The sequence below is a fragment of the Numida meleagris genome, chromosome 4, assembly GCF_002078875.1.
Source record: "Numida meleagris isolate 19003 breed g44 Domestic line chromosome 4, NumMel1.0, whole genome shotgun sequence".
Lineage (NCBI taxonomy): Eukaryota > Metazoa > Chordata > Aves > Galliformes > Numididae > Numida > Numida meleagris.
The window spans coordinates 75330844-75398621 of NC_034412.1; the positions used below are offsets into that span (position 1 = coordinate 75330844).

Sequence of the window (67778 nt, forward strand, 5' to 3'; positions counted from 1 at the left end):
TGATATCTGTTTATGGAGTTGTTCACAAATTTGTCTGTTCTTGATTGGAACCTACTGATATTCTACCTTCACAACCTCTCGTTCACAGCCTGTTTATGAAGAACTTTCTTGTCTCTCCCACCTGAGTTGCACCAAATGCTTCCTATTTTCTAAAAATACCTAGTAAATTGAGCAACTAAAACATATTACAAGAATAATTAAGTAAATATCGTGCAGTATTAGCTCTAGGATGATGCAGCTACTGAACAGGTCTTCAGTAACAGGCTTTTTCCAGAGATGATGCTTTTTGATGGCCAAATGTTATCTAACATCTGGGGTATCTCTCTCTTGCCTCCGCCTTCAGCTGCCACACAAGGAAGCTTTTTTTTGAGAGAGAATGCATTAATTTATTAACTTGGTCTCCGAGGAAATGCAAAATTACGTGAAGAATATGACATGTTAGTTGAGAGAAGTCAAAGAAGTTTTCTTGAGACACAATAAAAAGAATCTTACTGCCTATTCAGCCTGATGAAATCATTCAACAGCCATAGCAAGATATAAAATACCATCCCTCTATCAGAGTACCGCAGCATAGATGGTGTTTTAAGAAGTTATGACTCAACAGTGAGCCTTGGCAGCTTGAAAAGGCCAACCATACCCTCGGGTGCATGAGACCCAGCACTGCCAGCCGTGCAAGGGAAGGGGTTGTTGCGCTGTGCTCTGTGCTGTGCAGCCTACCTCGAGCACTGTACAAGTTTGGGCACAACAGTATAGGAATTACGTAAAACTCTTTGAGAGGTCCTGAGGAGGGGCTACAAAGACAGGGAAGGGTGTAGAGGGTGAAACGTCACAACTGAGTAGGGATCTGATTGATGTTTACAAATACCTGAAGGAAGGTGGGATGCAAGTGGATGAGGCCAGACTCTTCTCGGTTGTGCGTAGCAGTAAGACAAGGAGTAATGGCCTAAAACTTGAACACAGGAAGTTCCATACAAACATGCAGAAGAACTTCTTTATAGTAAGGGTGACAGAGCACTGGAACAGGTTGCCCAGAGACATTGTGGAGCCTCCTTCTATGGAGGTATTCACGACCTGTCTGGATGCATACCTGTGTGACCAGTTGTAGGGTACCTGCTTTAGCAGGGTGGTTGGACTTGCTGATCTCTTGAGATCCGTTCCTACCCCTGCAATTCTGTGATTCTCTCATTCTGTGATTCTTCACCAGAGGGTGCTCAGGCACTGGCACAGGCTCCCTAGGGCAGTGGTCATACCACCGAGCTGACAGAGTTCAAGAAGTATTTAGATGACGCTCTCGGAAATATGGTTTGAATATTGGGTAGTTCTGTGCTGAGCGAGGAGTTGGATTCAGTGAATCCTTGTGGGTCCCTTCCAACTCAAGATGTTCTGTGATTCTGTACACCTGCTTTCTGTGAAGTAAAAATGTATGCATTTTCTACTGATGCAGTGAACCCAATTCTACATTATGTTTTGAAATGCTTTTTCCCAAAGATGTTTTACTTTGCAAATATAGGATGTTGCTACATCTTTTCAGTCATCTAGTATTGTCTGACATTCTGCCTCTTGCTGACACTTCTCTAAGAACTGTCCCTTCAAAGCAGGAAGAGAACAATTGAAGAAGTACCATTAAATGGTGAGGAAAAAGTGTGATAGACTGCTTCTTAATTAAAGATGAGGTCTGTAGCTCTAAACTGATGACATTATGACTGAGACTGTTAATCCAGAAAAATTATTTTTAAATATTCAAGGGAATATTTTAAAAATATGTATCTGAAGTTCCTATTTTTAAAATCAAACCATTTTCTTTTAGCCAAAACCAACTGGTGTATTAGGTACAGTAAACAAACCATTATCTGCAACTGGAAGGAGGCCATATATTAGAACTACAGGATCAGAGACTGGAAGCAATATCAGTGTAAACTCTGAGCTGAGCTCTTCTGCAGGAAACAGATCAAGGTACAGAAGTTTGAAAGTTCTTCCATCAGTTCTGTATTTCGTGTTCTTCAGTGTACTTGCACATCTTTGGACAGGAGATGATTTGGTGTGTATGTCTGTGTTTGAACAGTGGTATCTCACTTTTTCCAGTTTTTATAAATACCAGTAGTTGCTCATAGGTAAAATCTCAGTCTTAGCTTTTTGTTTTTAACAGAAAAAAATTCAGTACAGCGTTACTGTATAGGTGTGGCTGGCCTGTAATATTATGTAATGTAGCAAAAGATACATCTTTGCAACTCTTATGTTTATGATGTATAAATTAGGATTAATCCTGATTGTTCATAAGAATTTTTTTTTTTGCATAGTTGGAATGTGTAACTTCTTTAAGATCAAGAACAGTAGAAAAGAGCATGCTTAAGAGGACCAGGAGCTCATTGGAAAGGCGCAACATATCATTGTATTATTCTGTCTTTCTTCCAGGAATAGTTACGTTTGCATGGATCCAGAGTTTTTAAATTGTCTTAAATCTAGAGAAACAGCTGACACTTTCAAATTTTAGGAAAAAAGTTTTATTTGTGTGAAAATCATTTAACTGAATAATATAAAAGGTTAAGGAAAGTAGAGAAAGTTAACTCTAGTTGCTACATTTCATAAAGCCAGAGGGAAGTATTACTCAGTTCAGAATGTGCTATATGTGTGCATGACAAGTGCTGAAATGATCTTGATTATTTATTTATTTGGAACTATTTCATTTTTAGAACTTTTGTATGTTTGTATAAATTAGTTTGAGCACTGCTGGTCTTCATTTTTCCTCCCTGTCCTTGCTGGCATTGGCTTTTCTATCCAAAACACGAGTTAGTTCAGAGTTAACTGTCATAATGTTTGTGAAAATAATTATATAGCACTGTGTCTGTGATAAGGGCCTTGCTTAAAAAGTTGCAAACGTTTTGTTTTCTGTTTTTGTGTATTCTGGTTTTATTTTGTCTTCTTGCTACCAGGGAACAAAGTTCAGATATATCAGAAACTGGCGTCAGTGAGAACGATGAAAATCCTGTGCGAATTATTTCAGTCACACCAGCAAAGACAGAACCTGTGAAAAATAAGGTATGTTTGGGGATTTTATGTCCTGTATCTATAATTAGCTTTGCTCTGGGTATTTATTCAGTATACATCTCTGTGGATGGTCTCTGAGGAATTGATAATGTCAGATTAAATGAAATCTAATCGTACAATTTTCCTAGCCCAATGAAACTCCTCTGATTTTCAAAACTATTATTAATTTTATTCAGAGCAATTTATAGAACTCATGCTCAAAAATAATACAGAAGATCAGAAAGGACTTCCTTCTTTTTTATAGAGTACCAAAAGATACGCACCTTTATTTCATATTTTTCCAGTAACTGAAGGTATTGTCCAGAAAACGTCAAGCGGTCCTGTAGAACAAACATGCAACTAACTCTATACGTTGTTCAAACTTTGAGGATTATTAATGCCTTCTTTCCATTCCATTAGAGAGAGATGACCAGGCCTAAACAATAACGTTTTTTTAACTTGTAAAGCATGTAACTGCATGAAGTTCATCAGCAGTAAATATTAAGTCCTGCACGCAGGATGTATTAAATTCAGGCAACGTACTGGGATCTGCCTAGGGTTGTAAGTCTTTTAAGAAGGCCGTGGGGGGACTATCTCAGTGGGAGACCAGCGGAACTTGTCAGCAGTGTGCTTTGGCAGTCATGAGGGCAAACCAGGCCCTGCGCTTGGACCAGTATAGCCAGCAGAGCAAGGGATGTGATTCTCGTGTTTGACCTTCTTCTGACCTTATCTGGAATCCTGTGACCTCAGATACTGAAAAACAGGAGTCTTTCAAAGAGCCACCAGTATATTAAAGAAATTGTTATTTGAAGAAAGGTTGAAGGAGTTAGGTTTGTTTAGCCTAGAAAAGAGAAGCTGTGGTGGGACTTGTCAGTTTTTCAGTACCTAGAAGATATTCACAGAGAAGGTAGAAGGTTGCTGTTCTTGCTTAAGGGGAAATGACTTTGGGATATAAGCAAAAAAAAAAAAAAAAAAAGCATTGTGAGGAAAACTAAACACTGGGATAGGTTGCCCAGAAGCATTAATGGAGTGTCACTTGCTCTTCAATGACTGGTATGGCAACAAGTAGGATAACCCATTTCTAACAGAAGGTTGGATCAGATGATTTCCAGAAGTCACTTCCAATCTGAATGAGTCTACGATTCTAAAATCGGTATAGATTTCTCTTGTAATGTAGGGATACATAGATGGCTCATCCTCTACTTTTAATAGTATTTTAAGCATTTATATGTCTACCATGACTCTCTTAATTAGATGAAATCAGAGTAATAAACAGAGGTTTTGGATTTATATAATAAAAAGTTAAGTTTTCATGATCTTGTCAAATAACATCCACCTGCTCACAGCAGTGAGCTAACAAAGAAAAGTAAAATATAAGTTTCAACAGTATTATGCTTCCTTTTTTTTTTCTTTTTTCTGTTTTGAATTCTTTCCCAAAATAGAGCTCTTCTGAAAAGGTAGATAAGAAGGAAGGAATTTATTCTTCAAATTGTTTTTTAGGTTCTTGAAACGTTGCTTTAGTGGAAATTTTTCAAGAGTAGTTGTCTGTAAAGTTAGTCTGAATGGCAGTTGTAACTGTCTCCTATGAATCTGTACGCATCTGTAAAACAGGAATAAAGATTACGGAAACTGCAAGACTTATTTAAACCTTTATAAAAACGGAAGAATATTTCACAGATAAATCCTTGGTTCAGGCATAGCACTTTTAAATAGTGAGGGACCTTAATTAGCGTTTGAAATTGCTAAGTCATCCCAGCCATGCTAAATACTCTTTTCTCTGCCTCTCTCTACTAAGTGTTTCACAAGCTGATGTTCAAAGGAAGGTCCAGCAGCCAATTTTTGTTTCCATATGAATAATCACTTAGTGTACCTGAGTCATTTCTCTCCAGTAGACTGGTATCGAGGCAGTAAAGGAGCTTGTTCAGGAGAACCATTGTTGCAAGCCAAAGCAGCTTGCAGTTCATTATATTGACCCCAGTCCCCCTGAATTATGACTTGGAATGGAGTCAAGGTGTTGATCGATCAAGCAAGGTTGTGCCTTTATTTATTAAAAGATGGGAGAGTGAGAGAGGAAAGAGGAGAGAGAAAAAATGAACGAAAAGCAAGTCACTGCAGATCCCATGATGTCTTGAAGGTCCATTTTCCTCCTCCTATTTCTGGGGTGGTTGAGGACGTGGTGGGATGTGTGCCACCAGCTGTGGGGTTGGCAGTTCCTTTTATGCCATATGATGGTCCCTTGCAGTTGGGCCAGAAGCTGTTGCCAGGTGGAGAGTGTCCAGTATTATGGACATGGACATGCAGGGCGGGCTTCTCCCTTCGCATGGTAGTTGTGGAGGGATGTGCTTGGGGGAGGACCCAAGACCACCTTAAGCAAGGTGACTGACTCCTGACTTCTCTATTACGCTTGGGCACAACGTGTTTGTTCTGCAACTTTCACAAGGGTGTTACAGTACAGTTTTTGTTCTGAGGCCCTCGCAAGATGGTTACAGTTTTATTTCACCAGTTGCCAGTTAGCCGCAGGTTGGTCTCTTAACCAATAGAAGGAGAGCGAGAATTCACCATATCACAGATGCCTGTAGTGTTGTCATAGAGTCTGAGCCAGAAGGAAACGTGTCGCTTTGTTCCCACAACCATCCTGGGAGGAGCTGTGACTATTAGCCTTACTATAACATCACTTTCAATCAACTACAAGATTGAGTATAGATACTAACATTATGCACGGTCTAGAAAATTTCTTCCTATTTAAGTTAAAAATCCCATTTAGTAAAAATTTTTACTAGATCTAAGCCGATGTGATTTTTTTTTTTGTAAGAACGCTTTATTTTATGAACTCATGGTTCTGCCAAACAGTTGTAACAATTTCAGCTTGACTTTGGCAATCTTTCTTCATATTAATGAGTTTTCTTTCCTAGGAAATTAATTCTGATCAGGCTACGCAAGGAAACAGTACTGAACGTGGGAAAAAAAGAACAGCAACAGCATCTGGAACTGAGAATATTCATCAGAAAGCAGAAGAAAATAATGCAGATGAAACAGGACCATCGCTCGCAGCAAAAACCAGGAGAGGGCGTCCACCCAAACCTGAACCTCAGGGTACCACTGCAAAAAATGAGGAAACAAATAAGCCACCTGTCAGGGGAAGGAAGAGGGCAGCAGCCAGTCAAGAAAGTCCAGGGAGTTTAGAGGCAGGTAACGCCAAAGCACCAAAACAGCAAGACACAGCAAAAAAGCCAGCAGCAGCACAGAGACAAATTGATCTACAAAGGTAAAAATAAATTAACTTAAAAATCAGTGGGTGGGGTGGGGCTTGTCTGTTTCAAGGTAGGCTCTGAATTTAGAATTACAACAGAGCGTACATTAAGGGCACAATTAAGCCACAATAATTATAAACGCCATGGTCCAACATACGTTATTTTCTATTTTTTTCAATGTACATACGGTTAGAGAACTGAAGTTGTGTTCTCAGAAGAGGATAATATAAATTGTGTTTCTTGTGTGTTGCATCCTGGTTCCCCTTACTAGCGTTGCTGTGTAGAAGCAAGAGTTGAGGGTATTTCAGTACATCCATTAGTGCTAGGTGTACAGGAATTTGTGCACTGCTCATTGATGATAAAGGCTTAAGAAGTGATCGTCTTTAATGAATAGAATAAACGGTAACTCTGACTGTAATTATTTTCTCATATGTTGCATCTGCTCGTTTAATATTAACAAAAATTTAGTATATATTTTAAATAAATCAACAGCGGAATTTGAAACTGTAATCTGAAAAGTAGCTCTCCGATGATAATTTATTTTTGTCCTTTAATATTCAAATGTGTTGATTTATTTCCAATGTAAACAAACAACAAATATTCATAAATGTGCTGGTTCTGATACAGCGGCAATTTTAATGAAAATGTGTCCAAAGCTGTAGAGCAGTAAGGGTAAGGTCAGCAAACCTGCATACTGGAAGAAATCTCAATCTCAGGGAGGTGTGAATGATTGGAATGGTTTCTTCCTAGAGATTTTGTCAAACTGAAGATCTTGTAGAGAACTTTGATCAAAAAGAATTACGCTTTTCCTCTCTCGAGATTCGTGTACTAGTAAATTGTTCAGTCTTTCAAGAGAATAGCATTTGTGTTCTGCCTTGCACTGCTTGTTTTGTATGTCAGATTTCTTTAAGTCTTCGTAAAAATACTGCTCTACCAATAGCCTTAATTAAACCACCTCCATCAAGTTACCTTCTTTGAAATATGCAATGCATCGTTTCTTGGAAAAAAATACCAAAACAGTGTTAACGTTTTTCAGAAGCCAGGTGCTTGGAAGTGATGGAGATTCACTGTTGGAGATAGACTCAAGTCCAGGATATTCCCAGAATGCAATGGATCTTTTTAAGGCCTGTGAGAGCAGCCAGGAAGACACTGAGGATACAGAGATAGCAGAGGGAGGCTTCCTTAAGGTGTAGCAGGCATCTTACGTAGGACAATTCTCTGGTTTTTATTGCAGTTTATACAATAGGGAATCAAAGAAATGTCTTTATTTTCTAGAAGAATGTACATAAAAATAGCTACATGTGATAGGTGTTTTGCTTTTAAGTTGAAATGTACGAGTTAGCGTAAAAATCTGAAAAGCATTTGATTTGCTTTTAAGTAAAGCTATTTCTATAAACCTAGGTATTTAAATACAGTAAGTTAAAACAAGTTATTCTTACACTGCGACTTCAGTGAAAGCTCCGAATAAATGTGTTTCTGTTTATGCGGAGAAAACATAATTCAATTACGGAATTATCATCATGGAACTTGTGTATTTTTGAGTTTATCAGAAAGCTATGATATACAATATGGAAATTCGGTTGTACCGAGCTAATGAAATAATAGTTAAAAAGATACAAGCTAGAATTGGAAGACTCGGAGTATAAAGAAAGAGTATATAACCTAACACTTAGACGTGATAGATAGAGTTTGATTCAGAATTAGTTGCAATTTCCTTGTCCTTAAAATTAATCTCTATTTCCTTTTCTCCCCCTCAAAAAGGTAAAAAGAAAACTCACTCGAAAAGGGAGGAAATGAAGGCCAAATAAAGGCATGCTCCAAGCTTCTGCAAAAACTAGGATTCAGAAATTTCCTGTACAGGAACTGAAATTACTTCAAAACACACAGCTTTCAGCTCTGAAAACAGAAGGAAAACTATGCTTCCCTTTCACGTGAAATTAATCCTTCTCAATGGAAATGTAAAGCAGAAACTCTTGAGAAAGAGGCTAAAAGCATCTGTACTTATTTCCCCAGAGACTTTTTTTATGAAAAGTCAATAATTAAGCAAATTGCTTAACACTTGGTTCCAGTTCCTGCATTCTGGAGTTTAAAAGTGTATTTACACCATTAATTTTCATGCTGCATTTTTTTTTTTTTTTAAGGAAGTCAGAGGGAGGTCCTTACACTGACATTGAAAATTCGCGATCCTAGAGCCAGGTATTCCCGTGTTTCACAGAAAAAGTAGAAGTCTACTGAATGGATTTTAATTAAGACTAGAGGGAAAAAAAATCACAAAAAAATGGGGTTTTTTTGCTTTACTTTTGGAGACTGTTTTATGTATAATTCTTTCTGCCTGCCTACTTTTCTGCAAAAGTAAGATGTACAGATTTCAGTTCCCTGCTATGAAAAGTCATGTGGTGGCAATTTTATAAATGTTGCTTTCTGATTTTTATCAGAGTGGGAAAGTAATCACTTAAAATTATTAATTCGCAAGTAGACATTTCATTTTTTAATTTTCCCTCCATTTTAGTTTAATATAATTTGCAATAAATGTACATATTGATGTTTGTTTTATAAAAACATATATCACTTTTAAGTGTTTTTACTCCTGCGGTTCTGTTGGAATATTCTGAATTTTAAAGGAGTAAAGACAGTCCAGCATTTGATTTTATAATGTTTGTCACCAGATTTTTATTATTGATGTAAAGAAAAAAAAAAATCAATTTTTAAAAATAGTTGGACTTTGGCAGCTTTGTAAGGAAAGTTGGAAATGTTTAGGATTGCTCTCAATTTTAAGCATCGTGCTGATTGGAAGTAAGTCTGTTTTGCATTTTGTCTTCCTGTTCAGGCTCATTTTTAATGTTTATTTTAGAAGGTTGTTGCATCAATATTACGTTTCCTGGCATTGTTCAGCATAGATAAAAGTGTACACTTTTATGTACACATGATCATATTTAAGTTTGTTGCATAAAATAAACGCTTCTAGGTGTCACGTGGCAGTCTTTCTTTTTTTTTCATTCTTTTTTTGTTTGTTTTTTATAATTTCTCCCTCGGAAAAAAAACCTGTATCTGTGCCTGATCTTGGGTGTTTGTAGAAGTAAGACATTGAGCATATAAGTTGCAATGCAGACAGCCTTACGTAGTTCAGAAGGTACATTTTTAGGTGAAATTATGGTGGATAACTGGCAAAGTTGGATGGGAAGAAGGGGGCTGCTCTGCAGAATGACCGGGAGCAGTTCCTTTTGCTGCTCCGTGCTCCATTTCTCTTTTGCAAATTGCTTGGAAATCCCCGATGGCGTTGGAGAGGAGCTGGGCGCTGCTGGCTGAAGTTGACGATTACTCGCTGTCCTGAGATGGATACAGTGCGGTTGCACGCCCATAAACAACCACCCAGTCTCCCATATCAAGCGTGTATTTGATGTTACGGTGTATTTTTCCTCTGTCAGAGTGAAAATGTACTCTGCTTTGCAAGTATGTGCAGCTTTTCCTAGAACAGTCTGAGGATGTTTGACTTGAAGTATTTTGAATGTTTTCCTGGAAGGGGGCTAGATTTGAAAAGCATTTAATCACACTTCCATCCATCAGGGTTTTGATTTCTATAACTGAAATTCTTCCACAAATTTGATTCACTGATGATAACACAGTTGCTTTTTGGTTTTGGTGCTCTGGTCAAGCGCTTTCCTCATGGAGCTGATGTGTTCAGCTGATTTAAAACAATTTTTGAACCTTTTAGGTGGAAGTTTTTAGATGCTACCCTGAGGGGAACTCTCTTAGAAACAAGCTCTGGTAGCTAGTGATGTGCCTCTAAAAACGATTCGAAAAATCTTGGCAAATTGTGCAAATATTTAATTCTGCATTGTTTCAAAAACTATTATTTTGGAGAAGTGAGTATGTATACATGTATATAGGTCAGGTTTTAATCAGTTAGATGTCAAGTCACCCCAGGAACCCTCGTAGAGCCGTTTAGGCCGGAAGGTGTTTGTGGAGGTTGTACGGTTCAGTGCCACGCTCAGAGCAGGGCTTTTTTTTTTTCAGTTGTCTTTTTAGACTTAGAGCGTCAGTTGTTTTCTTTAAATGGACATTTGAATTACTTCTGTGTGTTGATTGCCAGTATAGCTGAGGAAAATGAGTACCTCCATGCAGCATATCAGGCTGTGCAGAAATGCATACCAACCATAGGAAAAGGTCCCCTGGTTTGTTGTCACCACAGACCAGGTTACGTGCAGAATTTCACTGCCTGACTCCAGCTACTGCTCACCAAAGTGATGTGGCAAAATTCAGTTACTTCAGGGGTGAATATTAGCCTTTATACCAAGTACAGGGAAGCACAGGCACAATTTTTATCCATACATAATGTATGCATTGCCAGTACTCTTTCTGAAGTTAAAAATAATAATAATAAAAATCTGTTGATCGGTGTAGAGCTGTGGAATTGAAGGCAAGTTACTGCAAAGGAGGAGATGCTTATTTTGTAGTTGACCACATGTGAGCTTTAAAATCCTTTACATAAGAATGGGGATTGTCTCATGGTAATGAGAGAACTGATGCTCAGAGGTTTTCACTTTTTAGTAAAGTGCTTGTGGCTTTTATCCAGTGTAGGATTTAATGGTGTTGAGGTTTCCCATTCAGATCCATAGCTAGCTGTAAGTTATCATCTTTTAAGTTCCCATTTTCATAAAACTGTGGCTTGGTTCCTTAGCAGACATGCATTTATTTCTGTTTCTCTCATTCCTAGGCTGTTCAGCTCTTAAAGCAATAGGAGAGGAATGCTGTTCTGGGACCATCCTTTGTGAAGTAGTACATGAAACCTGAACCACTCGGCAAAATTTAATTTGAATAATTGTTATAAACTAAATTGTATTTTTAGAGTAATGTGGTGTATGTCTTAAACACGAAGAATAATATGCATTATTAATCTCTCCTGCTTATGCTGTGTTGAGACTTAAGTTTTAAAACTGCTAAATGACAACAAAAAAAACTTTACCTAAAATGTTTTTCCTGCCGGTAGATGCTTAGCACACATTAGTGGACCAAGCTCAACACTAGTTAATGTGAAACTCAGTAGCCAGTCTCGTAGCTCTCGTAACTGAGCTGTCTCGTCTGAAGTTCTGAAAAGATTTGGGATCACTAAATCAATACCCAAGAAACTTGCTTCTTCAAGAAATCAACTGTGTTGATCCTAGTCCAGTTGTATGTGTGCTCCATGGCTGTATTATTGGCAGTAATAAGTTTGTCTGTTTGCATGCAGAAATCAAGACACAAATCAGTGCTTGAGGAAATAGCCCAAACCAAAGAAGTTGGACTATAAAGTCTGCTTGCCAGCCAGGCTCCAGGTGTGCATAGCTGATAACTAAACATCATTCAGAGTAGCTGGTCTCAGCGCAAGGAATTGTCTCGGTGCAACAACAGGTATGCATAGAGAGTAGCAAGGTGTTGAACAGCAGTTGAAGTTCTGTACAGCAGCTGCTGTGTCCCTCCAGCATCAGAAACACGTCCCATCCTTCCCTGAGTATCTGGCCTTATTTTCTGTAGTTCCAAAGGAACTAATGAAGTTGTAGGCAACTGTAGCTGCTTGTAAAGAAAGAAATAAGTGATCCAGTGGGACCTCAGGAAGGGGTCGGTTCAGACTTGTTCAAGTTCAAACCCTTCGCTCAGGTTACAAAAGCCAAAGAAGCAAGCACACTCACTCTATTTAACTGGTAGAAGCAGCTACACCTGAACTCAGCTGGTGTCTCATTTGCCTGAAGACAAACAATGTGATAATGTTCCTCAGAGCTTTGGTGTCACTCATGGATGTTTGACACAAGCTGTACTTACGCTACGTAGTTTTAGAATTACCACCTGCACCAAGCAGTATGCAGTCATTGTAATACTGCCCTGGGAGAAGCCTTCCTATTTCACCTGATGGAAAGGTCTTTCTAACCCACAACAGTATGTCTTCTCTGTTTCTGCTTTGCAAGTATGATGACAAACTTTTATCAGGGAACAGCTAGACTGTTCAGTGCCTGGATGTTGTCAGTCAGGAGGAGGAGTCAGGACTCGCTATGACCCTTTAACTTTGACAAGAGCCATTCAACTTTCAGCCTGGTGGGTTTACCACCAGCTGCACAGTTAGATCCATGATCAGTAGAGCTGAGATGTCAGCGGGCAGCACAGATGGTTGGCGTGGTTGGGTCCTTGAGGAGGAGGAACAGTCATCAGGAGGTGTGTCTGCTCTTCAGTGGAAGCACAGGGGTTATTGGAGCTAATTTGTAACTTGCTGAGAAGTCATGCTGGTGGTAGGGTAGTCAACAGCAAGTCAGCTGAGGTAAGAAGGATGACCAGGTAGCTTTGCATACATTGAGTGTCCCACACCCAGGACAAGACTGTTATTTCAGCAGCCACAAGAGCTCAGATATGTGTTCATACAGCTGCAAGGCAGGCAAGCTCCAAAACAAGAAATACACGTTTTGCTCCTGAAGTTCAGTCATTTAATTTGTCGCTGTTTGCCCTGGAAGCTGAGACTGATGTATGTTGGCCCTGATTCACCAAAGCTTGGGAAGCAAAAGCTGGCCTATGATTATGGCAGTCCCAGACACGAGCTGAGTTGCTTTGGTGTTGGGTCTGAGTATTCCACAGCAGGTAGATTATCACCGTCTGTTCTAGAATAATTTGAGTTCTTTCTCTGGTGCAGCATAGTTGTAGCAGCCGCTGTCTGCCCAGGCAGCTGGCTTGCAGTCTGGCACTCTGCCCCAAAGAAAGCTGGGATGTTTAGGATATTTTGGGGTAACACCCGTGTCTCTAGGGAAGGTGTCTGATTTCAGCATGTTCCCAGCCTTCTGCTGGCGTGAGGTTTCTCTCTTACATGTAGTTGCTGCAATAAACTTTTTGCTTTTCCTACTCGAAGCCTCTAACGTAACATCAGGCAGAACCCCCCCAAGTGTCAGTTGTTCATCACATTAACAATTAGGATTCCTCCTGCTGAAAGGAAGCAAGGGCTAGTTACAATTGGTGACACAGAGCAAGAAAAGACAGTAGTAACACGACATAGGTAAAGTAGAAATCAGGAGCTGGTTTCTAACCATCTGAACAGTAGAATTATGGAAGAACCTTCCAACAGAGGAGTAGATTTAAGACAGACAAGTCTATGAACTTGGGGTGATGGGGGCCTGTGCCACACAGGCCTGGGCTTGATGCCGTGATTGCAAGCTGCAGTGGCTCCATCATGCCTTGCACCACAGGCATTGAGCACTGGGGAAGGCCTTAATCCTGGAGAAGGAGGGGCTTGCAATGTGTAATGCTCCAAAATACCTAATAATTTCCAATGAGGAGTATTTTTATTAGTTATAAAACATTTATTTTATCCAGGTCTTTCACGCATTCCCATCTCTTTTGTGCCTAGTAACACTGTTGTGAGCAAATTCTCTGGCGCTCCAGTCACTTAAAGATGTTTTTCCTATGCACATGTGAAAATCTGATCTCTTTACTGCTTTTATTTTGAAACTACAACACAGTTTTTAGCCATTTTGATATATATATATATATTTTTATTTTTTTTTGTCTAAAAGCTTAATTTGTTACACCGGTAGTTTCCACATGCTTAACTGGATGTTGCAAGGACATGCTTCATTCCACTTTGTAATATTCCTAGTCTGAGCTGGGGTTTGGAGGCTGATCTTGAGATCACTGTGAGTTATTCTAGGCCAGTGGTGATACTTCCTCCTGGTACAACAGCATTCATGTTGGATTTCTAAGGTGGTTTTCCAGAAACCAGAGGTGAGGTGGCATTTATGATAGGTCTTGCTTGAGTTAGACTGGACAAGCTCAAGTAAACGTGAAGCTCCAAACTGCACATGTTCCTCCCTGCTATGAGAAAGTCCTGCCTGTCCTTTGCCGTCATTTGGAGCATGAATCTATCCCAGCTCAAGTAGATAGTTCTGGCTGTTCTTTGAAAACTGCAAGTACTTAATGGCTTTGGAGATCCGTCATATCTCTGTGTATAAATACCTGATAGAAGCTAAGGAACTGGTGTCAGACTCTTGTCAGTGACCACACAAGAGGCAATCTTGGCAAACTGAAATATAAGGAATTACATTCAAACGCTTTTTAAAAAAATAAGTAATAATCTTTACGGTGCAGTGATGGAGCCCTGGCACAGGCTGCCAGAGGCTGTGGGGTCTCCTCCTTGGAGATTTTCAGCAGCTGTCTGGCCATGGATCTGGGCACCTGCTCTGGTGTCCGAGCTGGGGCTGGGCCCGAGGGACCCACAGAGCCTTGCCAGCCTCAGCCACGCTGCGGTGCTGTGATGACGTTAGTGGGTTCTGAGTCCTTTGGAATGATGGCAGTTCACTCCAGGCAAGCATTACTTGTTCTTCTGATTGCACACCTCCAAGCAGGCGCCTTTTCCATTCATTTTCTCTTCCTGCTGATCCTGTTTGGTTGGTTTTTTTGCTCAGAACCCAAGTTCATAATTTCACTCATTTTCAAAACCAGTAAGCACAATGTGTGGCAGTAACGTCAGGGGCTTTTTCATATAATCTCTTACAACCTTCAGGCACCAACCGTTTGAATGCCCTGACACAGCAGATATTACCAAAATCCTTCTAAGTAGGATAAGGGAGGTGGCTTTGACCTACTTTGAAATATATATGTATGTATATATAAAAACAATCTGTTTATTTTATTACAATTCAGACTCGTGGCAGCTTTCTTGGTGTCCAAACAGCTGCAAGTGCAGAGACACCCAGAGATGGGGGAGGGGAGCGGAGCTGAGATGGATGGCTTTTGCTGCAGCCTGGCTTGAGTGATTCTGCAGGGCGGTGCAGCAGGCAGGGCCGGGGCCAGCAGCAGGGAGGCCGGGTACATGTGTGGCTGTGGGCTCAGAAGGGAATTGTCCCTGCCCGCACCACTGGGTCATTGTTCCCGGAAAGACGAACTGGCCAGTAGGTACAGTTACACATTCTAGATTTGGGACAGAAGCACAGCACAGCTGAGGCTGGCAGGGACCTCCGGGTCCCTCTGGCTCAGGCCCTGCTCCGGCAGGGACACCAGAGCAGGTGTATGGGCCCACGGCCAGCCAGCTGCTGAAGATCTCCAAGGAGGAGACCCCGCAGCCTCTGGGCAGCCCGTGCCAGTGCTCCATCACCCGCACAGCACAGAAGTGCTCCTGGTGTTCAGAGGGCACCTCCTGTGCTACATTTTGTGTCTGGTGCCTCGTGCCCTGGTACTGCACACCACTAAAAAGAGCCTGGCTCCCTGCTCTTTGCACCTTCAGGCATTTATACACATTAACGAGCTTCCCCCTGAGCCTCCTCCAGGCTGAACAGTCCCAGCTCTCTACCTCTTCTCCCAGAAGAGGAGCTCTGGGCCCTTCATCAGACCCTTTCGTTCACGTCCAGGCCCCTCACGCTGGGCAACCTTGCACTGGACCAAGCACTCCAGAGACGCCTCACCAGTGCTGAGCAGAAGGGAAGGATCACTTCCCTCCTCCTGCTGGCAGTGCTCTGCCTAACACAGCCCAGGACACCACCTGTCAGGAGCAAAGGCACTTTACTGACTCACGTTCAGTCTGGTGTCCACCAGGACCCCCACGCCTGTTTCTAGGGAGCTGCTCCCAGCTGGGTGCCCCCAGCATCTCCTGCTGCTCTTCCTTGCTAGGTGCAGCACTCTGGGCTTCTCCCTGCTGAGCAGTCGCAGCTGAGGACTGTTCCCGGGTGAGAAGAGTGGCAAATGATCAAACAACACTTCCCTTGTTTGTTCCAAAGAGCTTTTTCTACCTCTGCACCATCTGACTTGGTGAGCTCTTGGTACTTACTTTGTTCAGACATGTCTGCTTCTAAGTAGCTCTCTTCTGACAAGCGTGGCCTGCAGACACGCAGTTTGCTCCTGGTGTTTCGATGCGGTTCAGGCCGGTTAAGGACTTGAATGTGGGAGATTGCTATAAAGGGCAATGTGCATGACAAGCAGGAGCACATCCCTCCCCAGGCCCAGCCCAGCTGTAATGTGCCTCTGGAACATTCACACACACGCTTCATTTCACAGACTTTGTCCCTTTAATGGTAAAAGCCATAAACAAGTCTTCATTCCATTGAAACTGACAACTTTGGCTCATTCTAAGCACTTTGGACGCGTGTAAGGCACATCTCAGCCACCCCGGCTTCCTGCAGCCACTTGAAGATGCATTGGCCACCACCAGGAGTGCTCGTGCCCCACTGCGCACCCACGGTTTGCTCTTCAGCCTCGTGGCTGGGATAAGTAAGGCAATGGTGGGATTTCCAGCGCTGTGTCGTTGTTAACAAAGAAACGTACCTAAGCTCTCGCCTCTGTGCAGTGGAGCTGGCCGGCTCTAGATTCGCTTTCGGAAGCAGAGTTCTCCTCCAAGCCTGACTGGCACTTGTGTCGGGCTGCCGATGGTGAGGGGCTGCCGCTCCAGCTGGGGCCGTGGGGGGGCTGGCCTTTCCTGCGGCAGGCAGGGCTGTGCCCGCAGGTGGGTACACGGCTGCGGAGCCTCCCAGACCTCTCCAACAGGCTCGGCAGGAGTCCTGCCGCTCGCCGCCTCACTCCCCTGTTTAACACGCTGCAGTGACGCCTCTCCCAGCCCAGCAGCAAAGAGAACAGTTGCTCTGGGAGTGATGCGGGGAGGAAGGGACCTGGGCAGGGCAAACAAGGTGCTTGTCAGCATCGTCCTCCTCCTGCCCGGCTCCAAGTGGACTGCTCTGTGAGCCACTTCTCCCCCTCCACCGCCATTGCTCTCATTTTTCCCTCCCAATTCCAGCTGCTCGGCATTTATTCTTCATTCAGCTCACACCCACCTAAAAATTCACGTATTTCACCACAAAGCAGCCACTAAGTGAAACAACGTAATTTATTTGACATTACACCAGACATGGGTGCTCCAGCCCCAAACTTGCCCTTAAAGCAATTTTAAATCCTGGACTTGCTGCATAGGCATTATCAGAGCTACCAGCCGAGGGCTAAAATTTGTCAGCATTACAGCTACCGAGACGCAAAGTTAAATACGGGAAGAACTGAGACAGCATGAGTCCAGTTCAGCTGTAGCCTCGCTTCCAGGTTTGGGGTGCTGGAAGAAATTACACAGCTTTGCAAGGCCTTTATACAGAAGTATAAAGCTCTCAGTTGCTCGCATCATAGCAGTCTCTAACTACAAGAACAAGGTAGTACGTTTCCCCCCCATTTCTAACTCACCAGCCAGGCCGAGCACAAGCCCCCAGCCCCGGCCATAGGAGTGCTTCTTCTCCCTCACCCCTGCAAAGGAACGCGGTGCCGGCACACAGCACCGCTGTGAGCATGGCGGATCGAAGCCCCTCTTCACAGCCACGCCGACACAACACACAGCAACGCCACGCGGCTCACGGCCTGCAAACCCAGCTCAGGGTCCGTATTGCAACGAGCATCCCCTCCCAGCTCCCCGCTCCAGCTGGGCAGAGGGCCGCTTTCAGGCCACCCTGTTCCATTCAGCAGCCACTGACACGAACCCACCAGCACAGCCCAGGCAGACGACGGCCACAGCCTCTGCCCGAGCCCTCCCCCAGCTGCAGGACAGAGGTGGGAGCCCACCGGGAGCCATGCCCTCCCCGCAGAGGCAGAGGCTGCAGTTCACACGAAGTACCGTACTTCTACACGCACAGCTACAAGACCAGTGGAAAACAAAAAGCTTCTTCCTCTCTTTCTTCAGACACAGCCTACAACACTTTCCTTTTTTTAAAGGAGACACTGGCTGTACTCTATGAGGCAGCCTTAGCAGAAGAACGCACGCTTTCAATACGCAGGTTATATTTACACGATTTCTCCCTCACCCTTTTCCCCCAGCATTAGGACAGGGCCCGGGCGCTCGCTGCTGGTGAGAACGATCTGCATTACCAGAAATAAAAGGAAAACTGCTTTCAGGGAAACGTGCATTTATTAAGCATTCCCAGTGAAAAAAAAAAAAAATCAACATCTTTTCAAATGTGTGTTTATTTAAAAAATCATTTGTGTACAAAAGTGTTTGTGTAGTTTTTATTTTCAAGACAAAAAACACTAATGCTGCATTCCAGCCCCCCCCCGTTAGAGGAAGGCTGATGCTCAGGAGCCCACCTCCTACCATAGCTTTTATCAGATTTTTTTTTTAATGTATTTTTTAGGTTTTTTTTTTTTTTTTTTTTTTTTTTTTAAGAAAAGTCAGAATTTCAGATGGAGAAGTGAAAAGCGGGGTTCTTCCACAGCTGACATCAGCGTTATGAGGGCAGCCTCTTCCAGCCCCCCCAGCAGCAGCAGTGGGCAGGTAGAGCATTTTCACAGTACGATTCCTCAGCTGTTGAGTCACAGCTCGCAGCTGACACCAGCAAGGAAAGGCTTGGCCCCAGAAGCAGCTGGCCAGCGAGGCGGATGCCTACAAAGCAGGTAACCGCGGAGAAGGAACATCACGTCACGGTACAGTGCAAACGGGTTCTAAGAGTTTGCTGAATGAGAGCAGATCTGAAAAGATGAGTTGCTAACTATACAGCACCACAGCTGGAATAGCCAAGCGAGAAGCAAAATGCATTGAAGACAGTTGGGCTTATGATGAGGCTATGGCTGACTCAGCCGAGGATGCAGCACCAGCAGAAGAGCGAGCTGCGCGCTGTCACCCATGGCTTCGGAACAGATCAGAAAATGAACAAGAGGGAAGAAGCCGCTGCCCTTCAATCTAGCCATAGGAAAAGGCTCTGCCTGGAAAATGGGGACGATTCACAGCAAAACCACCTACGTGGCCTTCCCAGGCAAGGCCCGAGGCACTCAGTGAGCGCCTTCGCTTCCCGCTGCAGCTGGGCGGTGCAATAGATGGCATGAACGATAAAGGCGTTCTCAGCTCATCAAGTCCTGCAGAGCACATCACCAGATCATCAATCAGCAGCTATGCTCCTCCACATGCTTTGGATCAACTTCTGCCATCAACAAATAGGGCAGGAGAGGACACCTGACCTTCTTGAGGCTGCTCATAAGCAGACATGAAACCAAACTAACACTGCTTCATTGGTTATCCTATTCGCCTTTGAGCAAGCCTCCAACCCTAAGCCAGCTTTTGTTGGTATTCAGGAAGGAAACAAGGGACACGCACACAGTCAAGCTTCTTCCCCTTGCTCTGAAAACAGAACATTTCACATTAACAGATGCAGTAGACAAGAACTCTTGCTTGAAACTATGTTTCAGGTTCGATTTTCCTCCTCCCATTAAATCAGCACTCCGCAGGCTTTCAAGCGCCTAGACTGATTCACAGCTGTTAAGCTTAAAATTTGCATAGTTCAAATGTTTGTTACCCACACCACTCACCACAGGCTCAGCATCACAAAGCAGGCTCCTTCCTGGCTATTTAACTCCTCCGTTCAGATTTAAAAGAAAGAAAACGAAGAAAAAAGACATTCCTAGCCCATTGGCGCCCGGCTCCCCAGCTAACTCCTGAGTCAGGCACAGCGCCCCGTGCCCTGCAGCTGGCACGAGCCTCACCCCAAGTTCCGGCGCTGCTTGGTGTGCTTTTTGCCACAAGTGGGAAGTTCGGAACACGCGGGAATAGCATCACGTGCCACAACTTTCTGGAAGGATACATCACTAGGTCTTGTCCAAAAGGGCCCAGTTGGTCAGACCGGGAGCACAGCTCCTTCACAGACACAACGGAGAAAGCTGTGAGTTTGGCAAGGGGGACCAGAGGCCAGCGATGGAGTTTGGCACTCCAAGGAAAACAGAGCTTTTGGCAACACAACAGAACATTCCTTTACCTCTGTGCAAAATTACACTTTGCTTTTTGAGGAAGTGGATGAGATAGGAGCTGCCGGTTCCCCACCCACCTCTTCACCAGATGCACATTGAGTAGTGAGGTCTGATGCTCTGGAAATCTGTACGCTCCATTAACAACACCTTGTTTAGAAAAATTGGGCCATCTGGACTTCCGAATTACTGTTTCAAGCTGTTTTCTTAAATACTGAAGGAAGACAATACAAGATTTATTTGTACTTAGCAAGCAACTGTCCCCACATTTAACATTCCTTTTTTAAGCAAGAGGAAAAAGTGCAGCCCGAGCCCACAGCAGAGCGACCCGCGTGGCAGCTCTGCGTTGGCAAACCTGCGGGGCCCTGAATGCAGCAATGCTCACGCAGAAAACAGAACTACATTTTGTACAAACTCAGTGAGCTGAACACTCACTGTAAACTCCCTCGGGCTCAGCCCCAGCTGCAGTTGAACTAACCTTGTACAACCTTATTCCTATATGCAACCGTGATAATTATCGAGAAGACAAAACCGCTCCTTATAAAGGACTAACATCAGAACTTGGGGACTTGAGCCCACTGATGTCTCCTTAATGCCAGGGCATCTCTCCTTCCTAGCTCAGGCCTTGAGAAGCTGCCCTCTGCCAGCACCTAGGCTAGCATCATGGTATCTCTGCAGTAAAGCACGTGGATGGAGGGCAAAAAATAGCGTCCAGCACCTACACATAAGGGGAAAGGGGAAGACAAGCATTCTTCTACGGAGCCGAAAATGAGGTAACTTCACAAGAGGAATAAAACTTAACAGAGTTTTGTTTCAGTGGTAACCATGACCACCTCAAAATTTCTGCTCTTCTTCCCTCCCCATCTTCCTTTATACGCAGTTCAGGAAATCTGGGTATCTCTGGACACGTGGTTCCAGTGGGTGTTCTCAGGAGACCATCTCATCAAAAGACACATTCAGGAGCCCATAGCAGAAGTTTTATATCCCCTGACAATGATTTCCTAGTTCCTTCTTTTTGATGAACAACAGCGAAGAGCAAGGGAAAGGAGTCAGCAATTTGTAATTACCATTGGGATAAAACAACACAACAACAACAAAAGACGTCGATGTAATCAAGTTCTTACCCTGTATAACAGAAAAGACAGCAACTTGAGGTTAACACTAGTGGCGTTCTGCCAGTTTCCTACCGTCCCTGGTTCTCACCTAGCAAACCAGCTGAACAGTAGCAGCTTCTTGTTTAAAAAAAATAAATAAATACAAAGAAAGACAAAACAATTTGTTTCCTTTGGCATCTTCAAGAATGATTTACACTAACTCAGGAAAATCCAAGAAAAGCCATCACTGACTACACCTCAAAAAGCAGTACGTGTAAGACTAAGCAAATGCATTTAGTATTGCACCGATATGAGTTAGAAGTATTTACTGTCTGTGCCCCAAAATATTTTAAGCTTGGACGCATGGGACAGAAGAGTTCAGGGCACATCCCCGAAGAGTTAGGTCTGCACAGCTCTATTTTCTGGTTCTGTCCCACAACAACTATGCTCCAGATACTGATCAGGTACAACGTTCCTGATCTCATCAAGCACAACTTATAAACAAACCTCTATGAATGGTGAAACTATTTCAACCTGCACTTCATAGTCCAAGAAAAAGCCCAACCAGACACGTATCTCCCCACCCCAGCCCCGTTAACACACTCTTCAGGAAAAGAAGCAGTTGTGGAAAAACAACTCGTATGGTACCGCACAGACAATGCCCACTCTATTCTCAGGATTTCACTGAACTTCCTTGTCAGATATATTCTCAAAAGTTAGCATTATATTCATAAAGACATTGCAGCTCTCTTTAAATAGATGTACTAGTGTTTGAAGTTGCAAAACTAATAATTTTCAAGCTTTTGCACTCAGGATGAAATGTCATTTTAATACGAATAAGAAGACTGACTGTATGTACAAGCCAAGGTAAGTTTCAGTTCTCGTTTATCAGAAACATCAATCCAAAAGAAAGATAAATTGAGAACAAACTTCTATGTGCATTTGAAGTATGTACAGTAAAAACACCAACACAGCCTCCATGTGTCAACTAGAGAAAAACGCGAGCAAGTAGATGAGTTTTCAAGTACCTGGAAAGCAATCCTTAAACTGAAGCCCAAAATAAAGCTAGAAAACTGCTGCAAAAACAGCTGATTGCATCATATCAAGTACTCAAAAGAAAATATAATTCTCAGTATGCCAGAGAATTAGCTTTTTCCTCCTTCAAATCCAGTGAAGTCATATTATCCAAGATATACTGAAGAACATTTTACATCCACTTAAGACAAAAAGAAAAAAAAAGGAAAGAAAACCAGCTCCATTCTTGTGCTATAGCAAGGCATACTAAACCCTTACCAGGTGCGTAGAAAATATGACAGATGAAAATCATTGGTAATTCAAAACATGTTCTTCATAGGCGAGCCTAGACTACCATACATGGCACACAATACCAACAGAATGAAGGATAATCTAGGGAGGGTTCTTAGCTGTATGACGTAAGGGAGAAGAGAATCCGGTTTCCCAATTAATAGGCTACGAAGAAAAAGGTTCTGAACAGGTCACCATTTCAAACTTTGGGTAAATCTTTTTAAGTCTTTCAGGAAAATAGGTACAAGAACACTCGAGTATTTAAATGGTGCTCTCTTCAGCGACCCTACCTAATACGTCTATAAGTACAAGCATGCAAATATAGGTCAATCCACAGGCACATAGGATCCATGTTAAGAACAGTAAGATAGCTGTGATGAGCGGCACCAACAATTTTGATGACTAACACTCAAAAATGTTGCTTTCTGAATTACTAAATCAAAATCCTGAAGAAAGTTCCTGCTAGTTTTCGTCACACTGCTAAACACGAAAGTAGGCATGTTTTTCCCCCATTATCTTAGCTGAGCTCAAAGAGTTTTTACAATATTTAGTAAGAAAAAAATTAAAGTATTTCCCCTTTTTAAATTTACACAGACGTTTAATTAGCTTTATTTACAGAGCGGTTTTTCAGTCTCCAATAGTGCCTAGATAGCATCATCAGGCAAGAATGCCAGTTTTAAAAGAGAATCTATAGAGAATCCTAAAAATAACAGATGGTGATGCTCCTCCAGAAGGGGCAAGCTGGACAACCGAAGCAGCTCTCTACATGGTTCAGTTACTCAGGAGTAATTCTGTTGCAGTCTCTACATCCCATGATTTTGAAGACAAGGCCACTATTACTGCGTTCTGCAATGAGAAAACAAACAGGTAAACAGGAACATTTTTGGTGCGTGAACCTGCGACTGACAAATGAAATGAGATGTTTGCAGGTTTATCAATTTATGCGTTAGTTTTTCGCTCAAGTCTCAACTAATCATTTACAGAAAGGTTATTTCAAAAAAAGGTGAGGGGAACTTGAGATTTACTAATAATGAAGTATCTTAGAACTCCAGTTGTGGCAAAAACGTACAATGGAACCTACAAAAGCTCACAGAAACAGTGAGTTTTACTTTAACATCTGAATGGCTCCTTGTATTGACACATGTATGCTTGTCCCACCCTTACTGAAAAACATCGAGTTATATATCATAGAATGGCTTGGGTTGGAAGGAACCTCACATATATACTTACCCTATCAAAGCCCATAGCACAAAGGTTTTCTATTTTTCTGGTGTATTCTGGACTAGAAACTGGTGCTCCAGCATACACATGTGCCCAAAGTCGAGCTGTCTGTTTAAACATTTCTGGATTTTGTTTGTACTACACAAAAGAAAGAGAGGGGAGAATGGGAAGTTAAGTCAGCTCAGCAGTCCAACCAAAGAGTACGATGACACAGCAGGTTCTGGTCCGTAATTCTCTCTGTAACACCTTCAATGCTATTTTAACCCTATTTCACACCGACCCCGCTCAAGTTTCTGAAACAACACTTGGAGGTGAGCATTACATGCAGCTGAAGCCTATGCAAGCATTTAATTGAACGCATTTGCCTTTAGGTTCAATGATGCACTACAGGTGTGTGTACAATCTGACACTGCTCTCGACTGCGTTGAGCAGGAAGGAGTATGGTAGCTATATTTAGCACAGCTACTGAACATTTATATTCAGTGCAGCAAAGCATGAGCTACTCCTGTGTCAACAACTGCTGAATGTGTGTGTCACACCGTGCTTCTGTGTACTTCTCTCATCACTAAAATTAGGCCTGGTTTTGTACACTGCAAGGACTTCTGCAGTTTTTCAGGGAGGCCTGACATTTTACTACGTAGCCTCCTACTCAAAATAAGGATGTAAGGGCAGCATACGTGACCAAAAAAAGGCTGAAAAACAGATGAATGTGCAAGAAAACCAGGAAACTGCAACTCTCTGCAAGCTACCATTAATAAGCCAATAACATTTAAATACACTGCATAATTGTATTTTGCACCTATCTTGTCACTAGCAGGTTTTCCAGCAAACAGAATGGACCCTAGTAAGAGCTTTCAGCCTGTGCCAGGAACTGAGAAGCCAGGAAAGTGGGTCATCTGTCATGTACCATACACAACAAAGCAAGATGATAGCTTCCTGTTCTAGCAACTTTCATCTAGAAAATCAAGTCTTAAATCTCCATAACCAAACACTGCCTTTATTAAAAGAATACTTTTTCCCCTTCATCGTTCCACTTGGAAAAAGTTTTCCCATCCTTAACTACGTAATAAAATTTAGCACTAAGTGATGAGACAAGATAATGGAAAATGCCCTATTCAATTATTTTAGAATCATTTTAAAGACAGAAACAACCGATTATCATTCCAAGTGTTTTATCCATACATCTAAACAATCGTATCTGTAAAGTACTGTCCAAGTGAGTACTTCCTACATTTCATTTTGCCTTTCCTACAGCACAGCCCCCAATTCAACTGCATCATGAGCTTTGTACATCTCCTGCTAATTCTGCTCCCCACGAAGAAACCTGCATAGTCACTGATTATTAATGGTGTTAAAACAAATAGAGAAGATGATCTATTGGTGGAAATAACTCTTACATATACAGTGGTCTCTAATACATTTTTAATCTTTACAACTAAACAAACGAGGAAGCTAAGGGTAGCATCAGTAACATCCCCAAACACTGTATTTTTCTGCTGTCTTAAGAGATCTTCTTATATCTTTATTTTTTTTTTTTTATGTATTTGAAAGCACTGACAGACCTAATAAGCAACCAGCTGAAGTGGAAAGGATTGAAATCCTGTTTGCATAACTGTGTTTTATTCAGAACTGGCTTTCAGTGTTCTACAAATAAAACTCCTTTACTTAGGTATCTGTAAATAATCTGGCTTCTCACTGAATTGAGAAGCATACAAGCACTTTTTTCCTGATGTCTCCATATTGGGAATCACGGTCAGTTATGCTGCTGTACTTAAAAACCAGCTGCAACTAGTCAAGTGTGATGAAGTAGTTTTGGCACCGGACAGCGTCTCAAGATGGCCGGTACCTGAAAACACTGCCATTATCTGAGCAGGAGTGGAACACCGTGTTCTCCCCGGGGTTCAGCTGAAACATGTAGGAAAACACTACCTTGTACCTCAACAATCTAACAAATAATTACGTAAATCTGCAAAGTAAAACAAAGAATGAGCATGCAAGATAAATAATTCCTTATTAGTTTTCCTTTTCAAAAAGTTTTTTGGGGAATGGTAGAGGGAAACAACGGGATGGGACAAGACAGGTGACCTGGAAAAACAAAGACCGTGCACCACGGACTGGATGTTTACCTTCACCTCTCTCACAAGGATTATAACAACTTTCTACTTACATAAATGTGCGTAGCTAAAGGCCAATCTGCTAACACAGCAGATTGGCTCCTCATGCAGATGTTTGCAGGGGAGAAACGGAATCCTCCCTACACCAGCTGTGCCACAGTCCCACCGGACACATCCCCAGAGGCACCTGAAAGGCTGCCTGGAAAACTGCAATTCAGAGTCCAGGAAGTTTCATGAATTTTCTATCTGAGAGAAAACAACTTCCAGCTGAAATGTTTCTAGAAGATTGTTGGAATTTTGTGTGGGAATCCTACCTTCTGCAGCCACAATAGGAAGCTCAACTTTTGTTCTTTGTGATAAAGGACAAAGTAAAACAGCTATTCCACCTAGTGACACAATGGGCTTCCTCTGTTCTCCATGTTTCTCTCTAAAACCAGACAGCTTTGATACACTGATTAACTGTCATCCTACGTAGACTTTAGGAGAAATGAGTACACGCTTCTTACCCTCTCCTGGAGGGTGCTGACTTACAGGAGATATAGATGAGATTGATGCTGGAAGAACTTTTTGTTGTTTTTTTTTTTGTTACTGAAATATATCCTTATTATCAGTCAACTGCAAAGCAAAGCCTTCTCTCTCTCTCTCTCTCTCTCTCTCTCCCTCCCCTTTCCCCCCAGAGAAAAAAGGAAACACACATGCATACTTGGGATTTTGTTGAAAATTTTCAAACGATTAAAGTCACAGAAAGATTGCTCCTATCTTCAATCAACAATTTAAATAGCACCAGATCTGGTAAATCACAAGACCTAATTAACGCTATTATTATTATTTTTTTAATAAATTGTTGCTACTGTCTGAAGAGTAACAAACCTTGCTGATTACACTAGAATTCTGTTAATACGTATTCAACTAGACTAAAATAGTTAACCCAAGTACTTGCAAAAGTAAAACACAGAATGCTTCATTTAGATTAAACATGTCTCATGAGTAGTTGTAGCATTTAATCCTAAGATTTTGGCATTTAACAAATACAACACCCAACAGTATTCACACTAATCTAGAGGAGGAGCTACAAGCCAATTCAAATCCCAAAAACACCAGGTTAAAATTTGTTTCAGTATAAAAACAAATGTCTGTAAGTCTTAGATTTTAAAAGGAAAGCTCTACTGGAATCCATTTTACTATGTGTTATCTCCTGACATTTCTTACAAGTTAAATTAGGAAGACAACAAAAAATAAATCCTTTGACACTGTAGAGTAACTGCTATTTACTTTGAATCTAGAGAGTAAAGAACACAAAACATTGTAGTAATTTTTACTGTAAAGCAATTTTCAAGTAGATTATTGAAAAATCTTTATTGTCTCCACGGTTCCGAACTCGATTCGAGTTAATGAAGGTTACAGAAATGTTAGAAATTCAGTCAACTGAGCCTCTTACCTGGTTTGCCACTACTGCGTCTTGTGGATCGTCTGGTTCTGCAGCTGCCAACAATGCTTGCAGAGATAACAACACTGTTCTTAGAGTCATTGCTGCTGCCCTGAAATTAAAATTTGAAAGTGACTTTACCAAATCCTACACCCATGGTCATCTTTGCCGCTTTAGTCAGAAGACAGAGGACACGAGAATATGCATAGAGACAATTTTTAAATCTAGGAGTTATAATCTTGAACTGGTACAGTTTAGAGGTATTAAAACACAGTTTAATTGAAGTGAGCTCTTAAATGGGGACCTGGTCATTAACAATGCTTTAAGTATCTGGAAAACAATCCTTGACCTACACGACTGATCTTACCCACATAACAGAATTCATTTTGCTTGCTCAAAAAAAGAAGTTCACTTGAAGGTTGTGTCGTCCTTCCTTACCACCCATAACAGCACCTTGCTCAAACTCTGGGTACTGAATGGTCAGAAAATGTGTGCTCCCTCTGCTGGCACTCTTCGTAGCAAAATAGCATATACAGAAACAGTGACCTATACTTAAAATTCTTACAACAGACGAATTTCACACATGTGACATCTTTTGCATTGCATCACTTTACATTACTTCTTTTCCCTCAAAAACGGGAACAATTTACACGGTGAATCACTACCACAATAAAAGGTTCGACAATTACAGAAGCACACAACAGAAGATATTCTCTCAACTTCCTCTCGTCTCCATGTGATACTACTGATAGTTTTAACTAGTCATCCTGGCTTCAGCTGGGATAGAATTCCAGACAGTGTAGGAAAACATTTCTGTAGAAACAATGGTGCTCTAAAGGCATTTGACTGCCTCTCTGAAATAAGTTTGTCGAAGACAATACAGCTCTGGAGTCAAAATCATTCATCTCCTAAGAGTTCATCATTTACCTTCATCTCAGTGATGATCTAGAATAAGAGACTTCAATCACTTAAAAGGGAAAACCAGGCATATACCTAAAGTGAATCATCACTCAGAAAGAGGTACAAAATCATTACTGGCACACTAATCTGTAAAGCTGTAACATTTCAAATGTGCAGTTTCAATAGATTTTGATCATGAACACCATCTCTGATCTACCATTTCAGCTGGCACACACTGACAACCAAATTAGGACCCTGCTGTGCTGAGCGGTTCTGCAGACTCAGATCTTCAAGGTAATGCACAAAACTATTTCACCTTTTACTAGTATTGAGGCGGTGGAAGTAGGAAAATGCAACATCTTAGATTTGAGTTAGAGAGTTACAGTACATGAAATGCTGAAGGAACGTTATGAAACAAGCATAACCAACACAAGTATCAATTAACAGAAAGTAGCTTCTCTTTTCCAGAAGGCTGGAAGTAAAGGCAGCGAGTTTGTTAGAATGGGTAGAGAGGAATTTCATCCGTTGGTCCAGATAGAATTGCTGTCTGTTTCTTTTTGTGTTTCCAGCATCAGATTTCAGAAACTTGGCTATTTCCCAGTACTGACGCACTGTCTTGAGGTATGGCAGAGTGTACCGGTAGGGTACAGAGGTAGGGTGTCAGAGGTACAATTGTGACACCTGAATGTTATATTCCTAGCAGTATGCATGTATGGTTTTCCTCTTATGTTGCTAACCAGTCAAATAAGACATTCTTCCCTAATTACGTCAAATTCTTAAATATTTTTTCCTAGAAAGTTAACTTAAAAAGCCCAACACTTGATAATCACTGAGATTTCACAGTGCAATGTTCCACATCAAAATGCAAGTGAGAAGAAGCATCCCACGTGACAGAGATTTTAATTAGCACATATTGTTTTATTCCAGCTGCTTTATCAGCTTCAAGCCCCTCAAGCGCTCAGCTTCGTAGACTTCAGTTTTTCTGGGTTACATTTTGAAGAGTGAAAAGCCCTAATGCCTTTAGGAGATCTGTACTCTAAGAAATCAGAATTGTCACGACAAATAGTTCTCCTCCAAACCTACCCCTTAGTAACTAAACAGTATTTTTTTCAGAATTTAAGATTCTCTTCTAGTTAAATTTAAGATTGAGTATTTCAGCTTCCAAGCCGAATGCTTCTCTCGAGCCAAAGAATGCTTCTTTAAATTACAAAACCAGGGATTAACTAGAAGGATGCTTAATCCAATAAGAACACCTAGTTGCTGAAACATAGCCTCAGCTGTAATGATGAGCTCCTAGCTAGCTCAGTAAACTCTGAATACAAAGCATCTTGTTTTTCCATACCTAAATCACATACACCAGAAGAAAGAACCTGAATAACAGAACTAAAGTATTTTTGCTTTACATGTGCTATTTTAGTCTAACAGTCTTCCTCTTCTCTGCCATCTCTGCTGACTGGGAGCATTTTGAAATTCATCTGTCCAACACATACTGTGAGTTGTGCCAGCAGTGTATAACTGCTAACACTAAACGACTCTTGATGCAATGTATTGACTCCTCTGGCACCCAGGAGTCACAGACCACTGGACTTTCATACCTTCCTCAGCTTAAATGGATGTAACCATTTCCATCTTCACACAGGGAATTTCAGAAGCTACCACAGCCACTAGACGCACTGTCAAGCCAAGGTCCTTTTCTCTCAGTTAAGTTGTTTTATTACACCGTCTAGGATGATTTGTTTTGGGGAGAGAGACTTAACATGAACTACCTATCATAGAATCATAGAATGAATCATAGAATGGCCTGGGTTGAAAAGGATCTCAAAGATCATCGAGTTTCAACCCCCCCTGCTGAGTGCAGGGCCGCCAACCACTAGACCAGGCTGCCCAGAGCCACGTCCAGTCTGGCCTTGAACACCTCCAGGGACGGGGCATCCACAACCTCCCTGGGCAACCTGTTCCAGTGCGTCACCACCCTCTGTGTGAAAAACTTCCTCCTAATATCTAACCTACATCTCCCCTGTCTCAGCTTAAAACCATTCCCCCTTGTCCTATCGCTATCCACCCTCATGAACAGTCATTTCCCCTCCTGTTTATACGCTTCCTTCAAGTATTGGAAGGCCACAATGAGGTCTCCCTGGAGCCTTCTCTTCTCCAGACTAAACAAGCCCAGTTCCCTCAACCTTTCCTCATAGGAGAGGTGCTCCAGCCCTCTGATCATCTTGGTCGCCCTCCTCTGCACTCGTTCCAAGAGCTCCACGTCTTTCTTGTGCTGGGGCCCTATCAACTGTAACTGACACTGTAATTACACTGTCACCAAAAAAAGCTGCTCCAAACTTTCCCTCACAGAAATCCTTCTACTTCAGGTGTCTGAAAATACTACCATTATTTAAACTGGATAAACAGAACTCATGAATGGAGTTCTGGCCACACATGCTGTTTTTACAAGTCATTTACTTTCATTTACACTGTACCTGCTAGGAGCAGAAAGAATAGCTCAGCAGGGCAGGGGGCACTACCGAGGACAAGAGGCGCCATGGAGAAACACAGCAGAGTCCCAGCATGGCTCCTCCCGGCTCTGCCTTTCCAGACTCATCTGTTGTTAGTAGACCGATATGGAGCATCTTGAGACCTACTTCTGACACTCCAGTTTCAAAATGAGTAACAAAAATAAATATTTCACTTGTGTGAATATACAGATGGCTGATAACTCTCAGAACTCACTCTAAAAATTAAAGACACGACTGGGTTAGCTGTATCTGTTAAAAAGTTTTAAAATGTAGTTTACAATTTATTTTCATTCAACAAAATGGCTTCTTCATCTCATGCATAAGACAGCCTTCATTTGACACAGGCACCTGAAGAAATATTCTTAAGTTATAAAAGAAAACCAGCTACAGTTTTGGCTTCGAATACTGTAGCATATATATACACTTTTTTTTTTTTTAATGGAAGGGAGATCAGGTTTGTGGATAAAGGTAAAAAAAATCTGACATTTACTTTAACTACCATATACTCAAGTAACATTTTCTACCTTTAGGACACGAATTAGCTTTCCTGATCAAAAGTCCAAAAGTCTTTTTATTTTCTACGTAGATGAGGCTTGATTTTTTCAGAAGCAAATTAAGATTCCCAGAAGAAATTGGAAGGACAGCTAAAAATAGATTCTCATTCTCCAATTTCCTTTAAAAAAGCCACCTTTTTTCTTCCTATTACCTACTTCTGGGAGAATAAAGTGAATAGAGATGGCTGCTCAGAATTACATTCACAAACACCAGAAAAAGCAGCAGGACCTGTTCCTCATTAGCAAAAAGCAGAAACAAATGTCATCATCAGTTCTGGAGAAAACCTAGGCTGAGAGTGGCACAGAACAAACAAACAAGAACACACACCCAGTATCACCTCCCCAGAAGCTGGACAAGAATGTCCTGCAAGAAAAGTTGAGGATTTTCCTTAAAACCAACTTCCAAAAAAAAAAAAAGAGGTTTTCCACATTTTTCCAGTGTTCCTCAGCAGCCGATTTTTCAGGAATACATTTTGAACAAAATACTTTGAACCCTTCTTATACTTGAAGCTCATTTCTAGGTGAGAATTTAGAATCCAACCTATCATCAAGTTCAAGCAATTCCCTTTAGCAATGGAAGATGCATGTTTGGGTTTTAACTCCCTCCCCTCCTCTTTGCCAGAGGCAGGGTATTCGATCACTTCCTGACAGACTTTTGTCTGCTATCTTTGCCTCACAAGTTCCTTGGAAAATCTATTTTGGTGTCTGACTCCATTTGCTGATTGGCATGCTAAAATGGCCAATCTTTCATAGGTCATATTTGCTTAGGCCATCATTCCTGTTACTTACTCTGGGAACCAATGGAAAAACCCATCTTTCCTAGAATGCAATGCTCAAAGCAGGTACACAAATCCACCTGAAGTCTTACCAATTAGAACTAGAAAGCAGGCAGTTATCTGATGCAGGTAAGCCTCTTGCACCCCCATCTTCTATTTGCCTTGTACCTAGTCCCACAGCATTACTGACTTCTGGTCCTCTTGAACTTCACTGTAATCCCTGACCCTATCCCAAAATACTCCTTAGCCACTAGGCAGGCCTGCTATCTTGGAATCTGTAAAACAGGTGGGAAATGAGAACTTAAAACTAAAAGCCCCCACCCCACAACTCCTGTCCCCAAACAGGCTTTCTGGTGGCATGGCACTTGGTAAACGTGCAAGGGTAGTGCAAGGAAACACTCTGCTAAGGAAAACCTGGAGCCAATCAGAACACCAATGGTTATGCAAACGCGCACTTTTTTTTTTAACATCTTGGGGGCATTTCCATTAAAAATAAGCAGCCATAGTTGGAGGTGAATACAATGATAATATTGAAAAGCATGCCAACCCAGTTGTGCTCAGTATGCCCGAGGTAAGAAATCTCCTACCTTTTCATGAGCTGAAAGAGTCCTAAGAGGATTACGAAGCACTCTCCCTCTCCCCACATCATCTTTAAAGGCTAAATAATTTTCTATTAAGGAAGATTTTATTTATGTTCTGTACATTCCTCCTTGAAAACAGTCTCTCTGGTACTCCACCTTTGAGAGGCAACCCAGCAGAACAACAGGAACAGCTGCAGCCAGCAGATTGCTGTTCCAGTCTGTCAACCAGGCATGTTTACTGGAAACATTTATTATTACTATTAAATGATCTGCAATATTTATTCAATTTGTGAAATAACTGAACTTGCTAATCCAAGAGAAAAGATCCAGGAATTTGTACTAGGAGTTTACGGGATTTGGAAGGAGAGAAGAAATAAATGAGGCCTTTGAGTGGAATCCTGTTGTACAGTCGCTACTTAGAGGAGAAATACAAGGCTGGGTGCGGCGACACTGACATTGGGATGGGGGGAAGTGGCAGGCTTACAGCAGAGTTCCTTCAAGCACTGCTAATATTCTCTGCATTTTTTTTTCCAAAGCTCTGAAAAGGCTTAGTGTCCCTCCAATGAACTGAGCAAGCCCCAGCAGATTTAGATGCCCAAGATGATTACTTGCTGGCTGTTGCTTATGTACCTATTAAATTTATGTTATCTCTTAGAATGATTTTGCTTATCAACTAAAACTGAAGGTTGAATGCTCCAATATAGCCACTACCAAAAAAAAAATATTCTTATAATTCATTTTTATATCACTTGTCAAAACCATAACAGCAAAAAGTTCTTTGTAGCAACATACACAGCCACAACATGTCTGCTTGAAAAAAAATCACTGCTCAAGGGATTTATGCAAAACAGCTCTCAAATAATTTAGCTCTCGGGTTTCAGTTGAAAGTATTGGATACAATTTATATTTAAGAATAAAATTGAGGGATAGAATACTAGCCTGGAAGATAAATGCAAGCTACATTAAACAAAACCACAAAAGTCAGATCAGACCTGCATAAATGGTATTCTTTCTATAAAATCATATCCCCATTTTAATTCTACTGGTAAACAATAGTTGTTTTGCAAACAAACTTGCATAACAGGTATTTACACATCTAAATATGAAAATCCACAGCTGCAGAGAATGTCAGCATCAAGCATATAGCACGGAGAAAAATTCATTAAACTCACAGAATCATTTGAAGGCATTACTTTGCAAGCTGATAAAGGCTTCTGCCAATATGCATAACAATATCTCAACCAGGCTTATTAGAATAGAAAACTCTTACCATGGGTTTGGTGAGCAGGGGAGAGATGTTTTTTTTGACTGTACAAATACATGATAACAGTTGTATTTGCATTCACCATACGTACGAGCATTATCACTGTATTATCAGCAATATACAAATGGTATGATATCAGTGCTCCTTGTACCAGACAGTTTAAATACACATAGGCAAGACCTTCTTCGGATATCCCCATTTTGAATACATCTTGGTGATAGAAGGTGAGAACAATCTCTTTATTGGTGGATGTAGATTAATCTGTGCAAGATCTAACTTTCAAAGATTACAAGAACACAAGTCAAATCTCCTCTCCTGTTCTTCCTTTCCAAATTTCAGTTCATTATTTCCTTGGGTCTTAATGATTGTCCATTGCCTTTGATATTCTATAGGGCTTTTTTTTCCCCCAGTTGTTTGTTTGCTTTAAAGTTTCATCAGCAACTGAAAAGACTGGAAACTCACCTGAAAGCTATTAACTGCTCAACTCCTAAAGCAGCAGCTTTGGGATAAGACTGAATTGTGAGAATTTTTCAAGTCCTAGCATTTGGCATTGCTGAAAGAGAACAGAAGACCTGTTCCAGGAACGGAAACAGAAATGTGGTCTCCCGAATCCCAGTCTGCTGATACAAAGGCAAGAACACCCATTCTTCTTCATAGGAAACACTAATTCAGGAACGCATTAAAGTAACATGAAGATAATTAAACACTTGTTTTTTAAAAATCGTTAATAGGCTTTTGGTTTTATTTCAAAATATGATAAATAAGGAAGACTTCTGCTAAGGACTCCTTCCTCAAAGATTTCAATAGAAAATGGCAGATGTCATTTTTGAAAAACAAACAAAAAAGCGTTTAGGAGTTTCAGTAGGGAAAGATTTAGCCTTGAAGATACCTGAAGTCACAAGCCTAGGTACTGCCAGTAATGCAACCAGACAGTGAACAAAGGAGTAGCAAAAGATGGAAACCCTGAACTTCAACATTTTGGATAAATTCTTCCCAGGACAGTATTAATGACACTGGGATGAAGTTCCCCTGTTAACCACCTTTGCTTCTAGAAATAAATACTTCCCATATACTCACTATGTAAACCTTGCCTCGAATGAAAGAAACCTGCAGATTCTATTGCCTAAAATATGGCCAAAGTGGTGCAAGATTGTAAGAAAAACTAAGCAGTTCCAACAAAAAGACGACAAGTAATAATTATTTATGCTTCTTACAATTCATTTCACTAATTTATACCATACTCTGCCACATGTGCTGCAAAACTTATCACGTAAAAGAAAGTATATATTCCATGTGTCAGCTGCAAGACCTGAACTCAAACTTTTTTTTGCTCTAGAGTTTCTCTTTCAAACCCTGCTGACACCTGCTTGGCCAATACTAGTCTCGATGAAGCTGAGGAAGTTATGAGCACTTGAAGCTTATGTGGATTAGATATTGATATTATCTAGCTGGGAATTATAGTGCCATTTTTTCAGGACAGACACCTAAGAGTGAAATTCATCCTTCTTCTCTTCTGTTGGATATCAGAACAACGATGCAATTGCTGCATTCACTTCATACCGTTTGAACATTTCATCACTTGGGAAAAAGTGTACAGTGAGTTCAGCTCTCACTGTTTGGAGAGATCTATTCCAAAGGTTTGGGCTATTAAAACTTCTTAAAGAAACACAGCAGTAACAAGTAGTCAGTCAGCAATTGACCATCAGCTAAAAGGCTAAAGTTTAGAGGTTCAAACTGTAAATATCACCAGCCATAACTGAGACAGAATTAGTATGGTAGTCTCTTCTGGGTAATTCTCCCCTTGCTATTGTTCACCTGTTAGCTTTTACACTCCCAGACTCCCAGTTGTACTCCATACATTGTTTTAGCTCTCTCAGAATTAATTTTATTTGGAAATAACAAGCCAAAAAATCAAAATGAAGTACTTTTTTCTGCTTGCATCTCAGGAGGCTGAAAAGACAAAGCTCTGAAGGCAGCAGGTAGTATTTGTTACTGGAGAAGAACTAAAAAACATCAGCAATGAAACTTACACCTTGACCTGTGCAAAAGTTTCTGAAAAAGCTCATTAATCAATTAATAACTACTCAATCCTCTCCATAGTTACTTCCCAACCATTTCATTATAAAATACTGTACTGAAATACTTTAAGCTTTAAGCATATAGGAATTACAAACGCAAACTGAAAAGCAACATGAGCTGCTGCCTTCTATCTAGGACACTGGCATACTTGATTTTTGCACGTTTAAGCCTGTATGGAATCTTACCATTGATCTTTCAGAATATCCAAACAAATGGCCCCAGTAACTGAGCTAATATTAGGATGCCATATTTTGGTGATAAACCGCACCTAAAACACAAGAAAATTTTAAAATAAAATGGTTATTACATGCAGTATATGAAGTAAACATATTTAAAATGCACCATTTCTAATATTAGGAAGTAATAATGGTTTAGGAAAGATCAAACTAAAAACAGAACTAAGACCTTTTAGTCTTAGTCTTTAGAATATGACCTTCTTCAGGAGGCCTCAAGTTTGCAAGTCCATTTGTTACACACAGTCTTGCTTTATTCAGAAACAAACGACTGCTCCACTGAGTATACCAAAATCATCCCCACCTGTTTTCCCCATACACTGTCACACCGGTACATCCTCACATCACACAAAGCCACTTAGAAATATCCTCCAGAAGTACCAGTGTTTAAACACAAGCAGAGAGTGAAAAGCAGACATAGATCTTCAGCACTATCACAAGTCAGCATAGGTGCTGGAATGTCTGCTCAGTTAAGGCAGATCCCTGACCCTCGATGTAGGCACTGGATCTCACTGTTCAGCTGAATTGCTGGTACCTACCGGAGCATCAAAGAAGTTTCCTTGGTGGATGCTACTACTTTCACAAACATCCAGTCCTGCTATCCACTTGCACAATGACCTTTAACAAACCAAAACCTAACTAAATTAGAATTCTTCTTCTTTGCTGTTGGAAAGACCTGGTCCCAGCACTCGTTCATTGCTCGTGTCCATATTTTAACACTGAAGTGTATCCACACTCATAAAGCACGCATAACAAAGCATGTGTACTTTTTTTTTTTTTAAGATGCTGAGAAAGTTAAAAGCAGCATTTTCCTTTCTATGCTGTCCTCTGAAAGGAACGTATGCAAACCCATGGATGCCCATCGAATTTTCTTCAAACCTCTCAGTTGCTTTTAACTGCCTTATAATGACTTTGACCCGTGTCAGTGTTTCCCATCTCCACCTCCTCACTCCAAACTCTTGCCAAACATTTTATGAACAGCACAGACTCGCTTTCAACTTTTGCCCCGGTCTGCAAGCAAATCAGTGCAGCCAGCACATAATTGGTCAAGTACTACAGCAAAATACTGTATATACAGGACTAAAATAAAAATCAAACCAGTCAGTGTATGAATAGCTGAGATCTGCTTTCCAGGACAGAATCTAAGAGACCGTATCTGCTAAGCCTCTTATTAACGAGCTCAACTCTGTAAATGTAAAACATGAAAAATCCACCACAAGGCAACATGTAAATATTGAGTATTTTCTCGCAGAGAATGCAAGCTAACAATGGCTGTCAAACCACATTCTGAACAACATAAAGAAATCTTTCAGATGAAAGGCAGGGCGAGACACAAGCCAAAAGGCCTCCAATTCAAGACCATCTACTCCAGAATAAGCAGTACTATGCTACAGTGCACTGAGTTTCTAACAGCTATCTATAAGCTTTGGAAATGAGCATCAAGCCCTAAAGCAGCAATTAAGCCATGGTCCACAGACTCATCTTTCAGGGCCTACGACTGATTTCAGCCCCTCTTATTTTTAGCTCCCACTAGAACACATGCAGATGAAAGAACTGAAACCAACAGACATTTCAGTAACAAGAAATTACTGTCTTTCACTCCAGACCCAAGGAAGTCACTCAAAGGACAAGAGATAAGTGCTACTGGCACCGCTCCCCTCCTCCTCTTTCCCAGTCCCTTCCCATTATTACATACCAGGGTGAAAATAATCACAGTTCAGGACACATTCTTAGCCAAAGACATCTTTCAGACTTAAACAGAAAGCCAATCGAGAAGCCGTGAGACAGCTCTACGACAATGCTGGAGTCTGCTAGCTTATCATAAGCCACTGAAGAAGGGACCAAACAAGACTACAGGAATATTGCAGCTGCGCCCAGCCGGAGTAAACGCTATTCTGAACGCTATTTAAGATGGAAGCAGAGTCACAAACTGAAAATGCTAGAGAGACACAAGAAAGATGAGGTAAAATTGAAGGGCAGCGAGCTGCAGAAGCATACAAGTCAATTTAACACACTTTTCACATCTCCCATGCTTGTGCACACATTTTATGCACTCCTTCAGAAAAGCTGCAGTAAAACCCTATTATTTCTATTGGTCCTTAGGTCATAAAATAACTGCAGGTCTAGCCGTCTTTAATTATTAACAGAAAACTTGGAAGGTTAAACGTAAGACTTTACAAATATAGCATACAGGGCTTAAAGAATTAAAAGAATACACAATTATCTATTACAGCATTTCTTCAGTGACTCCAAGGTGCGGCAGGCAGCAATCAATATTCTCTACATCAAGTAAAAACTATCCGAAAACCGTATCTTGCCAAAAAGAAACTACAAGAGGGTCAATAAACCACTGCCCAGAATTTATCAATTTGTACCCTGAAGAATAATCAGCGCATTTCTGATTGGATACAGTTACACATCCTGCGTGATTTCTACCTTGAAAAGATGGTTTCAGTTTCTGCCCAGAGGAGAATCAAAAAAGGAAGATGGGTACTACAAAGCAAATGGGTACACAAGCAGATAACTAAGAGTAACCAAAAGTAACTTGTTGGGCAAATTATTTTTACAAAAAAATGTTTTTATTACCTTAGGAGGATTAAATGGATATGTTTCTGGAATTTTTATCTCTAGTTGATATCTTCCACCTTCAGAAAACAAAAACAAATTAGAAGTTAAAACTGAATATAAATTAAGCTTAATCTTACGGCAGCAAAACTTAGGCTTCTAAATCTCACATTTTCCAGTAATTTACATTTACTAAGAAGTATTACCTAGAAGGTATTTCTAGATTTCATATACTTTAAAAATAAATGAATGTTAGTGATACCAAATAAAGTCATATCAGCTTATGCAAATCAGAATCTATATTCCTTAGGTATATTACTGTGTACATTCACCTGTAGTTATTTATTTCCAAAATTACAATTTCTCCATTCTATGCAAGTAAAATATACTAAAATATAAATCAATATCCCAGAACAGACATCAAATGAAGCAAAAGGCCACAGAAGTGGACAGGGTGAATATGTAACGTTACATTATTTTGACTCTTCTGTTGCCTAATAACTAGCAATCAGGTTCCCTGCCCTCCCCTCTCAGATTATATTGTTGAAGTTAATTTCACTTAAGCTTTCTAGACCTGAGAACATTCAACAACACCATCTAAGTCACCATACTTCAGAAAAAAAAAAGTGGGAACAGCATTGGATCCTCCTACGTTCTATGTCACTGTCTGAAGATAGCACTTACAATTCCATTGCAATTCAGTACTTCCAAATACTAAGACTATTAATATCATTTGTAGAATTACAGCATGTAATATAGGATAGCACGATCTCAAAGATGGAACTCTCTACTGCCCTTCTCTAAACACATTTTGTTTTCATCTGCCTGTTACTATATCATTATCTAAACATTCAAGATTTCCACCTCAAACCATCTCTGCCTACTCATGCTTACTTGCCAGGAAGCAGAGGCATCATTTTAACGATGAAAAGAACAGAGCATAGCAAGACACACGCACCAATTTAGACACTTGGTTTTTATATAAACTGAAAACATTGCTCCTCACTTGCTAATTTTCCCCCTCATTCTACCAGTGTTCTTTCTGAAAGAAATCTTTCCCATCATTAAATACACTTTTTTTTTTTTAGAATTCTAAAGTTTCTTATCTACAACCCTATACAAAAAAAGCCCTCGAGTACTCCCTATATAGGCAGTAAGGTGCACGTGCAGAAAAAAAGACAAAAACCTGAAGTAACACTCTGAACAGTTTAAGTCCATGGCACCTTTTGCCTGTGCCAGAAATACACATCGGAAGGTACCAACATCTCACACTTTTAAACGTAATTCAGTATAATATAGTACTCTTGAAACCGGTTACGGTTAGTATCTGCTGATGTTTTACCGTGCCTACTACAAATGTAGCTCCCTTTATTAATTCTACAGTAACTCCAAAAGATTCAGCAGAAAATATAACAGGGCTACTAAGCCCCAACTTACCATCATTTCTGACCTGACTGCTTGCCTTTGCTTACAAGATAGCATAGGCAAATTATTTTTGAAGACACTTAAGTGCCTGTAGTTGATGTAACTGTTAAGTTTGCTTTTTCTTTCGTTTGAATGAGCAGCAATTTTTTCAAGAAACAGAATTATTACAGTGTTCCTGGATTACTAAAATTCATCAGTCCCTGTATGACTTCATGGTCGCACCATTTTGTAACACTATATAAAGAATCCTAGCCTTGGCTATAACCATTTCTTCTGCATGCCATTAAGATGGTGCCTGTAAAAGACAGACTATTAAGCCTTCTCCACAATGGTCTGCTTGGCTGCCAGATTTTTCCAGCTGGGATGTACAACTCTGAAAGATTTTAAAACAGCAGGGACCAGTAAGTTGGCAATGGTACTTATTAAGCACAGTTGTTGTGCACTGAGGTTTACAGTGAAATCAGTGGATCTGAAGATGGAATAAACTGAACAAGTCTGGACAGTCATTAACTTCATTTCCTCAACACTGTTTAAAATGCTAATATTTCTGCTGTTTTCTTTATTCTTTAGAAAAAGGGGGTATGCATTTGTACGACCTTTTTCCAGCATTTAATACAAGAGATCAGATTAACCGCTAATGGAAGAACATTCCTCCTGCACTCTTCTTGGAAAGTACATCTCCTGATAGAATTAGACTACGTTTTAATAATTCTTCTTGTGGAATTTACACTCAGACATTCCTTCAATAACTGGTTCACATGCAAATCTGGCTTGAAGTTAATATCTTTATTACACAGCGTGTAAAAACTATTGACAAGAATTCAAGTAAAACAGCTGCTAACAGACTTTTAAAGGGCCTCTCTTCAAATGAGTGTTCTGAAGAGGAAAGCAACAGTGTTACAGTGGTAGTTGTGTCCTGTAATATTCTGAAAATTGGTAAGTATGAGTTGACAACGCTTGCAGAAAAATCAAATCTGTACATTTGTCAAGAATAGGTTGCATTCCTCCTCTCAGTCATACTGAAACCAATTAATGACCCAATATGGCCTACAAAAAACCCTATAGCAGCAGCTCGTTTTCAGATACCTCTTCAGCTGAGGTCAATTATAAATATTATTATTCTTTTACTTCACAACAGCCCTAGAACTCCCTCCTATATCACAGAAGGGTCTGACTTGAACGGCCGTGTTAGTTAGCTTCTCCCTATAAAGTACATGTTGTATTGTTGTTCAGACCGTAGGTGACAGGAAATCAGTCAGTAATTATGCAGCATGCATTTCCGCTTTAGTCATAAAATAAAAAGCACACACACACTGGCAAGCCATCTGTAATTACACAAGAGCATAAATGCATAAAACTATGTTACAGAAATATTAACGTTTGAAGAACTCAAACGTCAGGAAATACCAAAAATGGGCTGCTGGAAACTTTAATTTTGCCTCTTGGTGTATACATCTTGCAGGTTCAAGTAAGCGTATGGTCATATTATTTTCCATGGTATTCCTGCCACAGTAAGTATTCATAATAGTTCTGCCCTACTTCCCCCCAAAACAGGATACCTAGTATATCCTTTCATCCGCATCATTAAATGTACTCATTAGCATGTATGCAACTATGCCTGCACTTCCCATCAGAAGCTGAGCACTGACCGCATTGCCAGTTTTCATTAGCTAGACACACTGAATGTATGAACACAATGCTCCATTTTTGAAATTTTGGTCCAGCTGGAATTATCCAGCATAGCACAGAATCCAGTTCTGCAGACGTGTATTAAAACCATTTTTAGCCTCTTCATGAACTGATGTGAAGTTTTAAAGTTTTGTGTCATGCTGATACATCTTTCATTGTACTAACTCTCAAAACATTTTCCAAACAAAAATAACTGAGATGTTTCCGAGTATCCAAATACTTCCAACCTTTACATCTTATAAGTAAGACTGGTTTTACAGCACCAACTATATTTTCAAAAGAATTATTCCACTAAGCAGAAGTATCAACTTCCAAGCAGGTTTATCAGAAGGACTGTACATTCATGTCTGCAGTGTAGTTCTCCTTTCAAATTGAAGGCACGTGTTAGAACCCGAAGAAATTATCTTCTTTCCAACTATTATCTTCTGTCAACTAAACACTGGTGACTGATGAGAGGAAGGTACAGAGACATGGAAGACGGGGGAGAACTGCTGTTATTTCCTTGACAACAGACAAACTCCAGGACTGGAGTTCTGGAGGGGAACATCCCTACTATTACAGATACTTCCACTTTTCTGCTCCCTCCCTTCATTTCTTTTCTCCTCAGTTTTAGGCACCTTCACCTCTGCCAATATTCTCCACCCTTTATTGGTTTGTTTCCTCCTCTTTCACTGGGTGCCAGTCGGAGGAGCGCTGGAGAAACCTCCCTTACTCGTCTGTGCTACTGCACCAGCAGCTGCTAGCCCAGAAAAGCAGCTTCATGGAGCTTCTCCACAACGCCGCGACAAACAGATTTCCAGCAGTGGCCACCAGTGCTTTCTGAGTGCATGTACACCTATACCTACAACGGTTTTCAGGTATCTTCCCAACTGATTAGAATTTAACTTTCAGACCAATGATAAACAGCACGTATCTGAACAATCCTCAAATTCCAATCTTGGCCCTGAGGCACAGAAAACTAGAGCAATTGAGAGCTTGGAAAACTGATTAAGTTCTCATCAAAACAATTTGTCTGCAGTATTCCTTGAAACATTTTTGTTTACTGAAAGTTTAGCTAAAAATTCAAACAAAGTAGATGCGTGGCTTAGGAACTTCTGGTAAAACAACATTTAGAAGTAACTCAAAAAACCTTTTAAAAACCACCATCATTTATCATCTAGGAATTTTAATAGAAAGCATCTCCATCAGCTTCACATTTATCATACACAGATAGAGTGTTCACAGATGTAAGCACTAGTGAGTTATTTGGTATCTCTGACCATGTATGCTCCATTAGCTTCTAAGGGTTTTTGTTTGTTTGTTTTTCAGTACGTATTGAATTACCTCCCTTTTTCCAGTCTGAAGAAATGGGTGATTACTTGAAGTGTGTGGTTACTGCTATCAGCTTTACCAAACTAAAGACTCAGTAGGGTAACTTTCGTAGACAGCTGTAAACAAGTTGTTTGATTCCCCACTCCAGTATAAATTAATTACAGGGACCCATGGATGCCTGAAAGTAATCCCAAATTTAACTTGCAGTGGCATTCTCCTCAGACAGGGTAACCGTACGTTTTTGAAGGACCATCACATTCAACCACAGAAATGCACGTGAAGTTATAAGAGACTCTGAAACTTAGTTTCTTGATGTTACACGGCTAACACATCTAAAATTATTAACACTAAACAAAGCCAGCGTTGTACCCATTGCCCAATATCAGATGTACAGGTGTAAGCTGCGCGGTGCAGTCTGTCCTGCTGTACAACAGGTGCACCAGGCAACACGTGCTAAGCTGCTTAAAAAAACTTCTAGTTTGTATTTTTAAAAATAAACATTTTAAAACACGTAGCTCTTAGTTTTTATGCTGTTAATTAATTTTACAAACAAAGCATCTTAAGACACACAAAAAGCACAGTGAATGTATACACAAAAACTTTACTTGCCTTCATATGGTGTGTCCGGAGGTCCTGCTATTTCTCCTCTTAATTCTGTAAAATTCTCATCTACAAGATCTACTTTAATTTGATTTTTGCTCGTCTTAAAAACAAACAGAGAAAAAGAGTCGTAAGTAAGCATCTGACATATAGATTGCCCCCAAAATAGACTTTATATTTTAGAATTGCTTTTATTTTTTAAATACGATGGCCTAAAGTGGATCTTCCAGTTGGAATTCTCCTCCAATAAAAATAATCTGCAAAGCATTAGCAACATCATTAATTTCCTTTGTATTATCACTAAAATAAGCAAAGCAACTCCGCAGTATCTGAAGTTATTTTTTTTAATTAGTTATTTAAATGATGATTGATCTGTTAAACCAGCTAAAACTACATTAGCTGAATTACATGCTGTCTTTTTTTTCTGGTTTAGAGCTACTAGAATAATAATAGACATAATTGTCACTTTCACTGAAATAAGAAAGACATCCCCAAATGGAGCGCTCCTTATTTTTGAGCGAGCCGATAATCTGAACAGAATGCTGGAGTCTCATTTAAGATCATGTTTATCTTTAATATTTAGGCATAAGGTACTATTTATTTATACACTCGAATTTCATTGTCACCTCCTCAGCATTTTCACACCCGTACCAACTTGCCTGCAAAATAAAAACACTATTTTGATACCAAGGACACACGTGCTTTCCAGCAAACACTTCTGATGCTCAGCCAGAGCTATATGTTCCACTGAATTCGCCTTTCAAGTCCAAAGAGCAGTATTAATGAAATCCATACACATCCTTCAGTCAGTAACATTTTTTGACAAGGCAAAACAAAATCCCCTTTTAGAAAGAAACACCGTGACATTTTTAGAAGTTACTAAAGGTTTGTCCATTCTGCTGCTGTGTCTGCAGTGCTCACTGAATACAACAGGGATTTCCTGAATTGCACGGGATTTTCTTCACAAAATTTTGTACTGTCTTCCCATAGCATTAGAACGTGAAGATGATGGTTGTCATCAACTGCTTCTCAGATTTACCAATGATGTGAAGAGCTAACGATGCAGAATTCACTGAACAGCCGCTAGGAGATTCCCTATTTCCTTTCCATAAATGTTCTATAGATTTAGTCTCACCCACCAAAAAAGGTGAGCTTTTCAGACCAGTGATGCTCACAGATAAAAAGAAAAATAAGAAAAGGCAAAGTTTAAGCAACAGTTTCGCCACGTGAAGAATACCAAATAGAAGTTCGACTAAATTAATCCAGTGGTGATTTGGGACTTTTTTTTTTTGTTTTTAAACGCCTCTAGTTATACGCACCTGCCTTTAGAATTTGGGTAAAAACCCCTCAACCCACAGAAGGGAAGCAGCACGTGAGACCGCACAGCCAAGCAGAGGGCTTCAAAGAACAGATTCAACTACATTACAAATTTAAGACCACACCACGCACACCCAAAATTGAAGGTCAGTATTTAATTATTAGTGTCTTGCTTAAAGATATTGACTAGTTTGTTTTTTTTTTTTTTTAATTTTAAATTTAGCATCAGGCATTGTGTCATCTTTCATGACTTTAGAAAAGACCTCAGAGAAAGGAAGGAAGCTATTAATGGAACTGATAAAATTGTATTCCTTACATCTGAAGAGACTTTAGATTGATTTTCATTTTTCCTACTCTTCAGAGAAGTTGTCTGACCAGAGAATTTTCTTTCAAAGAACCCTTCAGAACTTTGCTTCCACAACATGTAGAAGGAGCACAGCCTGACCAGAAAGCCAATGGCGGTATCTGCAGTCAACCCATGTTATAACTTACTCATTTTCTACTCAGCATTTCTACCTTGGTGTTTTCCCTAAGGCCCTCCATGCTGATGTAGCAGCTTGGATACCCACTTTCATTTTCCATGTCAATTAATACCACACCAGGAGCTTTTCACAAATCCCTCTTAATTTTAACTTTGGTGGAAACAAGCACGCACCCATTTCTGCTAACCCCAGGACTGGTTCCTTCACCAACCAGCAAGCCCAGTGCCCCCGGGAGATGATGGGGTCTATCGCTGTAGCTACTTCCTCTGTGCACAATCCTGAAGAGATCGAAGAGCCTGCCTCACACTGTCTCAGTGAAAGGATTAATTTATTTTGGGGATCATACTTCAGTTCCACCATGTCCTCATATAATGAAAGGACTTATTTATGTAGCTGAAGGATCCTTTTCCTACCACATTGATGGACTTTTCAAGGCGCAGCTCAGTTTGGCTTTGCCAGTTCTTGCTTTTGTCCACGTCTCCAGAGTAATGACTAACATTTAACTGTACTGATTATTCATCTAATTAAATCCGGGGTGTTTTCCTATAACATTTCCTCTTAATGAGGATCAGACAGGATAAAAGCACTTCATCTTTGCAGCTCTAACAGAAAAAAATCCCTGGCCTTCCACACAGCCATCAGGGCTGCCTGTATGAAGCTGCCACCAGCAGCATTGTGTTACACGCTCCAGCAGCATGCTTCTCCAACACCAGCGGTCCTCGCTGCACAACTCATGATCCAACCTGCGACCACACAGCACAAGCTGATTTTCCCTGAAGCGCTTCTCCTACAAAGACCTCATTACTCTTCCATGCCAAGCCTAAAACAGCTGCACCTCCAGTTGGTAACCAATTTGGTAACTAAATCACTGGGCTAACAACTCCTGAAATATCTGAGCCATGCCATTGCTAGCAGCATTTACTTCCACAGTTCCAGAGAAGTTTTGTAACAATTCCCACTAATATTCCTTGACAAGATGAAAATGCTCCACCCACACCAAAACCTTATTCAAGGAATCTACAAGAACCAATGCTACACCATCTCACCTTAAAATGATTTTGATCAAGACTGATAATAAATGAGAAAAAGGAGGATTAAAGCAGTGTATGCAAGGCACAGCGTCATTCCCTCCTCGTTTTTCCCTCAATATTCTAGGAAGATTAGGAATAGGTTTTTTTCTTTTTAAATGCATCTCCGCATCACACTAGTGCTCTAGTCTTCTTTTCAGACCAACTGGTTAGACCCCGTATGCATTATTACAATCACATTTGCCTCCCTTCCTTCAGCTCTGTGGCCTTCCTTCTGCATAAACCAGCCCTCTTCCTTCACCCTTTGCTCCCCTAGAGCAGCTCGGGAAGCACATTGCATCCAGATCCAGAAAAAACCTGAAGCTTGTTAAGAGAAACGGAAGTGTCACAACTGTCAGTCATGGCTATGAATTATCTGTACTGCACAATCAGTTGAGATCAGTACATCACATTCGCAGGAAGAGCTCTTGCTGACCTTCAAAGCAACGCTCATCATCATTGAGTGTTTGGGGCGGGGCAGGGCCGGGAAAAGAAAGGAAGCAAGCCTGTTTAAAGTACATTAAAGAGCAGTTTTCCCAGATAAGAAAAGATCAATACAAAGAAATGCATTTTCTTAGAACACTCTTGCACCCTTTGGCCCTGTTGTCACTTTTGGTCTTGAAGTTCTTCTACACTGTGCATTCAATTTCATCCAACCTTCACATGTATTTTCTAGTCGCTCATTTTACAAAAAAAAAAAAATGAAATCAAGTTAGCTTTGTCTACTAATGGAAAAAGATTCTTTGTCTATTAATCAATATACTATGTAACTAACGTGTAGCATACTTGAATGTATCTAAGGAGATACAAATGAGTACCCCGGAATGTTTCTGTAGTACTTGTTAAGGCATACATACAAAAGTTTTCATTGACCGGTGTTAACATAAATTCATCTCAAATTCTGATTAATATATTTAACAAGAGATTAAACCTACGTCAACTTTAAAATTCTGTATTATTACATGTATTTAGATACAATAACAACCCTAGCCGGATTTTGTTCTGTAAGAAGACAAAACATCTCAAGTACGAAAATCATCTTCATCTTGCAAGAGCTAGAGTAGACTTTGCAAAAAAATAAATTTTACTAAAACTTTCTTTAAAGTATCTAAATATCGGTTCTTGCTATATTCAGCTGCTAAAACATCACTTTACCCCCAGCTGCAGCAGCTTAGACCAGCTGAACAGCTGCCAAGGTTGCCCTCTCCTCCTGCTAGAGCTCCATGAAGGCGGCAGGACTCTGTGCAAGCGTTCATACAGCTGCACAGCAAGCACCTGGGTTCAAAGTACCTTACTAAGAAGGTTCCTCCATTTCAACTCAACTCCCTTATCTGATTCACTGAAAACTGAGACTAGGAGAGGGAGCATAAAAGTTGGAAGCAACAAGGCTACAAGAGGCATGTGACACTGCTTCTTGGCACTGCCTTAGGACAGCCTAAAAGTATTTTGAAACTTCACCTCTAGTGTCTGCCTAAACTATTTCTGACAAAACAGTTGGGTCAGTCACGGGCAGGCAAAGGTGTAACTGACACAGCTGTGCTGGCACAAGCTCGTGCAGTTATACAGTCACAGCCTGTCTCACTTGGGAGGATGGTGTGGTTAAACTAGGGAATCCATGCCATGAAAGTTGCATACACAGCAGCACACTTACACTCTTGTGCTGATGTAAGGGCCCTAACACAGACATAGGTTATATCTGTTTAACCACACATGATATTTACAGTACCGAGAAGCATTAATCATGGCCAGGAGTTGCAGAACTGGAACAGGAACCTAAGCTGAGTACCACTGAGATACTGACTGTCAGAAGGGGCACAGGGCAAGGGACTCCTGCTCCGGACAATGCAGATCAGGAAAGCCTACATGAACAAGCAATTCCATAGGATTGCAGGATACATTTCCTCAATCTTTTCATAGAGTTCTGTTTTTTTATGCAAAACAACTGAGAAATCCCTATAGTTAAAGAATGCTTTAATAGTTTGATTTGTACTTGGAAATAGTCATTTTATAAACACACAGAACTATTTGAGGCAGATCCTGCAGCGAACTCTAAGTCCACTCTGCTTAGGTTGCTAGCAATGCTACATGTAAAGGAATTGCAGGATTCAGCTCATTTTAAATTGATTATGCTAATTCACTCGTCGAGTACACGTGGAAATAGTTCAGAACAGTTCTTCCATCCCAGCTTCACCTACAGAATCCCTTATTCCAAAGTGAAAGGGCTTACACCTACACGCCATGAAGGCTCAGCTCTAAGGCACTCCAGAGCAGGAGCAGATAACAAACCATTACAGTGATTTCCACGTGGACATGCTTCTTCATTTCGCAATAGCCTCCCCTACTTAAATACAGCAAAAAACTTAGAAATACTTCCTCACAGTTTAATTCCAGTTAAAATAAAAAGTCATATGTACTTGGCTTGGACTAAACTACCTACTTAAAATATGGACTAATCCATTTGTTCCCCCTCCATAAATACTACACAAACATTTCAGAATCTGAAAGCGTGTAACTTTAAACCTTGATTTTCCAAAGCAACTAGACCTACACAACCATTAGCTGGTTTTGTTTTCCTAATGAACTGTTGATCTCCCTGGCTAATAATGAATAGAAATGATGAAATAACAAATACAAGTTAGTTTTCTATGCATCTTGTGACAACATACAAAAGCAGTCAGGATAGTTCCTATTAACATTCCAGTAGAAGCATGATACACATGCAGCATGAGCTCAGCTCTCATATACATATGCATAGTCAAAGTGGAGTTACACGGTATGACTGACTGACTTTTCCAGTGTCCCATAAAGCATAAGTGCTGAATAAAGCTTCTTCTGCAGCCAGCAGTATTCATAACATCTCTCTCCTATGTGGAGGCTGATGACTACAGAAACAACCCAAAGACCCAAGGCAATTCTGTTAAAATAGAATAACAGACACTGACCTGCTCTTTAAACAAGGTTATTTTTGCTGCTCACAGAGATACTTCATTTATTACGTGGATAACCATTTTATGAAATACCCACAGCAAGCAGATTCATGTGCTCTCCATTCAAATATTACAAGACTTAACAGTGATAGGTTTTCATGGAAGTCAAAAAGGGAAAACACTCATTGGGTTTGGAGTGCAGACGTGGACTACAACCCTCGAGATACGAGGGCTCTTCCAAAAGTAACGCCTCCTCTTTTATTATGTTGCCCCACGATGTCAGAGGTGGATGTTGGTGGTACGGTAGCAGAGATGGAACCTTGCCATCAATATTCCTTTACATGGTGTTGCCATGTGACAGATGGCAGCAGAGGGGCACTCTGACAAAATGACACCCGACACGGAAGCACGTATGGAACAAAGGGATGTCACTGAATTCCCTCGTGCAGAAAAAAAAATGGCACCCACTGACATTCACAGGTGCTTGCTGAATGTTTCCGGAGATCAATCTGTGGATGTGAGCAGTGAGTGGTGCGTTTCACTAGTGGCAACAGTAGGTCACCTCTGCCAGTGTACATTTTTATAAGCATAGAATACAGGCTCTTGTTCTTCACTGGTGGAAACGCATAGTCACCATCTACCATTAGCTATGCTGAAAAATAGTGTTTTGTAGCTGAGAATTTGCTCTATCAAAGTGTTCTTGCACTCTTTGTACCTCTTACACAGTTTCCGTGCAAATAAATTGCAGGCATTACTTTCAGAGCAATCTACATAGAATGTAATCTCTCAACACTGATCATCTTCTTGATAAAATAAGTCAATTTTCTTCATCTTAATTACAGCGAAGTTTTTACCTGGTTTGTCAGATACTGAAAGCCAGCATATTAACTATGAAGTTCAACAAAAAGCATTTTCCTCAACGTAATACCAGTAATAATTATTAATGTAAAAATGAAGTATAGTAGTGACAATAATCCTTGGATTGAGAAACCAAGCTCAGTGAGTAACAGAAGAACTACACTAAGTACGGGCACTAATTTAACATGTTTAACGTGACTGAAAGACCATGAGGCAGAACTCAAGACTGTGCTGTTAACCGGTACTTTCTTGCACACGTCTACACTTACAGAAGTTAACTATGACAAAACAGTAACCATCTTTAAATTTCAGACCAAGTAAAATGAACTAACATTAGAACTCATACACTTCTTCCCTACTAAAGAATAACTCCTAGAAACAAGCACAGAAGAATGAATGGGAGGCTGGGAAGGTTAAATGACTGGCTAATTTTTACTATGGGTGGGTCCACATGGTTGTGGTCAGAAGGCAGCACCTTGTAGCTGCAGCCTAACCGCAAATCCTAAACTTACTAACCCAGTCCTGAGACCAACAACTGTACATTTCCTCAGATTTTTAAAAGATTACAAAAGACAATCAAATGAGCCTGACTTCAGTGGTTACCAAGTTTTTCCTGCTTTCTACTAACTTCCAGCACCTTTGGAATTCTTCCAAAATGAATACCATTCACTGGAAATCTTGGATACATCTTAACAACAAAAATGCCAGAACTTGCCTTCCCTGCAGAAGTATTCCTATTACCAATACTTGGCCAACTCATAGGTCTGGTCAAATGATCACTAGTACCATGCACTGAGTATACTGAATGGTAGATTTAAGCAGGGTTATGAATAACACTAGTGTTCATTAGTACCTACATAATACTACTTTAAAAGTGCAATTGTATTCCAGGTGTAAAATGCAAGTAAACCAATAGTTCAGAAAGTTCACCTTAGAAGTGAGAATAATAAGCACTTTTCTTGAAACACCCTAGTAAATGTGCTTTGTTCTGAGCAAATTACTCTTTAACTAACAAGAAAAAGCAGCTTATGGACCAAGTCCTTTAAAGGCTGAGGTGCACAGATCCATCCCAAGTTACTTTGCCCAAGGGACATGGTGTAACAGCGGGGCTTGCTAGGTCAGGTTGATGATCTTGAAGGCCTTTTCCAAACTAGGTGATTCTGTGATTTTCTAGTACAAACTGGAAGACATAACCAAACACACCACAGAGAATTAAGAAAACCAAAAGGTGCACAGTTATGGCATTTCAGTGTCCTTTTTGGTAACCTCTAATTAAAAAAAAAAAAGATCTAAACCTTGTTTCACCTGTTGTCATAGGCAGAGTTCGAAATACACAGTGGAGTTCTTTCCAGCAAGGTATGAAGGACACCACAAATGGCTATTTTCTGGTTAAGATCCTCACATTTCAGATGAATGCAACTTACAGAAGCACTACGGATTTCATATCCATTCTACCTTCATGGTTCTAACCCAGAACTCATTCCACCTAAAAATCATGGCAACTTGGCACCTACCAGGAAAGGCTAGCCTTCAATTTGAGGACAGAGGATTCATTATCATCTTACAACAGCAGAAACTTCTTAGTTAAAGACAAAAACTCTACTTTACACATCTTTGATTTGTTTACGGAGAAAATATTTTATCAGGTGTGGTGACAGTTATAGAACCATAGAATGTTTTGAGTTGGAAAGGACTCTTGAAGGTCATCTAGTCCAACTCCCCTGCAACAAACAGGAACACCTACAGCTCAATCAGGTAGCTCAGAGTCCCATCCAGCCTGACCTTGGATGTCTCCAGGGTTGAGGCATCAACCACCACTCTGGGCAATCTGTTCTAGTGCTTCACTACCCTTACAGTAAAAAAACGTTTTCTCTCATATTAGTTTAAACTTACTGAGGGTGCACTCAGTCCCACTGTTGATGTCACTGATGAAGATATTAAGCAGCACTGGTCCCAGCACTTACCCCTGAGAGACAACACTAGTCACTGATCCCATCCAGACATTGAGCCACTGACCACCACTCCCCGGGTACAAACTTGCAACCAGTTCCTCATCCATCAGTCAATCCATCAAATCTGTATATTTTCAGTTTGGAGAGAAGGATGTTGTTTTGGGACCCTGTCAAAGGCCTCAGTTATAGCCTCTGTCTGTTATTTTCTTTCACAAAGAAGAAAAGCCAACCACACCAATAGTTTTAAAAAAAAAAAACCTATACTAGAGACATAAAATGATGCAGGAAGAGACATTTGGAGGGCATCTAGCCCCACCTCCAGCTCAAAGCAGGTCCAACAAGAGTAGGCTGCTCAAGAACTTGTCTTACTGAATTTTTGAATATCACCAAGGATAGGGATTCCACAGTCTCTCTGTCCATTCAGTTAAACAAGGACAACTGTAATGGCAGTTTTTTTTCCTAGGTTCTAGTCACAATCTATCATGTGCCAGCTTTCACCTGTTTTTTCTCATCCTATCCCTGTGCACTACTGAAATGAGCGTGATTCTCCTCTGGAGTCAAATACCTGTGGTGGGCAGAAAGATGGCCACTTAAACCCTTCTCTCACATTACACACTCCAGTCCCTTAATCTCCTTTATGGGATTCTACTGGACTCACTTTGGTACATTAATTTCTTTCACAGAACTGGGCACAGCACTCCAGATACAGTCTCACAATTGCACGGGAAAGTGAAGAACCACCTCCTCATCCCTCTCGCTGCATTCCTGCTAAAACAACCCAATATGCAGTCGGCCTTCTTTGCCACAGGTCTTTTTTTTTTTTGCCAACTTGCTTTGTCTCCGGTCAGTCCTCAGACTATATGTATTGATGTGCAAGTGTTACTTCCCAGATCCAGGACTTAGCACTTAACTTCACAAGGCTCCTGTCAGCTCATGACTCTCTCCCATCTCCCAGTGTCCCTCTGCAAAGCAGCCTGTACCTGATGCACTGATGCCTCCCTGCTGTCCAATCTGAGGCCATATGCAAGTTTTCTGAGAGCCTTAAGAGAGATTGTACTAATACAACAACTTCATTTTAGAAGTTCTCACTTTTACCCTTTTTTTTTTTTTAATTAACTAGGCCCACTCTAGCTCTACTCACACTCTGCACTTACTAAACCTACACTTGACCTCAATAGGCCATTTGCACGAATCAAGACTTAAACAGATGCCAGAGCAGAAAGTTGGCATTGTTTAAATATTACGTTGCTGACTCAGGAGTCATACTAGAAAACATTTCATTTTTGTACATCTGCACTGGTCCTACATAACAAATGGTAAGAAAAAAAACAAAACATCCACAGTATCTATCAGGCCTTTCTAATGACACTGAAGCACAATCACTAGTAAAAGCTTCCATTTTAGCGAATTCAGTTTCTAGCACCTAAGACTGCTCAAGTATGAGCAAACCAAATGTAATGAAGTTTTTCTGAACCTTAGTTCATGTCTTTCCCAATTACCAAGAAGACATCACTTAGCAGCTTACAAACTGCCAAGAATCCCAAGATCACTAGAAGCAAACAAACACTAGAGCTACTCACTACAAGCCTAGGAAGGGACACAATATGGAGCATGATTGTTATTATTCCCTTTTCCCCTTCACTTTTACAACACAAAATCACACAGTAGAGTTCAGAACAAACATCGACTTCCTTCTTGGAAACGATGCAACTAAGTTTTCGCCATCAAAATACCATTTCCATTTGAAAACTATTTTGAACTCAAGTTACAAATTTTAACTGCTACTGCACGTATCTGCTCTTGCAGATACTCATATTCTTCAACTACAGTTGAGTTTAATTTATTTGCAGCTCTATCTGTGTTTACCTTCCATGCAGATAAACCTCTGCTTTTTGATATATGGAAGAGGAACATTTTGTGGTAGAAATACCAACACTTTTCTTGCCAGGAAGAAGCTGTGTTTACCAAAGTGTTACCCCCAAAGCCACAGAGAAGCAGTTTCACTCCATAGCAGTGTTTGACTTAGACATGGCCAGAAAGCTCCTTACATTTCTACATGATAAAGTTATTGGATGGTCATTTCACCTTGAATCCTCTACTGCTAGCATGATATCATTCCTTAAAGCACAACACGTGGTACTAAATTAAAATATGAAAAAAGATTCACATGTTAACATGCCTGATGAACTACAACCACTTGTCAGCACCGGTCCATGAATGAACACGATGTTTTTCAGCACTCATTGTCAAATGCCAGATCCTTCCCCTCATAAAATAGCTGCTTACAAACAGAGAAGGTAAGAATCTGGCCAGCCTCTGTTGCATTCCAGTAACCCTATTCTGAAATAATACCAGCTAACCTTCACCAAAGAAAGAAAGAAATTGGGCTATTATTCTCCCTTCACCAATTGTTAGTTTCTCCATCAAGCTGTAGCCTCATACTTCCATTCAGAATATTTTTGCTACTTTGGAATTTAATTTAGCCTAACCCATGAAACTAACAAGATAAATTAATGAAATGAAAGAAGAAAAAGAAAGCAACTGATGCCTTGCCTAGACTATGATTTGAAACACTGTACAAGTTAATTACAGTGTACTATTTAAAGTTTTAATACAGGTACAATATGGTGCCCTCTAATATACATGTCACTAGTCAAGTTATTACCTAGACTAGTAGCTTCACCTTTGTTGAATATGCAGGACATCATCAACCTGAGAATTTTAAAAACTTCTACGCAACAGTGAAAAGCATCCTACTCTGGAGAGCACTCTCAACAAGGAAATTGTTGAGAGACTCACATACCTCATTCATAAACTCCAAAGATGTAAAGCTGTGAGGTTCTCTACAAAATTCCATTCCTTAAGATAATGTGAAGGCCTCATAAAAAAAGCCAGAAATACTAAAAAAAAAAAAAAGGCAAAAACACTCAAGTGTGAGAAGATTTTAAATGCTTTGTCAACCCCTCCTCCTACATCAAAAATCCCTCGGTTCCAACCTGCAAGCCAGAGAGCAAGACAAAACTGAAAACTGATGTAGTGATTTCCCAGAAATACTATCTAATGTCACAGAAACAGAAAGCACTAAGTATATTTACTCATATAAATATTAAACCTCATCTACAGCAAGAATAAACACACTTTTCAGAATTATTTCTTTACCAATATTTAGCAGTGAAATTTGGTGCTTCCAGTTGCAGAAGTTAAATACCATCCAGCTTCTCCCTTTTAAACATTCCTGGTTCTACCATCTTATTTCTGTCCCAAGATGAGTTCTGGAAGATGAGAGCAAACCCCCTCTTGTATTCCTTCCAAGTGCACCAAACTCCTCCCCAGGCATCTGCACTCCTACTGCATCTGCAGAGAAACAGGGGCTGCTCTCTGTGCTCAGGTGTAGCTCAAAGCACCAAATGAAAAATAATTAAAGTGCAAATAACATGAGTCACTTTGCCTTCAGAGAGGGACTTAAACTTCTAAGTAACAAATTTAGCATCACCATTTGGGTTTCTTTTTCTTTTAAAGGAACAAGGTTTAAGACTAATTTTAGTACATAAATCATACAGAAAAAACACACAATTATTTCCTCTTTGATTTGTACATTTAATTACACCTCCATCCAGCATTCTTCATCTCACTGCATGTGTTTTCACGTTAGTGGTACTACTGATACCACAGTCTGACTGCCTTTGAGCATACAAACATGCAAAATACTCTATGGTTGTCTAAATTGCAGGCACTGATGAATGCCAAAATTGTCTTCATGATAGGAGAATTAGTATATCCTTAAACAGCAATTCCACATAAATCACTCTATCAATATAATACTCATATATGGCTAGCTAATGGCAGGGGAAAAAAATGTTAAGGTAATGCATTTTAATTTTAAGATCTCATAATTTTAGTTTTGTAAGAATCAGGGTCTTTGCGGGGAGTTTTGTGCAGATTAAAAGCATTTCATAGTATTATTTATTTATAACATTCTATGCTGAGCTCTTCAATGCACAGACTAAACCAACAGAAACAGAGAAAAACACGCTCTCCGGATCCAACCTTTACTGTAAAAAAAAATTCAGCATGGATCTCCCCCTAAAACTAGGGAAGTTTTCTTCCCCTCCCCTTTTCCCCCTAAATAAAGCTAAGGGAAAAAACTCTTGAAGCTAGTAGACAGCAATTCCAAATATCAGCTATGTCATATGGGGTAGAGGGTTTAGACTTGGTAGCTTTAGTACAAAGAAAGCCACTGAGAATTTTCTCTCAGTTCACATGCACTTCTGGTGTGGTGACCACTGTGACAGAGTTTGGCTACATCAGCCTGGGCTCTAAGGCAGTTGTAGAACCAGGCCTGTATATTCCTTCAAGGGGCTTGTCCAAGTTATATAGCAATGACACTGTTAGCACACTTAATTTTAAAGTATATCAACTACTGTTACACTAAACACATTTTCCTTAAACCATAACTATAATTTAAAAGAAATCCTCTCGACTTTTCCTTGCTAACATGTCCAGATTTCTAGAACACCAGCTTTAGGAGTTACACACTCCCATTAATATTTCACCAGCATCTAACCTGCAACATCATCCCAAGTAGGACGATGATGACGACACAACTATTAAATCCTATCTGGATGACGCTCACCAACTCAGATACGGGCACAGCAAGAGCCATACTGATGTGATGTCGCAAAGGTTGATAAATATTCCCCTGAACAGATCCGAACTTCCTTAGTGCCTCCCTGAGAGCAGCAGGCCATTCTTACCAACCGTCCATGCCCTCAAGTACACATCATTTCAGAAAGATGCTGGTGAAAAAGAGGGAGACTGGGTAACGAGATAGAAATGAGGGAGGTTCTAAAACCATCCACCTGAAGGTAAGAACCTACACTGGGATAACGGAAATCCTGAAGAGAAACAGCCTAAATAAACAGAGGTTTACCTGCAAAAAATTCAAGATATTAAAACCCCGGGCTCCGCAGCAGAGGGGCGAGCTGAAGGCGATGCTGGAGGCGAAGCACCCCCCGGCCCCCGCCATCACCCCCCGGCCCGGCGGGACGCGAGGGGCGGGCGGCGGGACAGGAGGCCGGGGCAGGCCCCACCCGCCCGGCTGGCAGCGCGCCGCCCCGCACCGCCCGGCCCGCAACGTGGGCTTTCCGCCCGGCCTGCGGCGGGCCGGCCCCGTTCCCCGGCTCCCGCTGAGGAAGGTCTCCGCCACCCACTCTCCCATCTTCCGGCGGGTCCCTTCTCCTCGGGAATCGCCATTCCCCTCCCCGAGGCCTCGGCACGATCCCACCCCCGGCGCGGGGAGGTGGGGCCGCGGGGCAGCAGGGTCTCCCGCAGGCCGGCGGGCGCCCGCTCCTTCCCCCGCTCCCGCACTCCCACCGCGAAGGAGGGGAAGGGTGGCGGCGGCGCGCAGCGGGAGCGACTCTGACCTCCTCGCTCTTCAGCACCTCCTTGAATTCCCGCTTGATCCTCTGCACTGCGATGTTGGCCATCTCCGCAGCGGGCACCCACTCGCCGCCACCTCCGAGCCGGGCCCAGCGAGCTCCGCCGCCGCCGCCGCTCCCGCTGGATAACTCCCGGCCCCACCAAAATGGCGGCGGCTGCCGAGCATGCGCGGTACGGCTGCCGGCTCCGCTGCCGCCGCTCAGGCGGGGCCGCGGTGTGCGCGGCGCAGCGCGGGTAGAGGGGCTGTTTGCCGTGGGTGGGCGAAGAGCTGCCGCGGGGACGCCCCCCCCCAACCTTCTCCTTCACCTCCTCCTTCTCCTCCTCCCCACTGCCCCCGAGGGAAGGCTGCCGCAGCCCTGTGAGGAGGTGCGGGCGCCTCTCCCCGGGGACACCTGCGGTTCGCGGTGCCGCGGGCAGGGCTGCTCCCCAGCGGCGCCCTGCGTGACGGCGCGGTGGAGAGCGTGCGGGCAGAGCCCTGGCAGCGCTCCCTGCCGCCGGCCGGCCCCGAGGCTGCTGAGCCGGGATGGAGCGGTTTCTCCGGCCTTGTCCCCGCGGGGACAGCGGAGCCCCGAGGGAGCGCGGGAGTGCTGAGGGCAGCTGGGCAGGGCAGGGCCGGGCCGGGCCGGGCAGCGGCGTTCCCCTGAGGTGTCTCTGAGGGAACATCTGGCTGGCAAGTCACTGGGCATGTCCTTGGGAACCAGCGGATTTCTCTCACGCTTTGAGAATCTGCTCAGCCTGCCCATACAGCAATTCCCAGCTATTATTTTTCAAATGCTCGCTTGAGAAAACCGCAGTGCCTGCCGTTCCCTCCCAGCCCAGCTCCTCGCCCTCCTCGTGCCCGTGCTCCGACGTGCTGAAGTCTCCTCACATGGCACTGGGGAACTCTGGGCCCAGCAGGCCCAGGAGCAGGTAACGGGGATGCAATGCAAGTAACCATTCCTCTGCATAGATTCTGCTGCAAGATGTTAAAAGTAGAGTAAATGGTAGAAATGTCAGTCCCATGTTAATGGGCTGTTGTATTGTATTGCAGAACCAGCAGCCACAACCCACAGATGTTCTCTGTCTGGAAAACTGAAATAGGATGCCAGGAACTATCCCAGCTTTTCTGAGGTGTGCAAAATATGGCGTGGTACAGAGTGGTGTAGATAGGTTTTCTGAGGGGAGCATGAGATTGCGTTTGCAGCAGTTGCTTGTTCAGGAACTAGAGGCCTTTGAGACACTGAGGTCTATAGAAGTGCCTGTTCTTCCTGTGCAGTGCCAGACAACATACAGAAGAGGCATTTTTCACAACACAGTTTCCATTTCTTTAGAACTGATTGTAGTGGCTTCTGGTTGGGATTGTCTACTTGTGGTCTGGCTGTCATGTGAAGTGCTATCTGCTTATCTCCATTGGTATACACACCATTTTGGCTATTACAGCTCCATTAAAGAAAGCACGGGCCCAACAGATCAAAAAAAAAACAATACTACAGCAAATCCTGTCAGCTATATACAGATGCATATAGTCCTTATTCTGCGTGTATTTACTCTTCCCCTGTGATTTGACTGGAAAAAGTCCATTTTTCTGCAACACTGTTGTACCACGTGCATCTATTCATGAAATTAGATCTTCTTTAAACCTAAGCTTGTTTTTGACACAATACACAATGCAGTTTCTCAAGCTGAGGTTTTCAGACCTTTTTTGAGAAGAACAATTTCACATTAGGCCAGATTTGGTTTTGATGACTTCCAGTGTGATCTTAGGCCTTCATCTTCAGAATAATTTAGACATTAAAGTCACAGGATGATAGAATGGAAAGACTGGAAGAGACCTTAAAGATCATTGGGCTCCAACCCCCTGCCTTGGGCAGGGTTCCCACCCACCAGATCAGGCTGCCCAGGGCCTCATCCAGCGTGGCCTTGAACACCCCCAGGAATGGGGCATATCTTGATTGTGTATTCCTTTTGAGAAGGTAGGTCATGGCTTCTCTGTGCCTTAAGTTCTCACCTGTGAAACAGGGGTAATAACTCTGCTTTGCAGAGCTTTAGGATGAAAGCTACGTTTATGGTGCGCTGAATTCCTATTGAGTGTTATGGACAAAAACAAAAAAGGCAGTACATCTAATCTCCAAGTTGAATGCCTCATGTCTTTCCAGACAGCTCCTAGTAGTAAAAAGTTTCTAATATTCCAATTTTGCTCTGAATAGAGTGAAAGAATAACCTTTATCAAGTGTCAGAATCCTTTGTAAGTGTGCTTGTATGTTATAGGTAGTAGACATCTAGTAACAGCCACAGTAAAGGGCAGTGATTTTGCCTGGTTTGTATCTAGAATCATTTCCATGTGCTCATTTGCGTTACAAATGTCAGAGTCTGTTACTGCAAAAAGCAAATCTAATTAATATCAATTACTGTTCTCTTTTCCTTACCATAACCCACTCTTTTTGATGGTCCTTAAAACAGGCATTTTTCACTTATCTCACAGGTGTTTCATATTCACTGTATATTTCTCCAGCTCTCCATTTTTGTGGTCATTTTTCTCTTCATTTTCTCTTTGGTAAAATACAGAGAATATAAAAAGACTATTTTGGTTTTTTTGGAGACAGAAAGGAGTGGGGGCAATTTCTGCTCATATTAAAATACTGCATAACACTGGTACCTTACGCTGTCAGCATGCTGGGGTTATCATAACATACCTCCAATACTGTAGTATTCTGTATGTTCCAGTAGATTCCACTGGCTTTTAGGCCATAATAGAAAATGCTTAGGAAAACATAACAACATAGCCTCTTTACATGATTTCAGTGAATACTATATCTGACTTCATTATATGTTTTATAACATGTTGGTAGTACAATTCTGTGTATATCCTCTGAATTAAATTCTCATTAGTCTTTCACCCTTAGAAAAATCCATAAAATCCACACAAAATATAAAACTGTAGTCCCTTCTAAGTATTCAGCTCTCTTTCTGTATTATGGAAATTTGTTGCATATCTCATTTCGAGAGATTGCTCTTTCATTAATCCCATCATCATTTTAGCCTTAGAGCAAACAGTTCTTTCAATAGCAGCTTTTGCAAACTAACTGAAAATTATCTGTTGGTCTTGATGGGACTGAATGGTACATCTCTGAGTATCTGTGCATTGGGTATGTTTGGCATGATGCTTTGAAATACTTCTGGAAGTGGGAGCAGGAGATGCAGTGTATTAAATGAAGGTGTAGCTATGCAATATTACTGCAGAAGGAAAGTTTGTGGGATCAGTGCTTATAAACCAAGGTCAGTGATTCAAGGCATCAGCCTAAGTTCTCAATAGGAAAGGGCCACCAGTATATATTAGCTGATACAAGGATAAGCAAACATCATAAACAACATATAATTTCACATGTAGTATGGGAAATATTATCTATCCTACAACCTGTATGTCAGAAACTGTTCATTTTCATGGAAAAGTGGCTGTTGTTCATGCACAAATAGTATAGGCGTGTTGGACTCGCTGCAAACACAGGTCACTGATGGCATACATGGCTCATCTGTCTGAGACTATGGATGCCCCTCAACCCGGCACAGTGCCCGAGGACTCCAAGTTGATTAAGATAGCACTAAGTATGATTAAATTGCTGTCCTTCAAATTAAGATTCTTGGCTCTTTTCTATTTCAATGCGTACCATATTTTATTCAGTTCATCTCAGTAGGATATTTTTCTGTTAGAAATGTCCAGGAGAATTTGGAATTACTGAGGTTGTTCCCTGTGAAAATATTAAAACAATTTCTGAAATGAAAACTTTCCAGCATGCAACATTTTTTTTCTTCTTTTGCTCTGTTGTGTCTTGCATAGCAAGTCTTCTTCTGGCCCCAACGTGGCCTCTTTCGTTTAGAAAAATCAGAAATGTCAAGTTTGCTCTTCTCACATTGCTGCTGGGGGATTTCTTAACAGAGGAGAGAGCTGTCTCAAGAGATCTGTAGCGCCGTTTCATACGCTTTAGAAAGAGGGACTGAAACTGTAACATATTACTTTGTTTAGCTTCAAGAGGCATCCATCAAAGGATTAACCTCAGAGGCTGCGTTAGTATCAGATGCAATTAATTTTGCATTTAAATGTTCAGACGTTCATCTATATGACGCTTTATCAACAAAGTAATCAGCAAAGAACTGGAAGACCAAAATATTCATTAAAAATGTGGGTTTAAAATGTAAACCTTGTCTTACATCAGAATGATACCTACAGTTCTCTTTTTGCCATCCCAGCTGTACAGAGAGACCTGCACTCCAGAAGCTGCTTTATTTACTTGCGATTCATTTAGCACGTTTCAGACACCACAAAAATAAGTTTACCCTGCATGTTTATTGACTGTCATGTAGTGTTCCTGTTGCGGCAGTGTCCGGGTGACTCAACTCATTCCGAAGATTAGCGTTATCGTTAAAATAACTACTGGTCGTGCAAGTCGGCCGAGTTCTCGGCTGCCGTCCCAGCTTTCCCGTTCCTCCCGTCGATGTCCGCGTCCGGTCCGTGGCCAGGTGGAACAGTGCCCTCTCCCGGGTGGAACAGCGCAGGTTTCCTTGCTCGTGCGAGACACATCCGTCTGTTGGGGAGCTCTTCGCCATGCAGAGAGCTTGGGGCGCTGCTGCTGACTACGGCGTTGTCTGATTCTTCCTGTCAAGGTGTTCAGGAAGAACAGTCAGAAACTCTCAAAGCAGCAGAACAGAAATTGTTCAGCGTTCCCAGTGGAGAGATGCAGCATTCAGTCACGATTCACCTACTTTACAAGTTGTGTTTTTCAGGTCGTTAGCAGCTTGAATATATATGCTAAAAATACAGCACGTGTACTAATTAAACTTCAGATGCATGTGAAGTCAGTCAGACTGGAACTGTATGATGCAATTCACCTGACTTAGTGGAGTCAGATGATAAATGAATTCAGCTGTTGATTTTACAACCTACGACTTCATCAAGATTTAGCAAAGTTTCCGTTAAATAATGCCTGTGCAGAAATTTGGGGTAGTTTAGTAGTAACACCCTATTTTTCTTCACTTGGCAAGGACTTTTGTTAGAAATTGATGTTATGGCCTGGACTTTTCATTATAGAATCATGGAATCATAGAATGAGCTAGGTTGGAAAGGACCTACAAGATCACCTAGTCCAACCATCCACCTACCACCACCAACCCCACTAAACCATGTCTCCCAATGCTATATCTAAACGTTTCTTGAACACCTCCAGGGACGGTGACTCCACCACCTCCCTGGGCAGCCCGTTCCAGCGCCTGACCACTCTTTCAGAAGAGTATTATTTCCTAATGTCCAGCCTAAATCTCCCCTGGCGCAACTTGAAGCCATTCCCCCTCATCCTGTCACTAGTTACAAGAGAGAAGAGGCCGACCCCCAGCTCACTACAACCTCCCTTCAGGTAGTTATGGAGTGCGATGAGGTCTCCCCTGAGCCTCCTCTTCTCCAGACTGAACAATCCCAGCTCCCTCAGCCGCTCCTCCTAAGGCCTGTGCTCCAGGCCCCTCACCAGCTTCGTCGCCCTCCTCTGAACATGCTCCAGGGCCTCAATGTCTTTTTTGCAGTGAAGGGCCCAAAACTGGACACAGTACTCGTGGCGGGGCCTCACCAGGGCTGAGTACAGAGGGAGAATGACTTCCCTACTCCTACTGGCAGCACTATTTCTGATACAAGCCAGGATGCCATTGGCCTTCTTGGCCACCTGGGTACACTGCTGGCTCATGCTCAGCCGAGCGTCGACTAATACCCCTAGGTCCGTTTCCTCCATACAACTTTCCAGCCACTCTGCCCCAAGCCTGTAGCGTTGCCTGGGGTTGTTGTAGCCAAAGTGCAGGACCTGGCACTTGGTCTTGTTGAACCTCATCCCGTTGGCTTCAGCCCAGAGATCCAGCCTGTCCAGATCTCTCTGTAGGGCCTCTCTACCCCCAGGCAGATCAACACTTCCTGCCAGCTTGGTGTCGTCTGCAAACTTACTGAGGGTGCTCTCAATGCCCTCATCCAGGTCATCAATAAAGATATTGAAGAGGACAGGCCCCAGCACCGACCCCTGCGGAACACCACTCATGACTGGTCGCCAGCTGGATTTAACTCCATTCACCACCACTCTCTGGGCCCGGCCCTCCAGCCAGCTCCTTAGCCAGCAAAGGGTGTACCTGTCCAAGCCACGGGCTGCCAGCTTCTCCAAGAGAATACTGTGGGAGACAGTGTCAAAGGCTTTGCTGAAGTCTAGGTAGACCACATCAACAGCCTTTCCCTCATCCACCAGACGGGTCACTCGATCATAGAAGGAGATCAGGTTGGTCGAGCAGGACCTGCCCTTCACAAACCCATGCTGGCTAGGCCTGATCCCCCGGTTGTCCTGCAAATGCCGTGTGATCTCCCTCCGGACAATCTGCTCCATAACCTTCCCCGGCACCGAGGTCAGGCTGACAGGCCTGTAGTTCCCCGGATCCTCCTTACGACCCTTCTTGTAGATGGGAGTCACATTGGCAAGTTTCCAGTCTTCTGGGACCTCTCCAGTTGACCAGGAACGCCGATAGATGATGGAAAGCAGCTTGGCTATCTCTTCTGCCAGCTCCCTCAGTACTCTCGGGTGGATCTCGTCCGGCCCCATGGACTTGTGGCAATCCAGGTGGAGTAGTAGGTCTCTGACCATTTCCTCCCGTATCATGGGCGGTTTGTTTCGCTCCCCATCCGAGACTTCCAGGTCAGAGAGTAGAGTGCTCTGAGGACAACTGGTCTGTCTTTTAAAGACAGACGTAAAAAAGGCATTGAGAACCTCAGCCTATTCATTGTCCTCAGTGGCCACATTCCCAGCTGCATCCAGTAAAGAATGGAGATTCTCCTTGGTCCTCCTCTTACTGTTAATATATTTGTAAAAGAGTTTCTTGTTCCCTTTAATCCCAGCAGCCAAGCCTAATTCGAGCTGGGCCTTTGCCTTTCTTATTTTCTCCCTGCACATCCTGGCAACCTCTTTGTACTCTCCCTGAGTTACCTGTCCCTTCTTCCACAGGAGGTAGATTCTCTTTTTCTCCTGGAGCCTCAGGAAAAGCTCCCTGTTCATCCATGCCGGTCTCCTTCCCCGCCGGCTCATCTTGCGGCTCAGGGGGACAGCCTGTTCCTGCGCCTTCAGGACTTCCTTCTTGAGGAGCAACCAGCCTTCCTGGACCCCTTTACCCTCCAGGACCAAATCCCAAGGGACCCTTCCTACCAGCCTCCTGAACAATTCAAAGTCTGCCCTCCGAAAGTCCAAGGTCGCCGTTTTGCTGTCCCCTCTCCTGGTTCCACCAAGAATCGAGAACTCTACCATTTCACGGTCGCTATGACCAAGGCAGCCCCCAACTTCCACATCCCCCACCAGACCTTCCCTGTTTGTAAACAGCAGGTCTAGCAGGGCACCTCCCCTGGTAGGTTCTCTGACCAGCTGCAGAAGGAAGTTATCTTCCATACCCTCTAGAAACCTCCTAGACTGCTTCTTCTGCACCGAGTTGTATTCCCAGCATATATCAGGGAAGTTGAAGTCTCCCATGAGGACAAGGGCAGGCGATCGCGCAACTTCAGCCAGCTGTTTATAGAATGCCTCATCTGTCTCTTCATCCTGGTTAGGTGGTCTATAACAGACCCTCACCAGGATGTCTGCCTTGTCAGCCTTTCCCTTGATTCTAACCCACAGAGCTTCAACGTTGTCTTTCCCAGTTGCAAGTTCAATAACATCATAACAGTCTCTAACATAGAGAGCCACGCCACCACCCCTCCTTCCTTGCCTATCCTTTCTGAAGAGCTTGTAGCCATCCATCACAGCACTCCAGTCATGGGAGCGATCCCACCATGTTTCCGTAATGGCAACTAGGTCATAGTTTGCCTGCCGCACAAAGGCTTCCAGCTCCTCCTGTTTGTTGCTCATGCTGCGGGCATTGGCATAGACGCACTTCAGCTGAGCCCCTTGCCTCACCCCTAATCCCGATGCCCGCCTAGGCGCACCTCTTGCAGGGCTGGTTTTATCCCCTTCCCCCTTCCTCTCTAGTTTAAAGCCCTCTCTATAAGCCCTGCCAGCTCCTGGGCAAGGATGCGTTTCCCCCTTTGAGACAGGCCACACCCATCAGCAGACCTCAGGCCTGGTGCCGAGTAAACCGCCCCGTGATCAAAGAACCCAAAATTCTTGCGTTTGCACCAGCCAGTTTAGTTTGGTGACCTGGCAATATCTTCCAAATTAACATTATATCTGAACCTGATATCTTGGATAGGAAAGCATAGAAACAAGCAGCCCCGTATTAAGTCTGTCAGCAAAATTATTATTTTTTTAAAATTATGCTTCTTTGTGGAGGAGTGGTTTTCAAGTGGTGGTATGTACACCGTGAGGCCCAGGTGCTGCTTCCTGTGGGCTCATGAAAGGCACAAAATAAAAATAAAAATAAAAATAAAAAATAAAAATAAAGCAGATTGGACTGTGAGAGACTTGTCATGCTTCTGCAGGAGGTCCCAGGTTTCTTAATATTCTTCATGAGTGGGCATCTGCCCTGAAAAAAATTGGCCTCAGCAGACTGACAGATTGATCAGAGGGAACTAAAGTGCTTCTTATAAAGAAAAAGTTGTGAAGCTATGTTCCTTTCTTCCTATTACAAAAAGAAGACAGCCATCCTTTTGAGAGTCCTTTCAAAATGGAAGCAAATTGGGAATACAAAATTAGATTTCACAACGTATTATTATTAGTCTCCTGAGTATTAGAGTTATAGGGGAAGAGTGGATTTGGCAGATAATATAAAAGACATAGTTACCATGCTTCATTGCTAGTATACTGTTTTCCACTCAGAAACACATTCTACTCAGACTGAGCTGTTTATACTAAGTATTTTGCTTTACTGTAAAATGATGTAATAATTTATAGTAAATTAACAAATCTATTTAACTTTATTTAATAGGAATTTGGCGTTCTTCCTTTCATAGGTACAAAGGGGGCCTAGAGCTGCCTTAAAAGGGCAGCTGGACAGCTTTTCCTGGACAACGGGACATCATCTTCCCTGTCCTTAGGATTTGTGACTGAATAACAATCCCTGCTATTTAAATGACTGCAGGGACTGAAGTCAGATTCAGACTGATGCATAGAAAACTTCCATTTCCTGAATGTCATCGGGGCTGGAGCATATATGACCATGAAGCTAGAAGCTTAAATTTCTTGTTCAGCGCAATAGTAGCCAAGGAAGTAGCTAAACATAGTGAGAAAGTGAGAGAAGATTTAAACAGTGCTAGTATTTTGGAATGATTGCTTAGGGGTGGAGTTAGGGTCTCATTAGAAGAAATGAGTTTAAAATTAGAACTGGAGCAGCATTCACTGTGAAGCATTAGTTGAACGAATATGAGAATCCAGAATAAATTAAAAAATAAAAACACTTTGTGTTAGAGTAAAAGGAAATGCAGCCCCAGCTTAATTGCACAACAGTAGTCGTTAAATGACTTGGGTCACTGACTATGCTCAGCCTCAATATTTTCATATTTCTGAAAGTGTAGATGAGCTACCTGCTGGAAAGCTTGTTGCGCACAAAGTGGTCCAGCTGACCGTGTAGATCAGATGTGGGTCTGCAGGATGCTTCTGGCTGGCTTCCTGCCCTTTCCTTTGAGGAGACAGACAACATTATTCAGGGATTGTATGTTACAGGCTGTCCTCCTGCATCACCACTGTGTTTGCTTGGGAGGAAAGGATATGACTGGACACCTTGCACCTCTTGTTTGTGATCAAAGACAGCCATCAATGCAGGCTGTGATGAGGGATGTGCAAAATGGGATCAAGCTCCTACTGGCAATAGTTATACATCGCATGGTCCCAACTCAAAAAAGCTTTCCAGTTATAAGAGATTATGGATTAACAGTGTATGAACAATCACAGTATAAGAATATACACAATGAAATAAGGAATCTACTAGAGGAAATAAAACCACAGAGAGAAAAGTTTTGGTGCATTTTACATCGTCAGTTGTTATGGATCCTTTCAATGTTCTGTTTTGTAAAGGGATCCCCAAAATTAGGAAAATATTGCTCCTTTTAATAGAAAGAAAGAAAGAAAGAAAGAAAGAAAGAAAGAAAGAAAGAAAGAAAGAAAGAAAGAAAGAAAGAAAGAAAGAAAGAAAGAAAGAAAGAAA

At 41.7% G+C, this 67778-nt stretch overlaps 2 protein-coding genes across 3 annotated transcripts in view; one reads left to right on the forward strand and one right to left on the reverse strand.

Annotated features, from left to right (window-relative positions):
- Positions 1–9246, forward strand: part of PDS5A (PDS5 cohesin associated factor A) — a gene marked incomplete at its 5' end in the record, with an annotated part of 74752 nt that extends 65506 nt beyond the window's left edge. Inside the window, 5 exon segments of one of the 2 annotated variants that reach the window (XM_021395735.1) lie at positions 1808–1953; positions 2931–3036; positions 5937–6289; positions 7312–7462; positions 8037–9246. In XM_021395735.1, coding sequence (XP_021251410.1) covers positions 1808–1953; positions 2931–3036; positions 5937–6289; positions 7312–7462; positions 8037–8072 — 792 coding nt within the window. 2 annotated transcript variants of the gene reach the window in all.
- On the reverse strand, positions 18353–57927 carry UBE2K (ubiquitin conjugating enzyme E2 K). The gene is made up of 7 exons (XM_021395737.1): positions 57647–57927; positions 43630–43723; positions 38617–38675; positions 35983–36065; positions 27149–27248; positions 23606–23734; positions 18353–23221 (listed from the first exon to the last, which is right to left on the reverse strand). The coding sequence occupies exons 1-7, from the start codon at positions 57707–57709 to the stop codon at positions 23147–23149; spliced, it is 603 nt and encodes a 200-aa protein (XP_021251412.1). The 5' UTR covers positions 57710–57927; the 3' UTR covers positions 18353–23146.

Excerpts from the sequence above, each read along its gene's own strand:
- UBE2K (XM_021395737.1), bottom strand. The coding sequence starts at position 57,709 with ATGGCCAACATCGCAGTGCAGAGGATCAAGCGGGAATTCAAGGAGGTG. Across the intron at positions 27,249-35,982 it reads GATATTCTGAAAGATCAATG|GGCAGCAGCAATGACTCTAA; the intron begins GTAAGATTCCAT and ends TTTTAATTTCAG. Across the intron at positions 23,222-23,605 it reads GTGCTATGGGCTTTGATAGG|AACGCAGTAATAGTGGCCTT; the intron begins GTAAGTATATAT and ends TTCTCATTGCAG.